The 72089-nt window shown below is 44.2% G+C and overlaps 2 protein-coding genes and 2 pseudogenes across 3 annotated transcripts; all 4 read left to right on the top strand.

Annotated features, from left to right (window-relative positions):
• Positions 1–16360: 16360 nt before the first annotated feature.
• On the top strand, positions 16361–26009 carry LOC123412429 (putative disease resistance RPP13-like protein 3). 2 transcript variants are annotated; one of them, XM_045105376.1, is made up of 5 exons: positions 16361–16604; positions 22137–25046; positions 25169–25294; positions 25627–25819; positions 25914–26009. In XM_045105376.1, the coding sequence occupies exons 1-3, from the start codon at positions 16489–16491 to the stop codon at positions 25185–25187; spliced, it is 3045 nt and encodes a 1014-aa protein (XP_044961311.1). In that variant the 5' UTR covers positions 16361–16488; the 3' UTR covers positions 25188–25294; positions 25627–25819; positions 25914–26009. The 2 variants fall into 2 exon arrangements, with proteins under 2 accessions (XP_044961311.1, XP_044961310.1); XM_045105375.1 differs by having other exon boundaries at positions 25627–26009.
• Positions 26010–39483: 13474 nt separating this feature from the next.
• Positions 39484–44644, top strand: LOC123412428 (disease resistance protein RPM1-like). Its single transcript, XM_045105374.1, has 5 exons — positions 39484–39758; positions 40039–42828; positions 42921–43054; positions 43527–43710; positions 43867–44644. Exons 1-3 carry the CDS (start codon positions 39643–39645, stop codon positions 43006–43008), a joined length of 2994 nt encoding a protein of 997 aa, XP_044961309.1. The 5' UTR covers positions 39484–39642; the 3' UTR covers positions 43009–43054; positions 43527–43710; positions 43867–44644.
• A 432-nt stretch (positions 44645–45076) lies between these two features.
• Positions 45077–46058, top strand: LOC123407996 (annotated as a pseudogene).
• A 6742-nt stretch (positions 46059–52800) lies between these two features.
• On the top strand, positions 52801–66680 carry LOC123407995 (annotated as a pseudogene).
• The last annotated feature ends 5409 nt before the right edge of the window (positions 66681–72089 follow it).

Genomic DNA, 72089 nt, shown 5'->3' with positions numbered 1-72089 from the left:
GTACAAAACGGACAATCTCTCTCGAAGTAGCACGGTTTCGAACGAGAACTCATCTATTACATAGGGATTTCATTTTTTTGAACTTATTTGAACTCCATACTTTTTGTGTGTTCAAAATGCACCATTCTAAGGCACATCACAAAATTTCAACAATTTTTGACTTCATTTGGTATTCTTTGTGCATTTACTTATTTGTTTTTGAGCTAGTTGACCCTGAAATTGAAAAGCACTACAAATGAACTCTGAAAATGTTGAAAGTTGGCATGCTATCATCATTTCACCCACATAGCATGTGTTAAAGAGTTGAGAGGGCTACGACAAAAACTGGATGCACTTCCTGTACAAAACGGACAATCTCTCTCGAAGTAGCAGGGTTTCGAACGAGAACTCCTCTCTTACAAAGGGATTTCATTTTTTTGAACTTATTTGAACTCCATACTTTTTGTGTGTTCAAAATGCACCATTCTAAGGCACATCACAAAATTTCAACAATTTCTGACTTCATTTGGTATTCTTCGTGCATTTACTTATTTGTTTTTGAGCTAGTTGACCCTGAAATTGAAAAGCACTACAAATGAACTCTGAAAATGTTGAAAGTTGGCATGCTATCATCGTTTCACCCACCTAGCATGTGTTAAAAAGTTGAGAGGGCTACGACAAAAACTGGATGCACTTTGTGTACAAAATGGACAATCTCTCTCGAAGTAGTAGGGTTTCGAACGAGAACTCATCTCTTACAATGGGATTTCATTTTTTTTAACTTATTTGAACTCCATAATTTTGGTGTGTTCAAAATGCACCATTCTAAGGCACATCACAAAATTCCAACAATTTTTGACTTCATCTGTTATTCTTCGTGCATTTACTTATTTGTTTTTGAGCTAGTTGACCCTGAAATTGAAAAGCACTACAAATGAACTCTGAAAATGTTGAAAGTTGGCATGCTATCATCATTTCACCCACATAGCATGTGTTAAAAAGTTGAGAGGGATACGACAAGAACTGGATGCATTTCGTGTACAAAACGGACAATCTCTCTCGAAGTAGCAGGGTTTCGAACGAGAGCTCATCTCTTACAAAGGGATTTCAATTTTTTTGAACTTATTTGAACTCCATACTTTTTGTGTGTTCAAAATGCACCATTCTAAGGACATCATAAAATTTCAACAATTTCTGACTTAATTTGGTATTCTTCGGGCATTTACTTTTTTTTTTGAGCTAGTTGACCCTGAAATTCAAAAGCACTACAAATGAACTCTGAAAATGTTGAAAGTTGGCATGCTATCATCATTTCACCCACATAGAATGTGTTAAAAAGTTGAGAGGGCTACAACAAAAACTGGATGCAGTTCGTGTACAAAACGGACAATCTCTCTCGAAGTAGCAGGGTTTCGAACGAGAACTCATCTCTTACAAAGGGATTTCATCTTTTTGAACTTATTTGAACTCCATACTTTTTGTGTGTTCAAAATGCACCATTCTAAGGCACATCACAAAATTCCAACAATTTTTGACTTCATTTGTTATTCTTCGTGCATTTACTTATTTGTTTTTGAGCTAGTTGACCCTGAAATTGAAAAGCACTACAAATGAACTATGAAAATGTTGAAAGTTGGCATGCTATCATCATTTCACCCACATAGCATGTGTTAAAAAGTTGAGAGGGCTACGACAAAAACTGGATGCAGTTCGTGTACAAAACGGACAATCTCTCTCGAAGTAGCAGGGTTTCGAACGAGAACTCATCTCTTACAAAGGGATTTCATTTTTTTGAACTTATTTGAACTCCATACTTTTTGTGTGTTCAAAATGCACCATTCTAAGGCACATCACAAAATTTCAACAATTTCTGACTTCATTTGGTATTCTTCGTGCATTTACCTGATTTTTAAACCGTCGATGATGGTCGCTACTCCTACTTCCCCTAGTGCATAAGCAATATCTAGCACAAGGAGAAGAAGGAGAAGCGACCCCCACAACAAAAGTGGTTCCGCGGCACGCCACGTGGTTCCGCTGCACACCACGTGGGAGTAATGGTCTTTCATTTTTAAATGACTGTTTTAATCAAAAACAGATTTGTTACAAAAGGGATTTTATTTTTTGAACTTATTTGAACTGAAGACTTTTTGTATATATATGTGGTCGAAATGCATGATACCATGAAGTTAGAAAGGGCTAAACCATTCAAAAGTAGCAAATGAAGTTAGAAAGAGCTAAACCATTCAAATTTGGAAACTATAATGGCACAAACAGAAACTAGACATATATAAATTGGTCCAAGAAGTACATGATACTAGTCCAAACAGTACATAATAATAGCTACCATATATATATATACAAGTGTTCGACGTTCAAAACACTACTCGTCTGAATCATCTAAATCAGAATGTCCACCTTCCTCGAGGTGACGCTGGCCATAGTGGACGACTCGAATCTTGCGGTACAACTCGTATGAAACGTATGCATCTTTTGCTGCATACTCAATGTTGATATCATCAAGTGGGCCCTTCTCCCAAAGTTTGTGCTGAGACTTTGGGAAACTGGTCTTCATATCACCATATGAATCGTCGATCAAGGCAACTGCCATATGAGCCATCGAAGTCCTGTCATGTCGAAGCCTGAATATCGTTTGGAGATCAACGAGGCAACCAGCTGGTATCTCGTTACCGAAGCTGTGCCTCATCTTAAGCTTGTCGTTCCTTATGTCAACGGAAGCAAAAGTGATGCCGCTGCGAAGGAAGTCCATGAGTTCTGGACAATGCTTGTCACTCCTGCAACAGAAACAAATTAAAATGGAACAAATGTTACATACTGCTGCAATAAGGAAACATGTTTCACTACAACTAAAGAGAAAATTATCTTTAGGATTCAAATAGAACATATGCAATGGAACCTAGAGAGATCACTATAGCTATCCAATGGAACCTAGAGAGATCACTAGCTATATGCAATTTTCATGACTATGACATATCATATTGCTATCCAATGGAACCTAGAGAGATCACTAGCTATATTCAATTTTCATAACCTTGGATCAAAGAACACCGCATAAAATTGTATCACTACAACTATGATTTCAATGGAACATATTGAACCAATCAGATTTTTCAGATTGTGGAACACTATTCCAATGAGATTGTGTTCCCTTCAACTAATCAAAATTGTTTCACTACAACTATTTGAAGCGGACCAACTATGATTCCAATGGAACATATTAAACACTAGTTGATTCTAATACGATTTTTCAGATTATGAAACACTATTCCAATCAGATTGTGTTCCCCTTCAACTAATCAAAATTGATTCACTACAACTATTTGAAGGGAACCAACTATGATTCCAATGGAACATATTAAACACTAGTTGATTCTAATACGATTTTTCAGATTATGGAACACTATTCCAATTAGATTGTGCTCCCCTTAAACTAATAAAAATTGTTTCACTACAACTATTTGAAGGGAACCAACTATGATTGAAACAAATAAACTTACAATGTCATTATCTTGGATCAAAGAAAGCCTCAAAACTTACCTCGCCCATTGGAAGATCAAGACATGGCGTGCGAAGCATAGTTGGATGACGGCAACACCGCGTTGATTGGTCGTGTACTCCAGATCAAGCCCCAAGAACTTCTCATGATCCACTGCGTTGTCAAACCATCGTTCCTTCAACTGTTGAAGAAAAAACGGCACCTCCCTGCTCAGGTTCGTGTACACGACATGGAGCTTGGTCGTGCCATGTGCGATCACCTCATGAAAGCTAGTTGGCATGGTGGAAGAAGAGAAGGGAAGAAGAGAGGAGAAGAACAGAGAGGGAGAGCGAGAGAGAAGAAGAAACAGAGAAATGGCGACTGTACGCTTCGGTTCGTGCTTCTCATCGCCCGAAACGACGTGGGATGCAAACCGTTTGGGTCTTTAGTCCTGGGTTGAGCCACCAACCGGGACTAAAGAGGTATACCAACGGTTGCCACCACTACGGCAGGCCACGTGTTAGTCCTTTAGTCCCGGGTTGAGCCACCAACAAAGACTAAAGGGGGATACGAACGGTTGCCACCACCACTGCCCGCCGCGTAGCCCTTTAGTCCCGGTTTGAGACACGAGCCGGGACTAAAGGCTCCTTACGTGCCGGGACTAGAGCTTCGAGGGAGGCATTGAGAATTGGGGCGACGTGGCCGGGCCTTTAGTCCCGGCCCAGATGCAGGCCGGGGCTAAATGGTCCCGTCCAAAGACCCGTTTTCCACTAATGAGAAAACTCTACCTTATAAAACAACACCATGTACGTAATAAAGTATTAAACCCACACGTGCAAGAAGGGGACACACTGCCTATTATTATGAAAATACATACATCACGTAAAGGAAGAGTCCCGATGCTATAAAAAACCAGCCGCCGTGATTCATTTAAAAAAGAAAAACATCAAACACCACGTCCAAGTCCAAAAAAGCATATACGTACACATAATATGTATTCTCCTCACGTTAAAAAGCCTGAGAGCACATCCCAATTCCTCCAAAGCCCAAATCACGTACTACATGTTCGCTTCAAGAAGCGAACAAGTCAAGTCACCATGTCCGGGAGCCTCATGTTAGGAAGATAGCCTATGCGTGACTAGAAAAAAAATGCCCACGTACAAGAAAAAGACTAACTCACAAAAAAAGTTAGAACCAATGATTTCGACGACAATGGTTTCTGCTGCTGCAACACGGGCAATGATGACGGCGATGCTTGATGATCGATCGGTGCTGCTCGCATTTTTCTTCAGCTTCATTGCTGCAGCTCCCAGTGCTGATTTCTCAAGTCTCCCACACAGATCCATGGTTTAGGGCTCCTTTGATTCACAGGGTTGAGGAAGCATAGGTATAGGAAACATTCAGGAATAGGATGCACTGCCCACTGAAATCCTACGTCGGATAAGCAAAAGAAAGGAATTTTTCCATGAAGTCCAACCTCATGCTTGTTTTCTTGTGAAAATGAACTAAGAAGTTCCTATAAGATTGGTTCCTCAGGAATGCAATCCTGCGAATCAAACAACATGTAAAGGAAAATTCCAGAGGGTGCAAATCCTCTAAAATTCCTATGCAAATCATGTGAATCAAAGGAGGCCTTAGAGGGTAAAGACTGGCTATTCCAATTACTCCATTTCAATCTTTGCATACCCCGACAGTCGTCACAATATTCACACTTCCAATATTCATCGTCAGACATTTTCTGTTTTAATGTGGTAAATGTGTAAACAACAACCGTGACACTATATCGAAAGAATTCACACTCCCAAGCACTCCATATGAACTAGTTTCTAGCACTAGTCATGACGAAATTCATGAAAATTTCCGGCATGACCTTTGCTAAGTAGTGGACATATGGTGTGCCTGAAATTTGCCGGAACGGAAATGAATCAACATTCCGGCAAAACATAGTCCACTGGGACATTCCGGCAACACTCGAATAATAATGTGCACTACATTTCAAATACAACATTTGCTAGATGCCAGGTAAGAAAAAACATGAGCTTAATTTTTGGTTTCTCACCAAATTTAACTCTTATTAAGCTTCTAGGGTCTAGAAAAATAAGATTTATGATTTAAACCTAAATTATGCAAGAGGTATTTCTTACTAAGTCTAAGTACTTGAAATCATCAACCTTTAGGTGAACAACACCAAAAAATTTAGATGATCAAGGATCATCTGACAAGGGTTATTTTCCCCAAGTTTAGATGACCAATAATCAACATGAAATAACATGAACTAAATCCATTTATGTGGTCACAAACAACGAAGAAGTTGTCTTATCATTTTCATCCTATATAAACTAATAAACATACTACTCCCTGTGTCCCTTGTGGAATTTTGCAGGGTTGTGATGCCTCCATCTACGTGGGTACGAGGCCGTGAACAAGATCAAGGCCGCTGTGGGGGCTTACCGGAGGAGGCGGGGACGGCGAGGGAGGCGGCAGCGAGGGGGGCGGTGGCGGCGACGAGGGGAGGGGTGGTGGCGATGACGAGGGAGGCGGCGACAACAACGACGGCGACGAAGAGGGAGGCGAGGAGGCGCGACGGCTTGAGATCGAAGAAGGGGGGTGGGGGAGTGGGGGAGTTAGGAAATTTCGAGGCCGCGGTGGGGGTGTTAACTGAACATAGCAGTAGCGGTGGTTCCTAAACCTGCGCTACTGATATTGTACTTAGCAGTAGCGGTGGTACCTAAGCCTACGTTGCTAATACAGCTACTGCGGTTACGTCGTTGGGCCCCTTTTATCAGTAGTGTTGGGTACTAAGCAGTGCTACTGATATTGAACTTAGCAGTAGCGAAGGTTTAGGAACGTCGCTGCTACTATAGCTACTGCGAGGTTCCCTGTTTATCAGTAGCGCATATTTTGAGTCATGCGCTACTGCTAAGAACATTAGCAGTAGCGCTGAGTGATGTCCAACGCTACTGCTTAATAGCAGCAGCGCTTTCTACTCTCCAGCGCTATTAATAGGCTCCTACCTATAAGGTTTTTCCTAGTAGTGCAGTGTTGGTACAGGGTGTCGGTTGGTTTGGTGGCACGCTCCGAAGCTCCCAAGGTGCACGTTGGGATCAGGGGAAACCCTTGTCAGCCCGGCCGACATTGATGCGGTGATGCCCTTGGGTGTCGCCGAACCTTCCTGGAGGGCGTCGGGGCTAGCCTTCCTCGCGCATCGTCGCATACCGGGGGAAACCCTTGGTAGTAGCGTCGTGATCGTCGCATTCCTTCTTGGATGTGCTGATTGGTACCGGCGCTTCGGAGTCCTGGAGCTTGGTGGAAGACTCTTGGTGGGCGCAGCGGTCGCGAGTCTTTTGTGTTTTCTGTCAATCCGCTGGTACTGGCATTTGTTTCCTTTGTATTTTCTTTTCCATTTGTTTTGGTCGTGGCTGTGCTGTTTTCGTCCCAGCACCTATCATCGAATGTTTTGGTTGGTTGCTTTGTAATACTAGTTAACATGTACGTGCAAATGCACGTATTACTGATTGAGAAAAATATCATTTCCTATGAATAAAATATATATGAATAAAATAAATAAAATAAGTTGTAATACAAAAAATTGATACTCGACTAAAACTCCAGTGAACATATATATATCATCAATTACAGTAGGTGATTACCTATTTCGATTCCTCTAACCAAACAACCCATCTCATTGTATGCCTTATAGTCTCCAAATAAACATTACTATTCCAAAATTACATAGCAGGGTGAATGAGAGAGAGAGAGAGAGAGCTGACACACATACAAAGGTTGCAGGCATTGGCAGCCGTTCCAGTAATTGCGTCCTTGACATAAATTATTTTAGAACTGGAGGTAATTGTTGCAATGGGAGCACTTGTACCTTGGCAGTGGTAGCTCTGCTACTTGCGATGCCTCAAGCAATGGCAAATCTTGCGACAACACACTTGCACCCTTGGCAGTGGCCGCTCTGCGACTTACGAAACCTCCAGCAATCGCAAATCGTCATCGCAGCTGCAGCATGTGGTGCTTTCTAGTTTCTACCGATCAGTGTAGGCCAGGGCACAATGGCAACAATGATTGTACTTTCAGTGGAATGGCCTGACCGCATGGAGGAGTTTTGGGCAGCCCAAGTGCGTGGGAGTGTTGTCGCTGTTGCTACACTTTCTGGCTTGCTGGCATGGCGTAGGAGGCCGAGGCGAGGTTTGGCCGCACCGAACCAGGAGGAAGGTTCAATGGCTTGTACTTTTTGTACCAGTTGTTGGATCCATGTGGGGGCCTTGTTGGGGTTTCACACTCTCGATTCTGAGACCAACATCACCTGACATCAGAGAAAATTCAGTTGAGCATTTTTTTTACATTGCTAGTATGATCATAGCTTAGTCATAGTGTTATACAGGACGAAGACTGCCAGATTTTGACAAACTCATCGATTGGCAAAAATATGTTGTGTCTTTAGCACAACAGAAGCTGACCAATTTATTCCAGTTCAAGCATAGGATTTTCTGTTGTGTAAGTTGTGACACACAACTGAATTAGAACTACAAAAATGTCAAGATAAAATGTCAAGCTGAGGTGTGCCAAATTCTTTATTAGAAGTGAGTTGCAAGGAAGCATATGAAATACCAATGAATTGATTATTAAAGGTGCCACATGCATAAAAGGTTTATGTGATATTTCCATTTTCAGCGAACCGAAGAAATAAAGTAGAAAAGAGACTAGTGCCATTTGTGCACAACCAATATATGGAAGGCCAATGTAGTACAGGAGGGCATCATTCAGTTCATGGATAATCAGTGAACAAGACGACATAATTTCAGTTCAAAGCTAGCGTGATATATAAATTCATGCTAAATTAAAAAGGCACAACTCTTAACCCATCTTCATTATTCAACTGCTAGAGCGAATTAGAACATAACTTCTCATTATAAATCCATTTTCTAAGAATACATTTTCATCACCATGACGTGTTTTAGAAAGTACCCCTTCTCAAAGGTTAAAATCTAAGAAAAAATACATTTAAGTTGTCATGCTCTCTCGAAACACTCTTTTGGTACATGTGCAAGGTGGATTGGCAAGTCGCTTTATAGAAATCATAGATGGAATTAATCTATAGATTCATTGTTTAGCATAGTTATACTATGATATGCTTACCTATTTTGACTTATCAATTCATAAACACATAGTATTGGCTATAAATACATGGAAGCTTCTTATATGTTTGTCTGAATGCTTAATCCTAATCTCCCTTCCATCTGTTCATATCTTGTCGAAACACCTTCCTGTTTGTTGTTGCAAGCTTGTAGAGACTGCTTTCCTCACTTGCAAGGATAGTCTGAAAACTTCCAGTGCAATCAAATTTGAATTTCCATAACAGTGTGTTCTAAATTTAAGGCCCGTGGAACGAAGGGCGACCACACAGAAGACAGTTAAATTCTTGAAGTAATAAGGAAAAAAATATAAACAAACACTCGGATGCTATTTTTAGACATATAGAGTCGCCCCTACTTTCCTCTCGTTTTACAAGAACAAAGGGACATAAACCTAGGAGATACATAAATACAGTTACTGTGATGACATACCATCTGCAAGTATATGAGGCCCAAGCTATATATGTCAAATATGTCAGGAAGGTTCAGCTGTCAAGAAGAAATCGTTGCATCAGCTCAAGCAATTATGTTGATTGGAACAATTGTCGTAAACTGAGGGTTTTATGTCCATGTGAACAATCCCCGTCAAATGAAGTCCATCAAGGGCAAACAAGGTCAAAGAGAATTGGTAAATTTCATTCCAATTGTTACCTGGAGACACACCCAAAGTCAAAGATAATAGTTAAAATCCAGGGTATGGTATCTAATGGATATGCGCTATAAATTAGGGAGCTCTGAATCCGTGATACAATTTATTGCAATTATTAATATATCATATTTCAGTGTGCAAACAAGCCACGAAAATTGTAAGTTTCTAACGCACACAAACCAGCGAGTAACCAAAAGCTGCAAATGTTATTTTGCCTCTAATCTCTCACAGGGAGGCATGAACCTAATCACATGGAATGGTATCCTCATCGCACTCTCATGTGAATCCCACTGTAAATAAACAAAATTATATTACCTCCGAACGGAAATACATGATATGGTTTTAGTCCAAATTTAAATTAAAACCATGTCATGTATTTTATTTCCAAAGGAGGGAGTACTTCGCCAAGGATATCAATCAAGGTTCAAGGTTAAAATAAATAAAACATTGAGAACATGTAGGACTTCAAATCCTCTTAGAGAATCAAGCAATACAGAACCAGGATTGCTCCATCTTTTGGAAGTACAGAATGTTGGCTCGATGATAACAAACATCGCCAACATCAATCATGTTGCCGCAAGACCAAAACCAAAAATCAAACATTACACTGACTACCATGAGTGCTTCCATTTCGAATCACCAACTCCACTAATGAAAATCGACTAGTTGGATAAAGAAAAGAAAAACACATTTCAGATTGAAATTAAAGCAGATCAAACACATGTAAAACCTTCTAACCCTACCTCGTCAGGGAGGACGGGCAACACGCAGAGTAAAAACACATACACGCAAGCGCAGAGAGAGAACAAGCGCAGAGAGAGAAAATGTTGAAGAAGATTCACGGCGAGAGACCTGAGGGCTTGGTCGGAGGAGTGTTGATGCATGGTTGCCACAGTAGTCGCGACGCTATCCTACTGCGCCCTTTTCGGCGGTCGTCATGGCTCCGGCCTCGATATGACGGCGTTGAACCTTGACGCAGAGCAGGCGCTTCTGATTTCCCCACTACAACAGCACGTCCTGCTCGGACGCCGTACCACCGCAGCCGACGCATTCAGAGCCTCGCGACTGGTAGGTCTCCATCGGCCTCTGAGAACACATGACGCACGAAGGCATCAAATCCCTCGCGCCTCGCCGCGTCGCGTGTCGAAGAGCTCCCGCGCGCCTCTTGTGTCGCCGGCCAAAGAGCACCCTCGCCTATGGTCAGGCCGATGGTGGAGTGGTCGGTGGCCCCAATGATGAAGTAGTGAATGCGACAGCACGAATCTTGTGGAGGACACGGGGCTGGGGGCTGGGTGCAGGGGAACGGCGGGCGACGGGGAACAGCGGGGCGGCGGGGAACGGTGGAGGGCGGGGCGAGCAGGGGAGAGGCGACGGGCTGGGCGAGTGAATGCGGCGGCGCAGATCTTGTGGAGGACACGGGGCTGGGGGCTGGGTGCAGGGGAACGGCGGGCGGCGGGGAACAGCGGGGAGGCGGGGAACGGTGGAGGGCGGGGCGAGCCGGGGAGAGGAGGCGGCTGGCGGGGCGAGCACGCGACGGGCTGGGAGGGGAGAGGAGTCAGGGTTCGGCTGGGAGGGCAGAGTTTTCGTCCGCCTTGTGAAATTGATAGATGTACTTTTTGTGATTCTTAGTTGCTATTTTAACGGTAGATCAAATTAAGTGGGTCTGATCGTAAGGCTGCAATTGTTCGTGTGGTTCTGTGTACGTTGGCTGGGTGCACTTAGCATTGAATGTGTTGGATTGTTTATTAGTAGTATAGACAAAGGGAAACCCTTTTTTCGTCCAATAATCAAAAAGTTTGAACACGAGAAAGATGGAGCAGCAGCTTAGACTGTGTTTTGAGTTTGAACTTTGAACGCAGCCCAGCTGCTCCGCGGTTCACTGACTGACTATGCTAGGATTGAGCAACATGATTAATTGATGCAGAGGCCGAAGGTTAACCTTTTTTTAAAAAAAAAATTGAGCAACAGAAGAGACAGGGTAAGAGTGGGTGATGGATGAGGTTGCAGACCTCGTGCCCAAACAGGGACGACGAGGGCTCCGCTTTCTCCGGCTATGCATGCACGCCCCATCTACAGGGTATCTGTAGCTGTGGCTCCAACCAAATTATGTTCGTTTATGCATGCGTCTGACCTAGTTTGGAACGCAGCAGCTCCGCGAGTGATTTTTTGTCAAAAACAGTGCGCTTTGTTAATTTATTGCGGGTTTAGATCAGATTTATCCATTTATCCATTTTGTCAAAAACAGTATCTTGCTCGTTGTACCGTGCGACATCAAGGGGATCTGTAGGAGATATCCAGTGCTGCCTTGATCCAGGTATGGCGCGTATGCCAATGACCAGCCTAAAGTTAACATATACTTCCTTCATTTTTAAATATAAATCTTTAAATAGCTTTTATTAATGGACTACGTACGGAAGTACATTGAAGTAATTCAAGGACGGGGCGGTTGACACTTGAGAGGCAGCTGGTCCACTGGCTATAAACTGAGCCCGGCCGCCCTCTTGTCCTCGGCCAGACAAGTCTATAGGCTGTGGCCGCACTGACTCAATTACATATCTCTCATAAATTTGGGTGCAAATAAGACATTCTGTGCGTTATCTTTGTTCTTTTGGGTCCGTACGTAGCATGCGAGGCTTGCCATAGACCAAAAATGGAACCGACTCCCTCCGGCGATCACCGGAGACAAGGATCAAACACGAGGAACGCAGCAGCCGAGCTTTCCTGATGATCGAACACCTTCCTGGTGCCATGGCCGGTCCTGACTTTCTAGAGGCCCGGGGTTAACTTAAAAAGTGGGCCCAGTAGTAAAAAAATTTACATCTATGCAAAGCACAATGTTTCTTTTTCTTTCTTAAAAGCATCTTTTTGTTTCATTATAAAATAAAATATATCAGATCTAAAATATCTACTAGCATTTTCTTTCTTCTTTTCTCAAAAACAGACAAATGTTTTTAGGTCACATTTTAACAAGAAAGAGGTGCAAATACCTGAATTTGTCGAAGGAAAAATAGATTAAATCCAGCTATACAACTCCAAGCACATCGGATCTTGCTAGAAAGATAGGGTCCTTGTATCCTCAAATAAGCAACCTCCACAAAAAATAGGAGATCGGCCACAGAATCACCAGGAAAAAAAAGTACAAAGATCAAGTGGAAAAAGACTCCGAAATTCCAAGAACTTTTTAAGCATTTGAATTAAGAAACTATCATGTTGCAACTTGCAAAGCGGCTGAGCTGGTGAAGCGCTCTGACTACTATCATCCACTAGATTGGAATACTTATATGCATACACAAAGGGGAATAAGATGGAGAAACAGAAAGTTGATGAAAGAAATCAGCTACAACAACAATATCCATTAATTTGCTAGATATGCTTCTTGCTTTAGGAGTAGGAGCGAAACGGGGAACGAGAAGACAAAGGAAGAAGAAACAACGGTGGCTGGTGTTTTATGAGATGGGTCGGTTGAATCAAAACTGGATTAGTGCCTTTCGCAATTCACGTGACCTACTAGTACTACTAGACAAAGCAGTAGCTTTTTTTTCATGAAAACACGTACTATAATGTACTAATAAGCAAGTAGTTAATTGCCCTTTTGGTTCAGCCGTGTAATAGACATGCACAGGTTCAGGGCCCCCCAGCAGGCTGGGCCCTAGGGCGTCGCACTTCTTGCCCCTACCCAGGGCCGGCCCTGCCTGGTGTGCCCGCACCTGCTGTTCTCGACCTCTCCTGGTGTCAGCTCTCTCTCTCTCTCTCAACGATACAGTGGTTCAAACCAACGAAGAAGGAAGGAGGAGGAAGACGATCAGGGTCATGGCGAGGAGTTTTCTTTCCGGCGCTCGAACGCCTGTTTCTTGAGCTCGAACTCAAAACCCACACCGCACTCCGTTACAACGAGCCCACGGTGATCCTTATACCCCGGACAACCCCAGCCCACGACCCGCTCGCAGCTACCCACCACGCCGCCTGGTTCAGCCCGCTCAGCACGCGCGCACGACGCGCTCTGCGCGCTCCCGCCCCGAGCCCTCAACGAACCATTGCGTGGTCGCCGCGTTCCAGCGCTCGCCCCAGCTGGTGTCCCACACAACGCACGCACGCACGCATGCCTACCCCACGGTCCCGACGTGCCATCCATCCCTAGCGCGCGCCCATACACGCACCATGAATGAGCAGCCCGCCGTCGCGGCTTATTTCATCTGACATCTTCCCCCATCACCCAACGGACGACTCCACCCACGCCGAACACGACTCGACCACCGCCGGGAAGCAGCAGCGCTAATACACAACCATGCCAGCCGCCGGCTAGCAGTATCGGAGCATAGACCTACGGCGCACCAACGCAGACGGCCGACCTCACTTCCCCGAGCCCCGCGTTGGAGCCACGTCCCTCGCCCATGGAGTCCCTCTCCTTGCGTTACCGCCCCGCAATGGCGTCGTTCATGGGCTCGCCGGAGCCCGGATGGAGCGCAACCAAGATGTGTTGGAGCACATGCGGGCTCTACCAGGAGGTGCTTCGGCGTCGCGGGCGTGATCCGGAGCAAGGGCGGGTGCTACCAGAAGATTTTGCGGTTGGAGGGTGCGACCTGGAGCAAGGGCGCGTGCTACGCAGGCGCGATATGAAGCAAGGGCGGGTGCTACCAGAAGATTTTGCGGCTGGCGGGCGCGACCTGGAGCATGGGCGGTTGCTACCAGAAGATTCAACGGGTGGTAGGCGCGATATGAAGCAAGGGCGGGTGCTACCAGAAGATTTTGCGGCTGGCGGGCGTGACCTGGAGCACGGGCGGGAGCTACCAGAAGATTATGCGGCTGGCGGGCGCGACCTTGAGCAAGAGCGGGGGGTGGGGGTGGGGGGGGGGGCGGTGCGAGTTAAATCATGGGCGAGGGTAGTGCAGCCCTCACGTCGGCTCCCCTCGGGCGACGCCAGGGGCCCCGAAACCCTAGCCGCCAGAGAGTTCCTCTCCTTCCCCTGCCACCGCTGTCGCCGGCTAGGGCCGCGATGGCGGCGGGCCCTACGCCTTAGTACCAGGGCGGGTGGTAGCCGTGGAGTCCTAGCGAGGCAGAGGGGTCGTCGCGCGCGTGGATGACGGGGGCGGCAGTCAGGGCGGCGTCCCTGCTGCGCGGCGGCGTTCGTGGCCCTCATGGCGGTCGTGGTCGGAGGTTGGATGGTGGTGGTGCAGCACTCCATCCAGCAAGGGCGGCGGCTGCATGCAAGGGCTACATCGAAGGCTGCGGATCTGGCGTGTCCTGTCCAGATCCGTCACGGCTTGAACTTGATCGATCGGTGGCGCGAGGAGGATCGGTGAGGGACGGCTGGAGGCCCCTGCCGGCATGCCGACGGCGGCCTCGTCTACACGACGAGCCTTCCTCGGTTCCATCCAGCCACGAGATCGGGGGGACGCGACTTTCGGTGAAAACCGCGCCGACCTCGATCATGACGGACGATGGCGGCGTCTAGGACGTCGTTACCATCTTGAGGCATCGTTGTTGCAGGTCGTGGAACCACACTCGTGATGCTCCGGAGGAAACTTTAGTTCTGGATCTACCAGTCGGACGATGATGGCATTTACGATGTCATTTCCCTCCCGAGGGCATCGTTTTGGTGTACGTGCTGGGTGGATGGGACAAGAGGAGGAGCGTTGTTTGTTCTACCGCGAGCCTTGCGGTGGATCCCGGCGGCATGGCGCTGTGGTGGTTCGGCGACAGGCACGTGCAGGATGGTGGAGCTGTCTGGCGCCGTGGTGGCGTCGACGGTAGACCTAGCAAGGAAGATGCATCTGTTCTAGCTCTGCAGATGGAATGATGGAAGATGGTGGAGGCAGCCTCTGAGAGTGCGTCGGACCAGTATGGGATTCATTCCCAGTGGTGGCTGGGCTGGGGCATCCGACTATAGATGTTAGGATTTGGTGCGATATTTGTTTGGTATTTGGCCCGGATATCCAGCACACCTTCATCAAGGGATAGGAGTAGCAACAGGTGTTGCCTAGACGGTGGCTTCAGGCTGACTGATGTATTACTTTGTATGGTCTGTATGAATAATTAATAAAATGGTTGTATGCATCATCCAGATGCAGAGGCCGGGGGTATATGCTCCTTTTCTAAAAAAAAAAGATCATGGGCGAGCTTGACCAGGAACATGGTCGGTCGCAATGCACCTCTGCCTCATCCTCAAGCAGGGCAGGGCGCATAAGCTCAGGGCTGGTGTCGTGCTGCACCTCCGCCTTGTCCGTGAGTAGGGTAGAGCGCAGGGTGCGGGGAGCTGAGGCTAGTGTCGCACCTCGGCCTCGGCGAGCATTCCACACACGGGGCTTCCGTGCGCTGTCCTCGTCTGTGGGCACGGCTGTTGCATGGGTGCTTGAAAAAGTTCAAGCAAGGACTCATCCATCAGGTGTTGGACAAAATGTCGGGACGGACAAACGAAACAACGGATATCTGCTTAGCAGACATAAACAGACAAAAAGCAAACAAAATTCGTGTCCATTTGTGCCGGTCCGTTGGAGTTGCCTTAAGATCCTGCTGTGAAAAAAAGGCATATTATTCAGTTTTGGATCTGCACAAATTTATTAAAGTTGATACGAACTAAAGGTTCTCCTCTGCGATACTTTTAGCTTTGGAGACGGTTGTTGGTTGATGCTTTCGTTGGCGATACCCAAAACAGATGCCATTGCCATGTGTGACACTGACGTGCGTGTGTCTTTGTTCTCTCCGAAATGCAAATTGCCCTGATGAGGACTACTTTCCTTCTTTGCATCTTTATGATTGTGTGTAGGTAGAGCAAGCTGTGTCTCCTTTTGCTTTGCATCTTTATAATTGTGTGTAGGTAGAGCAAGCTGTGTCTCCTTTTGCTTTGCATCTTTATAATTGTGTGTAGGTAGAGCAAGCTGTGTCTCCTTTTGCTTTGCATCTTTATAATTGTGTGTAGGTAGAGCAAGCTGTGTCTCCTTTTGCTTTGCATCTTTATAATTGTGTGTAGGTAGAGCAAGCTGTGTCTCCTTTTGCTTTGCATCTTTATAATTGTGTGTAGGTAGAGCAAGCTGTGTCTCCTTTTGCTTTGCATCTTTATTTTATCGTGTCATGTCGGCCACCAACCTAGCAAAGCTATTCTCCAATCTCCAAAGTAAGCAGCCTGAGCGCGCACAGCATCCTACCAAAGCTACGAACACCCACTCAGGCCGGCTTGCAGAACTTGAGAGTCGTGAAAGGAAGGAAGAGACGAACTGAAAGAGGTAGAGATGGCGGAGACGGTGGTGAGCATGGCCAGGTCCATGCTGGGGGGCGCCATCAGTATGGCCGCCTCAGCCGCCGCCACCGAGATGAGCCTCCTCATCGGCGTCCGCAAGGACATCTGGTATGTACTGTAAGAATTAATCTAGTTGTAGTATTAGGTATAGTCACGTATTAGTCTAGTTCTAATAAAAGTATTTTTGTTTTCACGTAAGGTAAACCGAGTTGTAATAGATTCGGGTCACGTCGGGTTGGTTGCCGAATAGGTAACGCGTTGGGCGTGGCAAGTCGGTCATGTATCCTTTATATACCAGAGAAAATCAAGGAAACGTAGCAAGTTAAGCACAGTAGAAAATCAGTTTCTTTGGAGACATACCGAGTCGTTCCGATCTGCCGCAATATTAATCTATAGCTAGCCAACGCACTATACGGCGACGTGCACAAGCTATGAATCCATCGAGCTGCTTCTTAGCTTTGCACGTACGTTGTGTTGTGTAGCTGCTGGGTAGTTTTGATCTACAGTTCAAAAGTCAACAATTGGTATCTAGAGCATCGACGATCTATGATGACGGACATCAACGCTGAATCAGTTAAGTCCGGCAGCGGCGGTGTCAAAGCGAACAAGAACGGCGACAAGGTGAAGAAGGACGGTAAGTCAGCAACCAGTGGTGGAGGGATGGGCGTTGCTAACGTCCAGGCACATCGCAACATCCCCATCCATTACCGGTGCTCACGGACGCCAACTACGGTGTGTGGGCGGTGAGGATGAAGATTATTCTCCGGTCCATTCGAGCGTGGGAGGCCATCACGGAGCGCGGCGAAGGTGTCATGACCGCCATAGCCCAGTTCGTGTCGGATTCTGTGCTAATGACATTGGCGGAGTTCGAGACGGCAAGAGAGGCGTGGAACGCACTCAAGGAGATGAGGATCGGAGAAGATCGCGTCACGAAGGCTTGGGCACAAGTGTTGAAGTGCAAATTTCACAAGTTGCAGATGGAGAAAACTGAATCGGTGAACGACTATGCCATGGTTCTTAGTACTTTGGTGGGAGAGATTCGCGCGCTTGGTGCAAAGCTCGATGAGACCAAGATTGTGGAGATTTTTTTTAGTTCGGTGACTGATAAATTTACGTACATCATCGACACGCACGAGCAGCTTTACGACATCGACGACATGACCATAACGGAGGTGATCAGACGCTTGCGGACATGGGAAGAGAATGCTCGTGGCTGTCGGAAAGGCAAAGGAGGAGGTAGTGACCAACTCATGTACTCGCGCGCAGATTGGGAGGCCCCAAGTAGCAATGGAAGGTGTGATGGTGGCGAAGGCTCAAGCAACATTAAGGCCGACGGACAAACCACAAAGTCGTTGTAAGGCTGACCAATCTAAAGAGCAGAAGTCACGGAACTTGGACTTGTCCGAGGTCAAGTGCTATAACTGCAATAAGATGGGTCACTTTGCGAAGAATTGTCCGAAGCCTAACAAGCGGGAGATCAATGCAAATTTGGCAAAGCAGGAAGGCGAAGGTCCAGGTCTTCTGATGGCCCAAGTTTGTGAGCTCGCTGAAACGGTGGTTGTGAAACCAAGCCGGAAGGTGCTACTTCACGAGAAGAAAGTGACACCGAAGTTATCCGGTGATCAGAACGTGTCGTGGTATCTCGACACGGATGCCAGTAACCACATGCTGGGGTGCAAGGAGAAATTCCTTGAGCTGGAATACGATGTTGAAGGCTCGGTCAAGTTCGGTGATGGTTCAGCTGTGGAGATTTGCGAGCAAGGATCTGTCCTCTTCGAGGGTCTCACAGGCGAACATCGCATACTCACCGGAGTGTACTACATTCCATGGCTTTGCAACAACATCATCTCTATTGGAAACTTGACGAGAATGGATGCAAGGTGGATATTGAGAACGGAGTGATGACGATCTTCGACAACCTCCGAAACGTGCTAGCTCGTGTTAATCACACACGGAACAGGCTCTATATCCTCAACCTCGATCAATCTCAACCGGAGTGTTGGCTCGCCAAGAGTGATGATGATTCGTGGTTATGGCATGCTATATTTGGACACGTTAACTTCTACGCCTTGAAGAAGATGTCAAAGATGGAGATGGTATCCGGGATGTCATTTATCGACCATGTTGATCGAGTTGTGATGGGTGCTTGGATGGAAAACATCACCGCAGGTCGTTCCCTGCTCAGTCTACCTATCGTGCAAGTGATGCACTCGAGCTGCTCCATGGTCATCTATGTGGCCCTATCACCCCGGCAACTCACGCAGGAAAGAAGTACTTCTTCTTTGTGGTAGATGATTACTCGAGATATATGTGGGTCGATCTCCTACGATCTAAAGATGTGGCGATTGAAGCTTTCAAGAAGCTGAAGGCTGCAACGGAGATGGAATACAAGTTGAAGGTTCGCGCTCTACGGACAGATTGCGGCGGAGAGTTTACGTCAAACGAATTCAACGATTACTGCCAGAAGATTGGCATAAAAAGGTTCCTCATGGCACCTTACAGGCCGCAGCAGAACGGGGTCGTTGAAAGGCACAATCGAACCGTCGTTGACATGGCAAGGAGTTTACTCAAGAGCAAGAACCTGCCGGGGACTTTTTGGGGAGAAGCTGTCTCGACCGCGGTCTATCTTCTCAACCAAGCTCCAGCGAAGGCGGTGATCGACAAGACTCCATATGAAGCAATTTACGATGTAAGCCAAATGTGTCTCATCTACGGACGTTCGGGTGCGTGGCACATGTGAAGACGGCGGAGCCGCACCTCTCAAAGCTAGCCGACCGTAGCACCAAGATGGTGTTCGTCGGATACGAGAGGAGTTCCGGCACCAAGGCATGTCGCTTCTACGATCCACAAACCAAGCGTCTACGGATTCCACGCGACCTCGTGTTTGAAGAAAACAAAGCGTGGAATTGGAGCGCAACAGCCAACGATGCTCCAAACGGTAATATATTTATAGTTGAATTTTCAACTCACGATGATGCAGGAGAGGACGTCCGGGTGGTTGGCAAGACGCCCAACCAAGGTGACCACAATGGTAGTGATCATCATGGTGCCCACACGGACGACGAGACACATAGGTCGCAAGGAGATAGCGAGAATGACACACATGGCACGGACGGAGATCTCGATGACAACATCGACAACAACGCGCATAGTGACGACGACAATCAAGATGATGGTCACGGTCATGACGACTATGCCGATGACACGGATGTCGATGAGACGCCCGGGAGTCAGCCGTCTTCCTCAAGTGCATCAACACCGACACAATTTGTGTCGCCTCCTTCGCAAGCCACAACGGACTCCTCAGGGCCTCGTCGCCACAAGACCCTCAAGAAAGTCTACAAGTACACAAAGCCAGTTACGTTTGAGTACTCCGGACTATGTCTGATCGGAGTTGAGGAGCCGGCGAACTTCGTAGAGGCGAGCAAAAGTCCTAGCTGGATGCACGCCATGGATGAGGAGATGAAGGCGATAGAGAGCAATGGCACGTGGACTTTGGTAACCAAACCTCCGAACCAAAAGGCGATTGGTTTGAAGTGGGTTTACAAGTTAAAGAAGGACACGGAGGGTGCCATTGTGAAGTACAAGGCAAGACTCGTTGCAAAGGGCTACGTACAACGTCAAGGAGTTGACTATGATGAGGTGTTTGCACCGGTTGCTCGACTCAAGACGGTGAGAGTGCTCCTAGCTTTGGCAGCACAAGAGGATTGGAAGGTTCATCATATGGATGTTAAATCCGCTTTCCTCAACGGCGATCTCACTGAAGAAGTGTACGTAGAAGAACCCCTCGGCTACGAGAAGAAATGCGAAGAAGGGAAAGTTTACAAGCTCAAGAAGGCACTTTACGGGTTGAAGCAAGCGCTAAGAGCTTGGAACTCAAAGTTAGACCGAAGTTTGGTCTCGCTCGGGTTCAAAAGATGTCCCCTCGAGCACGCAGTCTATACAAAGAACTCCAAAGGCTCAAACCTGCTAGTTGGAGTTTATGTCGACGATCTGATTATCACTGGAGATAGCGTACAAGAAATTGAACGTTTCAAGGCGCAAATGAAGAACAAGTTTAGCATGAGTGATCTGGGATTACTCAACTATTACTTGGCATTGAAGTGAAGCAAAGCTTCGGAGAGATTTCCCTATGTCAATCGGCTTATGCGGTCAAGTTATTGAAAAAGTGTGGCATGTCTGATTGCTACGAGACACAAGTTCCAATGGACCAACGCCACAAGTTGAGCAAGCGTAGCTCAAATCCGTCGGTGGACACCACAATGTATCGAAGCGTTGTGGGCAGCCTAAGATACCTGGTGCATACCCGACCCGACTTGGCTTATTCAGTTGGGATCGTGAGTCGTTTCATGGAGAATCGGACAACCGAGCACATGAGCGCGGTCAATCAAATCCTACGCTATGTGAAAGGCACAATTAATCTTGGTTGCACGTACAAAAAGGAAAAGGAAGGATTGATCCTTCGTGGATATTTAGATAGCGACATGGCAGGTGATGTTGATGACCGGAAGAGCACAACCGGTATGGTTTTCTACCTTGGTCCGAATCCTATTAGCTGGAATTCTCAGAAACAAAAGGTGGTGACACTGTCTTCATGCAAGGCAAAATACATAGCGGCAAGCATGACAGCTTGTCAAGCAGTGTGGCTGAGAAGACTCCTAGCTATTCTTGCAAAGCGGGAGGTGCAGAAGGTGTCATTGAAGATCGACAACCAAGCTGCAATCTCATTGTGCGAAAATTCGGTTCATCACGAAAGGAGCAAGCACATAGATACCCGAATCCACCACATCTGGGAGTGCATTGAAGAAGGGATGATCGAGGTTCAGCACGTGAATATGAAGGACTAGCTTGCCGATATTTTGACCAAGTCCCTCGGTCGACAGAAGTTCATCGAGATGAGGAAGAAAGTCGGCGTGAAGGCAATGGAGACAAAGCAACCAGATTAAGGCGGTGAATATAAGAATTAATCTAGTTGTAGTATTAGGTATAGTCACGTATTAGTCTGGTCCTAGTACAAGTACTTTTGTTTTCATCGTAAGGTAAACCGAGTTGTAATAGGTTTGGGTCACGTCGTGTTGGTTGCCGAGTAGGTAACGCATTAGGCGTGGCAAGTCGGTCATGTATCCTTTATATACTAGAGAAAATCAAGGAAACGTAGCAAGTTAAGCACCGCAGAATATCAGTTTCCTTCGAGACGTACTGAGTCGTTCCTTCCGATCCACCGCAATATTAATCTAGCTAGCCAACGCACTATACGGGGACGTGCACAAGCTAGGAATCCATCCAACTGCTTCTTAGCTTTGCACGTACGTTGTGTTGTTTAGCTGCTGGGTAGTTTTGATCTACGGTTCAAAATCCAACATGTACCTCTCAGTTCCCTGCCAATGATTCCTTTGTTCAGGTTGATTTAGTTTTTATTAGTCAATGAGAGTGCCATGTTTATGGAATCATCCATGTAAGAGCCCATCTAGTGATCATTTTTTTAACAACAATTTCACTAATGCTTGGAGTATATATACATCTCATCTGTAAAAGATGTTGTAGTTTTCCAATTGGAGTAGGAGTTGTTCCATCCTATTCCTATATTTAAGCTGTAAAACGGAAATAAGCTGAGTTGTTCTAAGAAACCTTGTTGACTAGGTTCATAAAAGACGAGCTCAAGACGATGCAAGCATTCCTCGTGGCTGCCGAGAAAACAAAGAACAAAAACATGCTACTGAAGGTGTGGGCAGAGCAAGTAAGAGATCTAGCATATGGTATTGAGGATTGCCTTGATGAATTTATGGTGCATGTGGGAAGCCAGAGCCGGTCTCGGCGGCTGCTTAAGCTGAAAGACCGCTATCGCATTGCCAGTCAAATCCGTGATCTCAAAGCAAGAGTTGAAGAAGTGAGCAACAGGAACGCACGTTATAACTTGATCAACGCTGATGCCTCCAGCAACATTGATGAGGTGAATTCCAACATGGAAGATATTCGTAGCCACTCAGCTGGTAATATTGATGAGGCAGAGCTTGTGGGTTTTGTTAAGCCAAAAGGGGAGTTGATTAACATGGTGGATGTTAACTCGAGAGATGGTCTTTCCAAGGTGATATGTGTCGTTGGCATGGGTGGTTTAGGCAAGACCACTCTAGCAAGGAAGGTATATGAAAGTAAGGAAGATATTGTGAATAAATTTGCATGTTGTGCTTGGATCACCGTCTCACAGTCATTTTCCAAAATAGAGATGCTCAAGGAGATGATAAGACAACTTTTGGGTACCGAGTTGCTGAGGCAATGCTTGAAAGAACTTGAAGAGAAGGCTGTGCACGTAGAGGATCTTGCCAGCTACCTCAGAGAAAAGCTAGAGGACATGAGATACTTTATTGTTCTTGATGACTTGTGGACCATAGATGCTTGGGATTGGATCAAATCTATTGCTTTTCCTATTAGAAACAATAAAGACAGCCGAATATTAATAACAACACGAGATGTGGGCTTGGCTGCGAAGTGCACTTCAGATTCACTCATCTACCACCTCAAGCACCTGCAAATAGAGGATGCCACAAATTTGCTACTAAGAAAGAGTAGGAAAACATGGGAAGACATGAAAAATGATAAGAAAATGATGGCAGTGGTCAACAAAATGGTAAAGAAGTGTGGTGGTCTACCGCTTGCTGTACTCACTATAGGAGGCATGCTTGCCAACAAAAAGGTAACAGAGTGGGAAAGTATCTATAAACAAATCCCCTCAGAGCTTGAGAGCAACCCTAGCCTAGAAGCCATGAGGAGGATAGTTACTCTAAGCTACAATAACTTGCCGTCACATCTCAAGTCATGCTTTTTGTATCTAAGCATCTTTCCTGAGGATTTTGAAATCAAAAGGAGGCGTTTGGTAGATAGATGGATAGCCGAGGGGTTTGTTAGAGCTAGAAGTGGAGTAAACATCGAAGATGTTGGAATAAGTTATTTCACCGAGCTAATCAACCGAAGCATGATTCAGCCTTCAAAAGTGAGCATAGAAGGACATGTTAAGAGTTGTCGAGTCCATGATATCATGCGTGATGTGATGGTCTCAATATCTAGGGAAGAAAATTTTGTGTACTTGGCAGGAGATAATTCAACTAGGGTAGCAGAGGGGAACTTCCGTCATGTAGCATACCATGGTAGTAAGAGCCAAAAAATAGGCGTGGATTATAGCCATGTTCGGTCATTAACCATGTTTGGTGAGAGATCCATGGAGCTATCAACTTCACTTTTTTCATCTAAGTTGAGAATGCTTAGAGCCCTGGACCTAGCAGATGGACATTTTGCAGTTAGTCAGAAAGACATCAACAACATTGGGTCGCTGCGCCACTTGAAATATTTGACTTTAAGGCCCCGTCATTTATTCTTAAATATGCACAAACTGCCAGCATCTATTGGGAAGTTACAAGGCTTGCTGAGTTTGGACTTGGGATACAGTTGCATTACAACACTACCAACTGAGATTAGTAAACTTGAAGGTCTCCGCACGCTCCGGTGTAGGAACCAGAGGTATTCCAATTATTTTGACAATGAAGACAGTTGCGAACGCTGGTTCAATATTGTGTGTATGCCCCTTGTTTTGGCTTCTGAACCTGACCAGCGTGCTAGTTTTTTTGCCGAGCTACCCATGATGTGCTCTACCGGTTTTGGTTTTCCGAAGAGCTACGGTGTAAAGTTGCCTAAGGGAATCAGCAACTTGAAAGAGCTACAGATACTAGAGTACGTGGATATCAAACGAACAAGTAGCAGAGCAATACAAGAGCTTGGGGAGCTTACACAACTGAAGAAATTAAGAGTGACGATAAAAGGGGCCACTGAGAAAAAATGCGAGTTATTCTGGGAGGCAATCCAGAAGCTCTCTTTACTTTATTCTCTCTATGTGGATGGCGAAAATCTCGAGTGGTTGAGTTCTGTTTCATTTGCTCCTCCCCTCATGAGGAGCCTCAAGATGAATGGATCTCTTTTAGAGATACCCAACTGGATTGGAAGTCTGATGCATTTGGTGAAGCTTATGTTGTATTGTGACGGACTAAAGGAAGGAGAAAGAAGCATGGAGATGCTAGGGGCACTGCCCAACCTCATGCTCCTTCGTCTTGGCTTTGACTCAACTATTGGGGAGAAGCTGGTGTTTGTGGCCGAAACATTCCCAAATCTCAGAAACCTTGGTGTGTATGTTATGCATGGGCTGAGGGAGGTGAGATTCGAGGAGGGCGCTTTGCCCCAAATTGCAGAGATACGAATATCACAGGGCCAGCTATCTGTAGGGATTACTGGTATCAAGCACCTTCCAATGCTCAAGGAGATTTCACTAGTAGGCCAGGGCCAAGTGGCGCATCTTGGTGTGCTCCAAGGGGAAGTGAACTCACACCCAAACCATCCTGTGTTGCGACTGTCTAATAAACTGACACCCCAACAACTGGGTGATGTCGTCGTCCAAGGATCAAATGCTATACAAGTGGAAGAAGCAATGGGGGAATCATCAGCCATTCTTTCGGAGCAGGCAGCAGCCGGAGAGAGCTTCTCGCAGGTGCCCATAGGGAGCGACAGGTCAGACACCTAATTTGATCTTTCGTTCTGTAGCATGCAATAGCTATCAACAGATGATGCTAATATAACACTTACAAGTTACAACCCATGTTTATTATCTTTTGTTTTCTTGCCCGTAACAGCGAAGATGATTTGCGCTGACGACGAGTTTCTGGTTGATGATCTCGTTTCTGTTCTGTTCATTTTGCGCCTCCACCGACATGCACATGCTGGCCTCACTCAGGTTGCTGCCTTCTGACGCTACACAGGTACCACTCAAAATCTTGTTTTCTTTAGGGGTGATAGATGCTGATGAGGTATGAAACAAACCTTAGGTTCCAGTTCAGTGTCGTGTTATTAGGTGTATTACTTAGGAGATATGATTTGGTACTTACGAGATATGAAAAGATATGACGATTTTTTGTAGTAGTTTGAAGTAGTCATACTTACCTGGAAGAAATTAGTGTTCATCGTAATCTTAGCAGAGTTGAAGACATGGAACTAGCTATTCAGTAGGGTGGATACGTACGCTGTGGCTAAGCTGCATATACTGTTATGCTGCAATCGGTCATCACGCTGAACTATCTATGTTTTCTGCTAGTTACCTCCTGACGTTTCTACGCGGTGGACGGCAGAGGAGTGCCACATATCTTGTGGGTATTGGTGGAACCGATGCAATGGAGCAAGATCATTTTTTACAGAGAATTCATAAAATGGATGATCAATATGATGATAAGGCCTGCAATTGTGGATGCAGACTACTTTCTCTATTTAATGTTTTCCCCTTTCCTTAGGTGACATAAATCGGTTTCGAGATTTGGCTGACTTGATTCCATCTCATGCTGTGTGCACACTGAAGAACTCACCCTGCACTCCACTGACTTGCAGGAGGCGGACCGCTCCTAGCACCCGCGACCTAGGGTTTCCGCCCTCCCCTCGTCCGCTGCCGCTGGCCGCCGGTCAGGCCCCCCTCACCCTCCCCCTCCCCCGCCCCCGTCCCTTCCCCCTCCTCATAGATCCGCCCTCGCGCCGCCTCCCGGGGAGGTGGCCGGGGCGGCACGAGAGCTCCTCCACCGCGGGCGTTTTCCTCTATCTCTCCTCTCCCGTCGCCCCTGGTGCTGGCCCGGGTGGTGTCGGCGGAGACGTACCCGGTGATGGTGGCTGGCGACGGGTGAGGTGGCGGCGCTGCTCCTTGGCGGCAGGGCGGCGTGGTGGTGCAGGATGGCCGGCGGCGTGCCCCCGGCCGAGACCTGGGCCCTACGGGCCGGCTTTCGGCGTGGCTGCGGTGTCTTCTGCATGGTGGTGAGGCAGAGCAGTTTGGACGGGGGCGGCGTTGCCGACGACATGCCTGTTGCAGCGTGATGGCGAGAGCTTTACGGGGGATCCCAGCCCGGCCTGTGGGCCCACGGGCCTGGTATGCTCCTGCTATTGCGTCTGGTCGGCAACCGTCATTGCCGGTGGAGGTTGAGCCCTCCCGTGTGCCGACGGTGCTGCTGCTCCTTGTCCCGGCTCCTCTTCATCGTTGTGGAGGCTTCTCATTACAGTGTCGCTGTGAGACGGCACAGGGGCCTCAAGACCGTGTTGGTGCAGGGTGTTGGTTGGTTTGGTGGCAGGCTCCGGAGCGCCCGAGGTGCAGGTTGGGATCGGAGGAAACCCCTGTCGGTCTGGAAGACACTGACGCGGTGACGCCCTTGGGTGTCGCCAAACCTTCCTGGAGGGCGCCGATGCCACCGTTCCTTGCGCCTTGTCGCGTACTGGGGAAACCCTTGACAGCAGCGTCGTCATTGTTGCATTCCTTCTTGGAGGTGTTGATGTGTACCGACATTTCGGAGTCCTGGAGCTTGGTGGAAGACTCTTGGTGGGCGCAGTGGTCGCGAGTCTTTTATGTTTTCTGTCAATCCGCTGGTGTCGGCATTCATTTATTTTAATTTTCTTTTCCATTTCTTTTGGGCGTGACTGTACTGTTTTCGTCGCAGCACCTATCATCGGATGTTCTGATTGGTTGCTTTGTAATACAAAACGGGGAAAAACCCTTTATTTGTCAAGGTCAACGCAGTTAACTCTGTAATCTTCATTTGTTTCTCCTTTTTTTTTGCAGGGTGGGTTTCTCTTTGTGAGAACTGCTTGCTTGTACTGCTCTGACGGCGGTGCAAGAAAACGTACATTCAGTTTTGAATTTTCAAAAAATGCAACCCGCGCTGGTGCTGCCGAGTCAAAACCGAATTTGCAAAAAAAAAAAAAACTCAATCTCAGATGACTAGGACCCTGTTTGGAACCATAATAAATTATGATAATCTGGATTATGAAGATAGATTATATAATCTTATTTATAAAATAATCTACGTGTGCATGTTTGAAGGCCAGATTATATAAACTACAATTCAGGTTTTACATTGTATAATGACATGTTTGTCCTCTGTTTTTTTAAAGAAGAGGGTGACGGTGATAGGAATGTGATTATCTCTAACTTTACAAGGGTAATGGATCATTAGCAATTCATAATCTGATTTTAGCTGGTGTAGAATAGATTATGAGTTTTTAATAATCTGTTCATTTAGTTTTATAATCTATATCATAATTTGTCATGTTTGAAGACAGAATAGATTATAAAAACTAAACCATATAATCTGTGTGGTTCCAAACAAGGCGTAGATCCTCCTTTGGACTGACTTGCCGTCACCCGCTGTGTCGCAACACTAGACTCACACTGCACTCCATTGACTTCACTCTTCGAGCTGCTTCACTCTACAAGAGCAGAAACCACTAGTAGACCCACTCAGCTAGGCCGAGCGTTTTGAGAGCTCAACTGCTCCACCCCGAAGATGAGCGAAGGTCCATGCTGGGTGGCGCCATCACCCGGTAGTCGCTGCCGAGATCAGTTCTGTCCTCGGCGTTCGTAAGGATATCTGGTAATGTTCGAAACATTTTTTTGTTCCGGTAGTCGTTTTAACTTAATTAGTACTCCCTCCGTTATTAAATATAAGTTTTTTTAAAGATTTTACTGAAAGACTACATACAGAACAAAATGAGTTAATCTATACTTTAAAGTATGTATATATATATATATATATATATATATATATATATATATATATATATATATATATATTCATATGTAATCTTTTAATGAAACCTCTAAAAATACTTATATCAAAAAAGAAAGTATATGAGATATGGTCGAGCTAGCTAGCATGCATGTGCCTTAGCTCCAGTCCATCTGTGTGATGAGCTCTAATGGAAGGGCTTATACGACTCCAAAAAACAAAATTCACCCAGGTTGAAAACTAGTAGCTTGAAATTAGGAAGTCGATAGACTAAAATATATAACTCACCTAAAAGTAATCTGGCGCTGGACTTTGCAATTCCGACCCCTCCCAGCGCCTGCGGACACATACCGATCAAGTTTTAAATTTGCCTTTTTACAACCGAACACCGTAAGTATCATATCTCAAATCCATACATACTCATGCAACTAGGTCGATGCATTACATATAGTCGGGCAACTCCATCACAACTAACATGCCATCGGACTATTAAAATTTGTCATGTTTGGCCATGGTAGAGATGATCCACGACTGCCCCTTCTCCTTCTCGGCGCCTTTGCCGTAATTACTAGAATTTTCGTTGACGTCGTTGTCCTTGCCATCGCTGGCCTCCTTCTCCACCTCCGGTGGCAGTCCGGCCATTACACGCACCTCCCGATTCTTCCCTCGGGTGAGGGCATGTGTGTTCCTTCGATGTTGTTTCTTCATAATGCGGGCGCGGATGGCTTCTTCCTCTACGGTCGCCTGTGTCGCCGCACCAGTCGCCCCCGGTAACGCCATTTACGTCGTGATATGGGTCTCGACAAGACGTATCTTCTCCTTCCCACCGGGGGGGGGGGGGCATTCCCGGTAGGACTCATATTCTGCCCAACCGGTGATGGGAAGGAGAGATTTTCCGTCTGCCAGGACTGCGATGATGCACTCTAAAGGACCCGAGCGTTCGTTGAGCCGACACTATGGAGTCCCGCCGGACAGATCCTTCCTTCGGCTGGGTGGTGTCCTCCCGGGAGCAGCAGAGTGCAATGCGGATCGCCATTGCCTCCTCCAACGTGCACGGGATGACACCCCAGTCGATGAATCTGGGCTAGTCGGAATTAGATCCGTTGCCTTCCATGCTGGGGACGGGCGGAAATAGCCAGAGGTGAGCTTGGCTAGCAGAAAGAGTGAAGGGGATTGGAGTGTGAAGTGGTTAGGGTTTGGTGCGGCCAATGGACGGGGACGAATATATGTGGGGTCGTTGCGGGATAGTGGGAGCTAGGCCGACGTGGCAGGCATGCAAGGGGTAGCCCGGGCGTTCCCATATCCACCCCATATTTGGGCTAGATATGAGGGGTACCTCTCCGCCCGAGCGTTTAAGCCCCGTTTGTGGCACCCATCTGGGTATGATTTTCATCACTGGTCAGGGACTGAACGGGCCGCCTGAGCGTTTGAGGACGGTTTGGGGCCCCCGATTGTAGATCCTCTAACATCTTAAGCCAGAGTCCTCAACCAAGCCGCATTGACGGGTCTGGGGAAGACCCGTCCGACGCACACTCAAAGGCCACCACCGCCGTCTTCCACCAGTCCATCTTCAGAGTTGGTACTCACGCATCCACCTTGCCAGGCCTATCATGGACTGGATAGCTGGTCTCGAGTATGATGAGCCGATTTCCTATCTCCTCCATGGGCTGGATATGGACTATCATCTGCTCGTCTCCGCCCTCGACACACGGGTGACACCGATCACCCTCGACGAGCTCTACGCCATGCTCAGCAACTTCGATCAACGCGTCTCCCAGTTTCAGACCTCACGCGGCGGCTTCAAGTCCTCCACAAATGCGGCGACTCACGGACGTGGTGGTTTTTCCTCCCGCTCCTGCGGCTCTCCTCGCTCCAAGGGCAAGCCCGGCAACACCAACTCTCGCAACGGCTGCCCCCCTCCACCAACAATAGGGGGCGCCGTGGTGGCTCCAGCAACTCCCGCCCGGATACTGTGTGTTGCCAGATCTATGGCGAACCTGGCCACATCGCCAAGGACTGCTGGTACCACTTTGACGAAGATGAAGCCACCTCTGATGATGATGCGAAGGTTGATGCTGCTGCTGATGGATCTTACGGTGTCGACACAAACTGGTACCTTGATAGTGGTGGCACGAACCATCTCACCGGTGAGCTTGAAAAGGTGACTCTTCGGGAGAAATACCAAGGGAAGGACCAAATTCACACAGCCAGCGGTGCAGGTATGCAGATCCGTCACGTTGGTCATTCAGTTATTCATACCCCTTCCCGTAAAAATCATCTTAAGAAAATTCTGCATGTCCCTAGGGTACACAAAAATCTTCTCTCTGTTCATCGCATCACTATTGACAATCATGTTATCATTGAGTTTCATCCTTTCTTTCTTTTTGATAAAGGTTCAGGCCACGAAGAAAGTTTTGTATTGCGGTAGATGTGTTCGAGGTCTTTACCCGTTGATTCTGAAGCTTAGAAGACACAATAAACAAGCTTGTGGTGCTATCAAGCTTTCGTCCACTCAATGGCATGGTCGTTTAGGGACATGCTTCTTTTTCCTTAGTTGAATGTTTGCTTAGAAAGAATAAGCTCCCGTTTGTTGGTGAGCGCACTGCTGAATCTATTTGTGATTCTGGCCAAAGAGCAAAATGTCATCAATTATGCTATCCTATATCTACAAGTGTGTCTACTCGTCCATTACAATTAATATTTTCTGATGTATTGGGGTCCGGCTCCTAGCTCGGTTGGTAGACACACGTATTATGTTAGTTTCATTATAGCAAATTCTTTTGGATCTATCTTCTCAAGAAGTGATCCGACGTTTTTTAAGTCTTTAAAAATTTCCAAGCACTTGTTGAACATAAGTTTGATTATTGTTCAATCTGATTGGGGAGGGGAATATGAAAAACTCAATTTCTTCTTCCAAACACTTGGCATCTCACATCATGTGTCTTGCCCTCATGCTCACCAACAAAACGGGTCAGCTGAACGCAAAGATCGGCATATAGTCAAGGTTGGATTGGCTCTCTTGGCAGGAGCCTCCATGCCCCTAAAACTTTTGGATGAAGCTTTTCTTGCAGCTGTCCACATCATCAACATGCTTCCTAGTCGTGTCATCAATGGAGAAACTCCTATAGAAAGGCTCTTACATACCAAACCGGACTACACTTCCTTACATGTGTTTTGTTGTGCCAGTGTAGATGCTTGTTGTTGCGTGGCAACACAATTGCCTACAACCGGTCTGGTGGCGGCGTTCTGGCCGCATTCTTGCTCACAGTGGCATCGTCTGATGGCACCACTGGAGTTGGGTACTGGGGCGGCGGCCCTCTTAATCAATGGCGGCGGACTACGGGGTCGTGTGGGCGACCCGCAGTCTGGATCTCGAGGTGGTGACGGTCTTTCTGAGGCTGGTGGTGGTATGGCAGGTGACACTTGTGCCTCTTTAGGAGTTGTCGGGCAGTGCCTCTCATCGGCAGGTGATGCCACCGGTGGATGCGCTACCGACGGATGCTATGCACGGCTTCTTATACGGAGACGTCAAGTCATGCCTGCTACCGGCAGGTGATGCACGATGGCACTGGCAGAGGTGTCATTTTTAGCCTGTTGTTGTTGGATCGGTGGTGGTGCGACAATAGTGGGAGGCAGGCGGTATGGGACGTATTTGTGTTCTCTTGTCTCCTCCAGAGGTATCCGGCTACCGAGGCGTCGGTAGACAGATAAGGGCGGATGGTACAGACGACTTCAACAACGTGTTTATGCACTCTGGTGGAAACACATGATCTTTGATCGGGCTATGTCATTGCGTGTCTCTGTCGTGTCCTTGTTGAAGGTGATGGATTGAAGCTTGGCCTTGGGGATGAGAATCCGGAGTTCAAGCTTATGATGGACTCGTCATCATCAGCGCACGTGCGACGATTCCTTCTTGAAGGCTAGCCTAGGAGTTGTGTATTTTTCGTTCATGTTGTGTCTTGTATCATAGGGTTAGTAGCTTTCTGTGGGAGTTATTATCGCGAGGTATACGGCCTGAGGGTTTGTTTTCCGCTTTATTTTCGGGTCGATGGTGTTCGGTCGTTGAATTTTACACTATTAATAATATATAACTGCATGCATCGTTCTAATACAGAGGCCCGGGGTTATGCTCCTTTTCGAAAAAATATATGCCGGCTATGACTGCTCCATCTGCCACATGTAACGTCCAATGTGGGAATGCACAGATGATTTTAGCTTTGCGATTCCATTTTTTAGTAGAAGGAGTTGACTTTTCTGTAATCTGCACTAGGTTGTATGCCCATGGTCTTATGTCAGTTTATGCCAATTCAGTAGTATTTGGGTTGTCAACCATTTTCTAGGTCTGGCACTCCCATCAAACTATGTAACGGCGCCACCAGAGCCGACCAGGCGACGCCATCCCCCTTGGGTGGTGCGTTCAGTTAGACAAAGAATCGAAGCACCCGAGTAATACTATGCGTTAAATCAACGTTTAATTGGATGAATGCCACTTGAATTCTGGCGATTCTGAGAACCGCCACTGCAATTTCCAAAGTTTACAAATTGCCACTTAAATTTTGCAAACTTTGGAGAATGCAGGCTTTGAAAAATGCCACTGAAAATGGCGCTTTTCAAAGTTTAGCAATCAGAGTGACTTTTCTCGGAATAGCTAGAATTCCAGTGACATTATCAATTAACCCTTGATGTCGACGCCAAACCGAGCTTCTCCGGTCGTGACAGAGCCCACCCCCTGCCGCCTGGCCTGTAGTATCAATGTGATTCTGGAGTTCCGATGGCAGGGGAAGCGGGAATTACCTGATCCTCGGAGTCGGGGACGAACCCGACGGCCCGCGGAATGGGATGCCCGCGAAATTGCCACCGCTGCCGCCTAAGAATTGAGAGTGAATGGGTTTCACTTGGTGGTCCAGACATTTCAAATTGGTCTCTGTTTTGGACTTGCACAGCCAGAGTACTGTAAGAAAACAGAGTAATCAACTTCTGCACTTCTCAAAAACAAAATTTAATCAATTTTCGCTTCAAAAACTCTATAATCACTTTATGGTTAACTGATGAAAGTCAAGTACATACACATTTTTTTTAGAATCTATTACGCACACTTTATGGTACATGAAACTCATCAACATTTTCTTTAAGTGGTATGAAACATTTCTTTGAATTACATGAACACTTTTGTTTGCATTAAAAAAACGTTCTCTAAAAAGGTCAAATACATTGTTTTATATATGTGATCATTTTTGAATGTCTCAAACATTTTCTTAATCCTATAAAAAAATGTAAAAGTTGCATGAAAATTTTATTAACACTGCATGGACATTTGAAAATGCGCAACGAGTGTTTTCCAAATTTTAAATATAATATATTTTCCATTTCAGATTTGTAAATAAAATTAAAAACAAAAAAATAAAATAGTGAGAGAAAAAACTAAAAAGTGAGGGAAAAGTATGCCGTCGCACGCTGGTCGCACTAACGAGCGTCGTACAGGAAGACTCCAAATAGTGGTCTCACCCTACAAGACCCTGGTTAATATACCTCTGTGATGGGTTTGCAAATGGAGGGCTCGTTCTACCCATTTTAAATATCTTCTAGATATTGACTTCAACCCTTTTTTGGTATTTTTCTTCATATTTTTACCGGATTCTATTTGCTTTTTACATTTTTTATTTAACTTTTCATTAACACTGTTTTTTTCCTTTTTGATTTTATCTATTAAAATTTATATTTTTCGAAAATATTTATGAACAGGTTTTTTAAAACAAATTCAAGCACCTTTCAAATTTCTAAACATAGTTATATCCATGATATTTTTTAAACAATGGACATCTTTTTTCACCAACTAGCAAGCCATTTATGTTACATTTATGTTCTAGCAAACACCACGTCTCACGTAATCGTTTTGCAGAAACCACTGATCGACGGATATGGCTCGTTTAAGTGCGTTTATAACAGATGGGATCCGTTTTCTGCTTACGTAGCACAATAATTTAGGTTCAATGCAAAACCGCCCACCAACTTTCCAAGCCCTCCAACCACGACACAAACCCTTTCCTCGCTCCCATATCCTTCGTCCCTCTGCAGTCGGCAAGCATGCACACGAGACACGAGCTCTCCACCACCCCTCCATTTTCCAGTTCGTTGCTGTTGTGCCACCAACCAGATCCGGCCACATCGGCCACCACCCTCCCAGCCCGGCATCGGATCCGGCGGGAATGCCCCTACCAGTTCGACGAGGTGAGCGCATGGATCTATATATAGGAGGTCGACGACGGAAGTAGCAGGGGCGGCCTGCGTTCCTGGATGCTCCGGTAACCGTCGATGCACTGGGACGACCGAAGCAGAGGCCCAGCCGAGCGCCTGCGCGACCTGCATGGCGGCGTTGCATAGGAATTGCCAGCAGTGCCTGAGGACCCGAACCAGCGCCGACGTGACCTGCGCGACGACGGTGCATAGGAATTGCGAGCAATGCCAGATCAGGGCCGCGATGGAGTGCAAACGACCGAGGCGATGGCCAGCATGTAAGGGAGCGCGTGGGAGCATCATCCTTGAGCCGCCGCTAGAACGCCTCCATGGCCGGGACGAGCTCATGAGCCTTCCTTGCGGTCGTGGCCACGAAACACTAGACGAGCGGCCAAAAGTCGTTTAGGTGCTGATGACGGCGTTTGCACCGTCGACAACTGCCTTGTACTCAGCTTCACTACTGTTGCGAGATGTTGTAGCTTGCTTGCGAGCATTCCAGGTGATCAAGTTAGAACCAAGGAATACTGCATAACCCCCCGTGGATCGCCTGTCATCAGGACTACCAGCCCAATCCGCATCTGAAAAAGCTGAGAGTTCACAAGATGGTGCAGGCTGAAGAAGCAATCCATAGGAGGCAGTGAGACAGATATATCGCAGAATACGCTTCACAACTGACCAATGAGATGTCCTGGGTGCATGAAGATACTGACACACACGGTTGACTGCATAAGAGATATCTGGTCTGGTGATAGTGAGATATTGCAGCCCACCAATGAGACTGTTGTACTCAGTAGCATCATCAGGTGAAAGAGGGTCTCCATCAAGAGCAGACAGCTGATCAGTGGCAGACATCAGAGTGATAGCATGTTTGCATTTCAGCATTCCAACACGACGCAATAAATCCAAAGAATACTTCTTCTGAGTAAGAGTCAACCCAGCAGAAGACCAGACCTCCAGACCAAGGAAGAAGTGCAGAGCACCTAAATCCTTGACAACAAAATCACCACTCAAAGCAGACACAAGACGATCAGCATCAGCATCTGAGGAACTGATAAGGATGATATCGTCAACATAAACCAGGAGATACATCGTAACCTCAGGACACTGAAGAAAGAACAATGACGTGTGAGCAGTGGAGGGAATAAACCCAAGAGCCCGGAGAATAGAGCCGAGGCGTGCATGCCACGCACGAGGAGCCTGTTTAAGTCCATACAACGACTTAACAAGACAACAAAGATGACGAGGACGTGCAAGATCAACAAAACCCGATGGTTGACGCATATAAACCTCCTCCTCCAAGATTCCATGTAGGAAAGCGTTCTGCACATCGAGCTGACGAAGAAACCAACCTCGAGTAACAGCAAGAGACAACAGCAATCGAATGGTAGTAGGCTTGATGACTGGACTGAATGTGTATTCATAATCAAGACCATACCTCTGTTTGAAGCCTTTTGCAACTAGCCTTGCCTTGTAGCATTTAATAGAACCGTCGGCATGTCTCTTGACTTTAAAAACCCAATTGGAATCAATGACGTTGACGCCAGATGCTGGAGGAACAAGTTGCCAAGCATCATTCTTCAGTAGAGCCTGAAACTCCTGTTCCATTGCAGCACGCCAGTGAGGAATGCTCAGTGCAGCCTGAAAATGACGAGGCTCGACAGTGGAATCGGCAGCAGTATGAGCCTCCAATGAAACGAAGATGAACTCCAATGAAACTTGCATCCAAATTTGTAATTGTCAGTTGATTCTTTTTGCGGCTTGTCTGCATATATAGTATGGAAACTATATAGTCTGGATACGATATTTTCATGGTCCGATAGATGTACGATCAGAAACCCAATGCTTTGCTGCACCTCAGCTGCATGCATAAACGGTTTGATCTGGTGTGCGGTAATCAAAAATGTCATATTTGTGGCACCCTACTCTATATATATGCAATAACGCTCCAATAATCAACGGTCAGCTTTGAAGCTAAAAATACCAATAATAACCTCACTTGAAGAAATTGGAATGACTATAGAAAATATTGATTTTCTCTGAGTGAAGAGAGGATGGGTCCCCATGCATTTGCATCTAATTTCGCTCACTTGCTTCGAGGATCGGGAATATGTATTATGTAAGCACGTCCTTTTAATTAGCACCGTCACTATACAGAGCATCGGTGTTGATCGATACATGGTCGTTACTCATTCATACGCCAACCAGGGAGTCTTTGGTTACTGGATGTGTTTGATAGAACATGATAGCTCGGGATATCTACGACCGGTTTAGATGACGGTTCAGTAATAAGATAGATGGATATGCATCTACATCTATTTTGACCGGTTGTGGCATCTTATGTTTGTCTTTGCTTTTTTCACTCAACCTACAGAGATTGTTTGGAAAATTATTTGATTGCTTTATTCAATACAGTGACTGCATGCATTAATACTTATTAATGCACGGGTCAGGGGAAATCTTCCTTTTCTAAAAAAATTTAGCACCGTCACTCGCAAATATTGCCGTTACTTTGACCGCTAGTAGGTTGCACTTGACCTCGTCGGGGTCGGAAACCACATTTCATATGTAGAGGGTGATTGGATCCAAGAGACTAAAACTAGTTTGACTAAAACTAGTCTCTTTAAGAGGCAAAAGTTCCAAACACCCCTGACTAAAGAGAGGGTAAAACTAGTTTTGAGGCTAAAATCTTTTAGTCAGGGGTACCCCTACTAAAATGTGCATTATCCTCTCTCTCCTTATTTAACTCCTCATGCAAGTTCTGGATTGGAGGGTTTGGAGGATAATAAATGCTCATTAACTTGATTTTAGTTTCTTTAATACTTGGATTCAAGCATGAGTGAGGCTAGCAAATTTTAGAGGGTGCTTGGATCCAAGAGACTAAAACTAGTCTTTTTAAGAGGCTAAAGTTCCAATCACCCCTGACTAAAGAGAGACTAAAACTAGTCTTGGGGCTAAAATCTTTTAGTCAGGGGTACCCCTACTAAAATATGCATTAGTCTTCTCTCTCCTCATTTAACTCCTCATGCAAGTTCTGGATTGGAGGGTTTGGAGGATAATAAATGCTCATTAACTTGATTTTAGTCTCTTTAGTACTTGGATCCAAGCATGGGTGAGGCTAGCAAGTTTTAGTCTCATTACTTTTAGTCATGAGACTAAAACGTATCCAAACATCCTCTTAGTCTCATTACTTTTAGTCATGAGACTAAAACGTATCCAAGCACCTCGTAATCTTCTCACAACACTTCTACGCGCAGCGAGGTAATTTGCGACCAGATTATGGAGAACCACGAGAGGTGCTATTTAACTAGGGGAATGCGGCCAAATTTAAATACATATAGCATTGGTATGTTGTTTAGTTATTAATCAACCGTGGCAGGCGAATGCGGCCAAACTTTCGTCCATCTCTATGTTGTTTACACAATTCTTATGCGTTTGGGGCCGGGCCATCAAGACCAGATCCGCTATTGCCGCCGAGGCATTTTATTTCTCTTGTGTGGGGGCATAAATAAAACTAGCAAAGCATGCATGGTGTCTCTTCCCGCCATAGCATCTGCTCACGCCCGGACCTTCCTTCTGTGTTCTTGAGGACACTCCACTAAAATCCTCTTAGGGGTAAGGGGTCATTTAGGAGAGAACACGTAAGTGTGTAGGATTGTTTCCGTACGATATGCCGGTAAGGGCATTATTTCCTATACATACTATTCCCTCTATCTGAAAATACTTGTCTTAGAAATAGATGTATCTAGACTTATTTTAGTTATAAATACATTTATTTTATATATTTTTAGGACAAATATTTTCGGACGAAGGAAGTACAAGGAACCAATGCAACTATGCCATATAGTAATTGCGTGTGAGAACGTGATTAATATATAGTAGTATATTCAGCTGATTACTATATGAATCTGTCACGTCATCTATAGCCATTATCTATCATCATTTGTATAAAAAATGTAGGCTACGAGGTTGGCTATTTTATTGGTATTATTTTCTATCTTCTCACTTTCTCTTTCATCAAATTTACTGTATTTGCCTAGAAATATATACATAGTTAGGCTCTTCCATGAAAGCTTATTCCTTATACCTTTCAATATCTCTACCCTCCAAATAGGCAAAAATGTAGGCTCTGTGTGTGAACATGCATTAATTACTGGTTGGAAGTAGTCCTGGTCTTGGACATTCTTTAGTACATCTTCCCACTGCTTTCTCACACAAAGACCGCGCTACTTCAGTCACGCATGGATTAGTTGAGGGCAAGTACAATAAGATACAGTCAGCAGGCTGTAAGAATTAAAATACTATATTTTTGCTGAATTGGATGAGAGAGAAGAGGAGAGAGAAGGGAAGCGGGCTCTTCGTGAAGAGCCAGTTGTAGCACGTGCTCCTAGGTGCTTTGTGAGAATGAAAGATGGGTCATATATGATAAAAGTAGTACTTGTTATAGCTAACTATTGTACAAACTAGCTATAAGATGGGCTATAAAAATGCTTATAGCCAGCAGTTGGCTATACTATTAACCATGCTCTAACACTGATGCGTCAGTTTGATTCCTGCCTGCCTGCATACATCTCAATGTCACAAGTGGAGTAAGCTTTTGCAGATTGCGAGGAGAAGTCAAATAAATCCATTGGCACGCAAAGCTAGTGGCAAGTGGATCCAATAATTAACAAAGCTAGTGGCAAGTGCAGTAAGAGCAAGTACAATAGTAGAGCCGGTTGCCGGCTGTAAGCTTATGCCATGTCACCTATAGCCCATCTTATAGCTAACATGTACAATAGTTGGTTAGAAGAGTGTACTACTTATTTATTATATGACCCACCTTTCATTCTCACAAAGTGTCTAGGAGCATGTGCTAGAGCTGGCTCTTAGCTAAGAGCCCGCTTACCTTCTCTCTCATCTTCTCTCTCCTCCAACTAAGCAAAAATATACTATTTTATTCCTTATAGCCAGCTGACTCAGCTCTATTGTACTTGCTCTAATCAACAAAGCTAGTGGCAAGTGGATCCAATAATTAAGCTCCAAATTAATCCATTGGCACGCAAGTCAATGAAGTTCACGTGCCGTCACCAATAATTAAGCAGTTTCTCGTCTGCGTACACTGCTCCCACTGTTTAGTTGCCGTTGTAGGACATAATCAATAATCTTTCACTATAATGTTTGTTAGAGGACCATATCCTTGCCGGGCGCTATAAACAGAGCACTGCAGCTTTTGCTTTGCTACACCAAGTTCACTTCTTACTCCCAGGCTAGCGCCTTCACTCCTAGTCCTCAAGAGCCCACTCAACCAAACTACGGTTCGTGAGAGGACCACATCGGAAGTTCAGAACCCGTCGGAGATAATGGCAGGAACGGTGCTGAGCATGGCGAGGTCCATCATGGCGGGCGCCATTAGCAAGGCCGCCTCCGCTGCCGCCGACGAGATGAGCCTCCTTATGGGTGTGCGCAAGGATATCTGGTAAGTTGGTTTTCTTCTATTCAGAGTTTCAGACCATGCACTCCCTGCAGCCTCTTGTTGGATAAGCACTTACTGCTTGGATATATTAATTCTCGAACCAGCTAAAATTATTTTACCCAACTATTATATAAATAGAACGGCACCAGGGTATTCATTTTAGGCTTGAAAACTCTTAATGGAGCTGCAGAGTATTTTCTTCACGTATTATTGCATGTGACAGGTTGCCAAAATGACATAAAGTGTGTTGTAATAAAGTTACTTTCGAACCTTTGTTTGCTAGGTTCATCAAAGACGAGCTAGCAACGATGCAGGCTTTTCTGGGTGCTGCTGAAGCAATGAAGGAGAAAGACATGCTACTGAAGGTGTGGGCAGAGCAAGTAAGGGATGTTTCCTACAACATTGAAGACTGCCTTGGTGAATTCATGGTGCATGTGGCAAGTCAAACCTTGTCGCGGAAGCTGATGAAGCTCAAAGACCGCCATCGAATCACCATCCAAATCCGTGATCTCAAATCAAGAGTTGAAGAAGTGAGCAGCAGGAACACACGGTACAACCTGATTCAGAAGAACCAAATTACCACAACCATTGATGAGAGGGATTCTTGCATGGAAGATATCCGCAACCAGTCGGCTAACAACATTGATGAAGCGGAACTTGTGGGGTTCTCCAAGCCCAAACAAGAGTTGATAAATCTCATAGATATCCATGCCATAAATAGCCCTGCTCAGGTAGTGTGCGTCGTCGGCATGGGTGGTTTGGGTAAGACTACTCTTACAAGGAAGGTTTATGAAAGTATGGAGAACTTTTCTTATTGTGCTTGGATCACTGTCTCGCAATCATTTGTCAGGATGGAGCTTCTCAAGGTTATGATCAAAGATTTTTTTGGCGATGAAGCATTGAAGAAGCAGCTTGAAGGTAATGCAGTGCGAGAAGAGGACCTCGCCAACTATCTGAGGAAAGAGCTGCTTGAAAAGAGGTACTTTGTTGTACTTGATGATTTGTGGAACATAGATGATTGGAACTGGATAAAAAATATTGCTTTTCCGAGTAGGAACCATAAAGGTAGTCGGATAATGGTAACAACGCGAGATGTCGGTTTAGCTGAGAAGTGCTCATTGGAATCTTCCGTACCACTTATCTACCACCATCAACCCCTAGAAACAAATGATGCCATACACTTGCTACTAAGGAAGTCTAGGAGAAGTGAGGAGGACATGAAAACTGATGTGAAAATGAGGGAAATAGTTACGAAGATAGTCAAAAAGTCAGGTCTGTTACCACTAGCTATTCTCACAATAGGAGGCATGCTAGCCACTAGAGAGGTTAGTGAATGGCAAAGTATTTACAACCAGATCCCCATAGAACTAGAGAGCAACCGAAGTCTTGAAGCAATGAGGAGGATAGTTACTCTGAGTTACATCCACTTGCCTTCTCACCTTAAGTCGTGTTTTCTATATTTAAGCATATTTCCTGAGGATTTTGATATCCAAAGGAGGCGTCTGGTAGAAAGATGGATAGCCGAGGGATTTGTTATAGCCAGGGATGGGCTAAGCACTGAGGAGGTTGGAAATAGTTACTTTTATGATCTAATCAACCGAAGCATGATTCAGCCATCAAGAGTGAACATAGAAGGGATTGTGAAGAGCTGTCGAGTCCATGATATCGTTCGCGATGTCATGATAGCAATTTCTAGAGATGAGAATTTCGTGTGCGTGGCAGGGAATAATTTGACTAGTGTTGTAGATAAGACCTTCCGCCATGTAGCATACCATGGTATCATGCGCCAAAATATTGGCATAGATTGGGGCCACGTCCGGTCACTAACTGTGTTTGGTGAGAGATCATTGGGGCCATCACCTTCAGTTTGTTCACCTGACATGAGAATGCTCCGGGCCTTGGATCTAGAGAATGCAAAGTTTCAAGTCACACAAAAGGATATCAGCAAGATAGGACTGTTTCGCCACTTGAAGTATCTGAATTTTTCTACGCTTCGAGGATATTCAAATATTTATAAACTTCCTAGATCCATAGGAAAATTACAAGGCTTGCGTACTTTGAACATAAGCGGCAGTTATATTACAGAACTGCCAACTGAGATTAGTAAACTCAAGAGTCTACACAGTCTCCGTTGTACCAGGAAATGGTCCTACCGCTGGTTTGACCTGGATGACCGAAAGGAATGCTTGGTGAACACACTTTGTATGCCCGTGCTATTCCAGTTCACACCTTTGGTTGATCCTAGTGAGCGTGATGAGGTAGTTGCTGAGCGACACATGGCATGGTCTAGCCTTTGGTCAAAGTCATATGGTGTGAGGGTGCCAAAAGGAATCGGCAAACTAACAGAGCTGCAAATACTAGAGCTTGTGGACATCAGCCGAACCAGTGGCAAAGCAATTAAAGAGCTAGGTGAGCTTGTGCAGCTGAGAAAACTGAGAGTGGAAACAGAAGGGGCCACCAAACAAAAATGCAAGCTACTCTGTGATGCCATTCAGAAGCTCACTTGCCTCCGCTCTCTTAAAGTGGATGGTTCACTCGAGTGGCTGCATGTTGTTTCCTCTCCTCCTCCCCTGTTGAGGAGTCTGAAGTTGGATGGATGCCTTGGAGAGATTCCTGGCTGGGTTGGCAGTCTGATGCATCTGGTGAAGCTTCAATTATGGCGCAGCGTAATAAAGGAAGAAGGTCATATTATGGAAATAATAGGGCCACTTCCCAACCTCATAGAGCTTTGTCTTGGATACACCTCTTATATTGGGGAGAAGTTAGCGTTCAAAACGGGAGTATTCCCAAATCTCAAAAAACTTGATATTTGGAATCTGCGGCAACTGAGAAAGGTGGAATTTGAGGAAGGCACCGCTCCCCACCTCGAAATTATCGATATCACTTTATGTGAGTTGAGATCTGGAACTATTGGTCTCAAATACCTCCCAAGTCTCAAGGAGTTTTCACTTGGTTACAATGGTACAGTGGCGAGGCTTGGTATGCTGCAATGTGAGATGGACGCACACCCTAACCATCCCATTCTGCGACTGACAATGGACCGGAACAAACACGACCTGGGGGACAGGTCAAGGTCAGTACCCATTTTCTCTTTTATTCACTCGTAGTAGAAGATGAGTATCAATTGAACTGATGATGTCCCTTAATCTTTTGTTGGTATATCAGCCAAAACCCTGAAATAACGGAGGTCCAAGGCTCTGCTTTGATGGAAGATGATTTCTGGTCCTGCAACTCCGACGACGATGATGCTTGATAATTTGGAGAACTTCTTTCAGAATCTCCGCATAGGTTTCATACAGGTAGAATTACATCTGTTTATTTCCTTGGTTCTGATCCACTGCTAGTTCTATTTTGGTTTCTGACGGTGTTTAACTATTTCTCTGTAACAATGAGGTGTTGCTCGTTTCACCTTTATATGGGCCCTCGTTTCCTTTCCCGTTGCTCCTTCTGATTTCTGCTGCCGTCTTTCTACACCATGTTGGTACAATTCAAACCGCCTTCAATTTTTTTATTCCATCTGATTTCTCCCGACGTTTGCTCTTTCATGCACACAAACTGGTTGTCTCAACCTCTCTAAGAGGTTATGTTTGTGCTACTTAATTTAAAACCGAACACAATTATCTTGTAGATGCACATTTCGTGACCTGAATTTGGTTATCTTGGTTGTTAAAGATAAATAAACCCTTCTTTTGTTATGTTTTGTTGTTGTTGTTGAACAAATCTTTCAGTGTTCTGAATAAGAATAACAAAAGGCTTGATATCTATATCTAGGAAGAAACGGAACAACTGTTCTAGATGAGAAGTGAGAAGGAAGCTTCTCAACCATCTTGTGCTGCCAAGGGGCACTGAATAATATCATGTCAAGCGAAGTTGGAAGCCACTGGATTTCTTTCTGACCCAGGAGTGAGCTCACATGTTTCACACTCAACAGTCCACCTCCAAAGGGCGATGGCTGGTCAGTTAACCAAGCAACAACTCTTTTTCTTTCATTGTACTGTACTTAGTACCATGTTACTGTGTTCAGCGTGATTTCTCAAGTCGTTTTAGGCTTGAACACATAATATATTTGCTGATAAAATGACGTTATGCATGTTCTGTATATGTATTTCAGTCGGGGAGGCAATGGACTATAATGGACTATACAACACAAGATACCAGTATCAATTAAGCTGCTTTGTTACTATGCAATTGGTCATCGTATTCAACTTCCAAGTTCTCTGCTGGTGGACTCTAAGCAACAAAGTGAAGCTAAGATACAACATTTATTTTTGAAAAGGAGGAAGACCTCCGGCCTTTGTATCTAGGCGATGCCTGATGAGATGTATCTTAGCTCTGATGAGATGTAGTAATTAATAATGCTCTGTATTTGATCTCAGCTTGGGAGAAGACGTGGAAGATGCAATGCACTACACACACTAGATGCTGCTAGTAATGAAACTGCATAGATATAAGTTCAGCCCTCCAAGTTCCCTGCTGGCTGGTGGCCTCTGATATGGTGCAAGGTGAAGCTGACCACTGTGAATGGAGCTTCAATGTTACGGAGGGGAGTAGCAAGCCGCACTGCCATTTTGATAACTCAAAAGGAGTCTACAAGAAGAAATTGCTGGCCCAGATGATAATTGCTTCTGGAGGAACACCATGGAATGGAATGGCCGCCAACCTGATGAGAACACAGGGTTACTTTATCTTCGAGTACTCTATTTTTTCACAGATGTTTAGTTCATCTAAGCATGTTGCTGCCCCTATGCTTGTGCTTGTTTGTAATCAAAGAATGACGGTAGCATATCTTTCTTTTTTTTTGAATTGTTTGAATTGCATACACATGTCATGTGGTAGCATATCTTGTTACCCAAGCTCTGCAAATTTAAGAACATGTTTGAATTCTCGGACTCCGTGGAGTTGGCAGCGTTGACTGGAGCAGTCCCATGGAACAAAATCAAATCTTATTAGAATACATGCTTGCTCTGTTTGTAGCACTCTGTGTTTCTTGATGATTGCATCTGCTGTCATCCCATTTTCTGCAAAATTTGAGTTGGTGAAATAATGTGCCTGCCATATACTACAATAAATTTGTGATCCTCATCGGTTTGGATCTGCCAATTACAGTTTTGTCAGAAAAAGGCCACGCAGCGGCACATGAAACCCGTAGAGTTATTTAAACAGCAGTATTTTTCATCTGTAATTTGTGAAGATATTTTTCCCATTTGAAGTGTCGATAGTTTGACAAACCTGCACGCTAAATTGAACAATCAACATACTGACTAAGACTAAGACCAGGAGACTGACCGCCGCTCGCCTTCCAAACCTCATCACCGGACGCCATGCGCGACGTCGCCAGCAGCCATGGTCAATGGAGGAGGGCATATGAATTGGTCGGTCTCACGCTTCTTCGCCGAACGCAGCCACCGCCTCTCTCGTCGGGAACAGATAGGTCGGTGGCCGGTGGGAGAGGCGAAGGTTTTGGGGAACATTCACTTGAGTATGGTTCACTCGAGTGGCTGCATGTTGTTTCCTCTCCTCCTCCCCTGTTGAGGAGTATGAAGTTGCATGGATGCCTTGGAGAGATTCCTGACTGGGTTGGCAGTCTGATGCATTTGGTCAAGCTTGACTTATTGAGCAGCAAACTAAAGGAAGAAGGTAAAATCATGGAAATACTAGGGCCACTTCCCAACCTCATGCACCTTCATCTTGGATATAACTCTTATATATGTTGGGGAGAAGCTGGCGTTCAAAACAGGAGCATTCCCAAATCTCAAGAAACTTGATATTTCGATTCTCGTCCGAGCGAGAGACTTGATATTTGAGGAGGGCACCTCGCCCAAGCTTGGAAAAATAGAAATCAGCTCCTGCAGGTTGAAATCAGCTCCTGCAAGTCTCAAGGAGATTTGGCTTAATAGATATGGTAAAGTTGCCAGGCTTGGTATGTTGCAACGTGAAGTCGACGCACACCCCAATCATCCGGTGCTACGACTGCAAAAATGAACGGAGCCACCACGACCTGGGTGACATTGTCCAAGGATCCAATATTGTTGTACATGTGGAAGAAGCAATGGAGGGGGAGGAATCATCATCTCTTCATCCCGAGCATGTAGCAGCAGGGGAGACCTCGTCCTCGCAGGTGCTGACCGTGACAACCGGGAGCGACAGGTCAGTAGCTATTTTCTCTTTGGTTCACTAGTAGAAGCAGATAAGTATCCACTGAACTGATGATGTCCCTTAATCTTTTGTTGGTATAGCAGCCAAGCCTCTGCTTTGGTGGAAGACGATTTCTGGTCCTGCAGTTCCGACGACGACGACCCTTGATGATTTCTGCTCTTCTTTTGTTGCGACAGACAAGAAGTCAAAGATGATTTCTGCTCCTGCAATTCTGACGACGAGGACAGCGATGCTTGATCACTGGTCGATGCCCTGATGCTGCTTGTTTCTTTCTTCAGCTCCAGTTTGTCTCTCTATACACGAGGTGTTGCTCGTTTGCACTTGTTGCCGGTGATGATACGGCCATCCATTTCCACTTATCTGCTGGACACGTAAGGACTAACTTATACTGTAAAATTTGTCGTGGTGTTCTGCTTTGATTTTCCGTTAAATCGTTTATTTTATATAATCCACTTGGTTGCAGGGAGCTCCTCAACCTGGAGCGAACGAACATCCTTACATCTTTTCTGCCCGCAAGGAAAGATCTCGGCTGAATCTGAAGCCTGGTATTCCATTTCCGAGCCAGGCAAGAGCTCTAGTTCACGGTGTCTCGACAGTCAAAGTGCCTCTGAAACGTGAACCGTGGAGTGATCTTGCAGATAACCGGTGAGTTATTTATTCGTAGTTATCACAACGTGTTCGTCATATACTTGCAATTTTTCATGTTCTTTTCAAGTTGTGAACACATAATACATTTGCCAAGGAAATAACACTAATGCATGCTCTGCAAATGCATTTCAGCTGGGTAGAAGACGTTGAAAGTGCAATGGACTACACCCCAGAAGATAATGCTACCAATAAACCTGCATATCAGTACTGTTAAGATGCCATTGGCCATCATGTTCAGCTATCTATGTTCTCTCTGTTGGCTGGCGGCCTCTAATATCGTGCAAGGTGCAGCTGAGAGGGATCCTGTCATTTTGCAGCTGGGATGGAAGATGAGTGCACTGATCTTGGGGCTTCAATGTAATGAAGTGGAGAAGCAAGCTGCGGGGCCATTCTGATATCTCAGCAGGTTTACAAGTTGCAACTGTTAGACCAAATGGAAAATTGGGTTCTTGGGGAACACCATGGAATGGAATAGATGATCAACCGGGTGAAGAGGCCTTCAATTTCGAAAACAGAGTTGCTCTGTTTTCTAGTAGTCTGTTTTTTCTAGAGATGGTTCATTACTCTCCACTTGTTGCTGCAACTATGTATGTGCTTGTTTGTAAACAGAGAATGATGAGCGCACTCGTTTTGTTTTTCGAAAAGGTGGACTACACTTGGCCTCTCCATCAAGCGATAACACAGACATAAATGATTGCATCTGTTGTTATCCATTATCTGCCAAATTTGAGTTGATGAAACAATATGCCTAGCTATATATACACTGTTAACTCTGATATTCATTTTGTATATACTCATGCATTCCCGCAAAAAGAAAAACTGTGATTTTCGTTGTATTAGCTTTACAAATTACAACTCCTGTAGGTATCTTCGTTTGAATACCCTCAGCTTGCTTTTATTTCCAATTCCTATAATCCATTTCGTAGCAGAGAAAAGAACATATTGTTTGTTTGTTAAAGAAAACCTCCTTCAGTGCTCAGTGTCCACGTGGTATCATTTTAAAATTTTGATACTTAGGAGGCACTCGATCGATGGTTTCGCTGGGGCCCTAGCCTGATGTCAGTCTGCCACCATCCCTTTAGTCCCAGTTTGTAATACAAACTCGGACTAAAGTTCACCAATGAACCGGGGCTAATGTTGGCTGTGCCCCCATCCGCTCCTAGTTGTTGGGATCGGGATTAATGGTGGCCGTGCCCCCGTCCGTTCCTAGCCGTTGGGATCGGGACTAATGGTGGTTGTGTCCCCGTCCGCTCCTAGCCATTGGGACCGAGACTAATGATCGCATTAGTCCCGTGCCGGAAGCCAACCGAGACTAAAGTTGCGGACAAAATGTCTTTTTCTACTAGTGAGAAACTAGCTATGAAAAACAACAAGATGTTTGTCTGCACATTGAAGAAGACATGAGTGAACTATAGAATGGTACTATCTCTTTTACCTTGTGTTTTTCCCTTTGCGACATTTCAAATTTTCAAAACAAAATTTATGCATATCTTTGTTTCCAGTCCTTTCTAGAGCAGTTCATCGATGAATATGTACCAAACCACATGTATGGTCAAGAGGCGAGTAAGGTATTCATACAATACCCATGGTATAATCTTTAAGTTTTCCTCAATCGGACGAAGGATGGTTGGGCAACCATCCACATGCACAGGCCTAAAGTCGCAAGGACCTTCAACATCAGTAAAGGCTCAATATTGGACTTCCGCTTCAACATCTTTCTAGACGAGATTCATTTGTCGATTTATTGTCTATATGATGCTACTTTCTGAAGGTTTTAGATGTTGCATGTGCAACTTGGTCATGTCGTGCAATTGGGTAGCTAGGTAGTTATGCCTATATGATATTATAGTCTGACCTATTTCAATTATGAAACCCTCGTTGCCCTAATACGAATATGAAAATTATTGTGTGGTTGATATGAATTATCAATTTGATTACTAACAGGATTATAAATAATAGACCAACTAGGTTGATTATTGAGGTTTCTTATTGCTGACGGTTTCTTGGAGAACACCGTGAGCGATAACCTCAACAAACCCAAGTTGTTTCTGGAATGTTGACGTGTTGGATCAATGAGCTATGACACACGACTTCCGCACGACTACTGTGAGTGTTAGGCTACCCTTTCACAAACATTTCAACATAAAAAGTCTGTGTGATGGACAGCTCTATGCCACACAGTTCCTTCTAGCCATCGTGTGTGATAGCCACCCCTATCACAAATGACTTATGCACAAAATTGTTTGTGATGTACGATACGAACGAAAACATATTGTTGGGACTCCCTATGTCGGATGTTAAGCACATGACACACGACTTTTGCAATATGTTTGTTTATGATGGTGCTCCCAATCGCACATGCTCTACTTTTGTGTGGCATTTGTGATCGAACGAAGGCATTATCGATGATTTATGTGTGGTGTGGGATAGGCCGCCCTATCGCCCACATATGCAAGGTGATAGTTTAAAACTATATATGTCATCAAAAGTGAATAAAAATCGTTTATATAGGAGCCGCCTGCAATAGTGTATATATATAATTTTATTGTCTATATACATATACAATAATTAATTAATACCTTATTTAAATATGCATCTATCTATGTATCTTCTATCTTCTATCTTCTATCTTCTTCTATCTATCTATTATATACTAAAAGAAAAATACAGATTGATGGGACATGGCCTTTTTTTCCTTTGTTTTATGGAAAACTCTATTGTTCAGCCAGCTGATGCAGGCGAACTATCCGCCGCTTGCTTAGCCGTCGGATTGATCTTATTTCAGTACTCGTCGCTAAAAAGTCTCGTGCAATCAGTTTTTCTTTTATGCAATATAAGAGTATTATTGCAGAAGTTTTCTGCAACACAGGTATTGTTTCAGAAAAAAGTTTGATTGTGAAGTTTTCTTCAGCAATAGGCTAGTTTCAAAAGATTTCCACAACACAGTTTTTTTTCCAAAAAGAAGAAAAATGGTTCAACAATGAATATATTTTTCTTCCGCAACAAGGGTCTTGTTTCAAAAACATAACTCAGGTTGAAGAAAGTGTCGATGAGTGCTGGGTGTGAGAACGTGCAAGGTAAAGTTTTCAGAAACATGACCTTTGTTGTAAAAAATTCTTCCGCAACAGTACATATGTCGAAAATAACGAACAAATTTTTTCCTGCAACCTCACGTATGTTGCAAAGTTTTTTTGCAACATAACATTTGTTGCAAAGATTTTTACAGCACGACCTCTGATGCAAAGATTTTTGCGGGACAACGAGCTTGTTTCTGCAACTGGACCGTTGCTTCAGGAATTAATTGGTCGGAGGAGGCGACTAAACCGCGTGCCAGCAAATAAATCAAATGGCTACGAGCGTGTACATCAAACGGCTATTCCAGTGGTGGATATTTAGTACGGATCCATCAGTAGACGCGTAGCACCCTTTGTTCTATATAGAAGAATAAAAAGACAGTGCCTTTGTCGTTGCAGGAAAAAAGGCAATGTGTATGCGTCCAGGATAGAACCTAGGTAAAAAAAAACTTATCTATGCATCTGCCTGTCAAATTAAAAAACAAAACCTCCAAATGTTTTTTTTCAAACAGAAAAAAATATACACCTGCATGTGAAAGTTAAAAAAATATACACCTGCATGCCCCACGAAAGTAGGGAAAAGCAAGCGTTTATCTAAAAGAAAAAGGATTTTCCTAAATAAAGAAAGGTTCTTTGAGATTACGTATTAACTGTATACGAGGAGTATAATATAGGTAAAAAAAAGAAATAGGCTAGAAATTACCAAGTTTATCAGAGAATAATAGGCCTGAAATATGTGGGTGTTATAAACTAATAAATTTATGATTGCTCAGTGTGTGAAACATAACATGGTAGGCCTCAGACGAGCTCACATCACATATAGAGTATAACAAACTCAATCTCCACTTGAGTTCAAAAAAAAAAAACTTAAACTCCAGATGAATGCACACATCACCTAACCAACTCAAACAGTTTTTCTCCATAAAAAAAAGTCGAACATCTATCATGTTCCATCCTTCACGTATAGAGACACCAGTAAATGTAAAATTTCTCCTTCTATCTAGGTAAGATCAAAATCAGTTGTTGTTAAAAATCCGAGTAAGAAAATAGGCATGTCTATCTACCACATTCTAAGTGCCACCAAGCATACAAACAGTTAAGACGCATATAGGCCCAATAAAAGTAACAAAGCGTTGATTTTATATTCCTGAGAATATTGGTGGGATTAAAAGTGTGATTGAAATCTTTGATTTAGAAAAATGTATGCTTGTTATTCCTAGACCGTCTCCTATCATTGTTATAGGAAAACAAACAAATATTTTCCATGCAGAAGTATAGTTGAATCTACATATAAATATGATACTCTAGATAAATGATTGGTCTCCATGCAACATAAAATTCTCCAATTTAATATCAGCAAAAAATAGTAACACTAGGCGATCAGATATTTAATCCTCACAATGAAAAATTAAACAGATAAAAAAATAAGTCTTGCATAATGGTGCAATATCTCATAGACATCCGTCAGAGTGATCGAACTTGGTATAATGATGTTACAACACAACACATACGTATGAATTTAGGAATGATAAGAGATAGTAGCAGGACGAGAGTAAAATAATATCAAAATACCATTACCTACTTCAAATATATGATATTCTAGGATATACTGGTAGGGTATTTAAATAAATCATAATAAAGACTCATCCACAAAGCACAATGATTTAAAATACTTTATGCATAAGTCATATTTACAAAACATAATGTTTGTGGTGCCCATAAAAGCATATTGTTTAGAAGAAATCATACATTTTATGTCTCGGACATTTAAGTTAAAGATGTTGCCCTCGCATTGCGAGGGCCACCTTGCTAGTTATCTACTAAAAGCAAAATGAAGAAGAAATTAGAGATATATTGGTTAAAAAATCCCATGTTAATCAAAAAATATTTGCCCGCCATCCATCAGATCATAATAAATAAAAATATTGCAGCCTTTTGATCTGCGTAACTTATATAACATGGTGGGCCAGTGATGATTTACGTGACATATATATGTACAAACTTACGTTCAAGGAAAATAATATTGGCCAAAGAAAACTAACGAACAGCCACGTCCGCCTCTCACGCCTGCCATAGCGGCAAGCGCTGCCGCCGTTTCGTCTCGCATAAAGCATCCATATCTTTTCTGGAGGCTAGCATTGCATAGGAGCATGCTCGATTAGCTTTGGTTGACGACATGCTCAAGGTTCCCATATCGATCTGTAGCCACGTAGCTATTTGTACTCTTCTTGCTTTCCGGCAGCCCACGGATGGTTTGCTAGTTCTAATAGAAATTCAAAACTTAAATATTAAACATTTTCCAAAAAAGGTTTCAATTATTTCCCTATTTTGAAAATAATTATTATAGTTATTTTCTTATATAGTAAACTGTTTTAAAGTAGTTTCGGTTATTTTTGAAGAAACTTATTAAAGAAATGTCAACCGTTTTATAAAAAGATTTTAATTCTTCCATTTTTTTCAATTATTTCAAGAAACTAAATTCATTTTCGAAACTTACTTAATGATTTCAAAAATAGGTTGCATTTCTTTATAAAACCATTTCAAAAATTGATTTGACACAATAAACTTCATTTCATATATTAATGATTATTTGTTGGAGGTCGGAGACGATGGTTCCAAAGGAACTATTGTTAAAAAAATATATTTTCACGGGAATGTTTCCCTAAAGCAAAGCTGAACTCTTAATATACATTGTGTTTTTTGGCAAAAAAAAAAGAAAAAGAAACATGTTTACTTTTTCAAATGGTTCTCTGAGGTAGCGGACATCTCAATGTGGTATCGCGCCTGTATTTAGGATACTACATACATCTCAATGTCACACGAATGGTTCTCTGAGGTAATTTCCAAATGGTTGCAGCCTTGCAGAGGGACCCTGCGGATATCTCAATGTGGTATCGCACCTGAATCTTGTGAATATATACATACATCTCAATGTTACACGAATGGTGCTCTGAGATAACGAGGCCCGTTTTAGCTTCGGTTTGGGCGTGGCTGTTGTTTTGCACTTCCTTAGAAAATACCGAAGATTTCGCAAGCAGCAAGCTCGTGTGTAGTCTAGCTATAAGACGAGAGAAACTTTGTTGCCTGCTGCACCGAGTCCTTCCCCGACACTCGATCAGCTCGTCTATCGTGAGCTGTTTGAAGAGATCCACACCAGGCGGCCGGAGATGGCAGAGACAGTGCTGAGCATGGCGAGATCCATGCTGGGGGGTGCAGTCAACCTGGCCGCTTCAGCTGCAACGGCCGAGATGAGCTTGGTCATGGGCGTGCGTAAGGATATCTGGTATGCTTGTTTGCAGTCTTTTTTTTTTGTTTCGTTTTTCCTTCCTTTAATAGTATGTTCCAACTTTCTTTCTTTTATTTCATGGGAAAACTTCCGGCCTATTTATTAATGGGAAAATCTAACTAGTAGGGTGCGCATTCTTGTCATCCTGTGCGGCGGCTCATGTGCGCGTTCAATCAGTTTTTGGATGGACTCAATGCATGAGAGCAATATATTCGCTGCCTGCTGCTGTGTAATCATCCTCCTAATGCAAAAACAGCGTTGCCCTACTAATTAGATTACTTCAAGAAGCATTGCCATGGTGCGGTCAAATCCCTCTCTCGTTGTCATGTATGCATCCAATAATGTCATCAGATTTGCTCCAAATGACTGAAATTTAAAAAGATTTATCTCTAAAATCATTAATTCGATCAATGATCTATTTTTCCTAATGACTTAGTTTCGATAAAATCTTTAAAACTAGATCCCATGTTGATATATTTTGACAACTTTCTTTATCGTACATACCACACTTGCTGCACTTGTCATATTAATAAGTACTTGTCTGGTAATAAATAACTTAATCACCATATTTTGGAAAATTGCATATAACTTTTGACAACTAGGTACCTATTAATGGTTGTCCTAGCCGTTTAGCTTGTTTTTGCGGGGATCGGTAATTAAGCATGGTAAAATCTGACAACTAAGAGTAGTAATCAGTCAACTATTTTTTAATAATATGACAACTAATCAATTTTAAACTTGATATATCATGAGTGTAAATCTTGACACCATACTTTTTTGAGCAAAAAGGTCAACAGCATAGGCCATATTATGAATAGTGGCTGCCTACCCCTTACTTATAGCTGATTTTTTTTCTGAGTAAGAATGCATGCACTGCCCTTCCCTTTTGGGCTTTTGGACCATGCGTTGCATGCATGCTGCGCTACCGCCGGTCCGTATGTTTCTTTTTTCCAGGATTTTTTTTTTAGAAAAAGAGACATGATCCTGGCCTCTCCATCGAGTGATGCATGAAGCTTTTTCAGAAAATTTGGATGCACGAATCTTTGCATGTGAAAGAAGCTGGTTTGATGAGCCGCCGCACGGCAAGACCAGCATGTGGCGTTGCTATATAGTCGGTCCCTTTATTCATTTGCTCCTACTGCTCGGTGTACGATCTCGGCTGTTCGGACGGTGTACCATTTACGTAGACGGCTTCCGGGTGTACCTGTTGGGATGTTGGGTGTACGCCTCCATGCGACGTGGGATGTATCCGGTGCACCAACGCAATTGGTGTTACCGGTGCACCAGTCCCCTTACAAATTTAAAAATATTTTAAAAAAAATCTCAAAAATATTTATTGTATTGACACGGTTTCAACGTTTGTTGTCACAAAAATGAAAATTAGAATTTGAAATATTGCTCAAGATATAAAAATGACAAATTTGATACTGGATAGTACATAACATAATTAATTAGGCTTCCGCGGTTGGTGGAACTAGAGAAGGACTTCGGTACAAAACTCCCTCCCCCGTCCCCCGCGTCGCCCCCGTTTGGTGGACTCGGGCGGGGATGAAACCCTAGTCATCGGGGACTCTCCTTCCTTCCCTCCCTCCCTCTGCCTCCTCCCAAGGACGTGGCCGGCTTATACCACCGGGGCTGACGGTGGTTGCGGGGGCCTCCCTCTCTCCTGCATCATGGGGATGGTGCAAAACCCCGTGGCGAGAGTGGGCACGGACGGTCTTGCCTTGGGGGCGCGGCAGGTGTACCTTCCTTGACCGGCGGCGGCACGTCGGTCGGCTCTGCCTTAGGAGGCAATGGCTTCGGGCACGGTGGCTGACCTTGCGACGTTGGCTGCGTTCGGTGGCGGCGACCATATCTTCGTCAACGGGCCATTTGACCTCGGGTCAGCGACGACGAGATGAAAGGCCTGGTGTACAAGTCGGCGCCCTGAGTGGTCTGGCCTCCAAACAAATCTGATCTGGCCGCTGCGGCTTACTCGTTGCGCGGTGACTCGGATCGGTGGCGACTCGTGCACACGATGCTTGGTGGAGGTTCGTGAAGTGCATCCGGGTGAAAACCTCATTCTCGGCTTGATGCCAAGACCGGTGATGGCGGCACTATTTTGTATCATTACCTTCTTGAAGGCATCACCGTGGAGAAGCTCGAGATCTCTATCCACTACCTCCAGGGGAAACCCTAGATCAATAGATCGGATGAAGAAGGAGCTCTCATGTCATATACCCCTTGGGAACGTCATTCTTGGAGCTGTACACGGACCCGGGGGGCTAGTGGACGGCTTCTTTGGTGGAGCACTGGAGCGGTGCTTCATCTTACACATTGATGGTGGCGGATCTTGGTGATGTGGCACAGTGGAGATTCGGCGTCCGATGCACGGAGATGGACTCGCGCAGGAGGTGGACGATGTATGGCGTCATGATGGCGTCGATGGCACAGAGGCCTAGCAAGCTCGATGTGTTAGTTTTTGCTCGGAAGATGGATTGATGGAAGACGACGACGACAACACATGAGAGTGCGTCGGACCGATTTGTAATCCCAAATCGAGTATGTGGAATGGTTGGGACCTCCGGCTTTAGATATAAAGTTTTGGTGCCATGTCTATTTGGTATTAGGCTCGTACTATCGGCACCTGTAATCAAGTGAATAAGACTAGTGATAATTGTTGCTAAGATGGCAGATTCTGACTACCTAATGTGCTACATTGTAAAATCTTTCCAAATAATTAATAAAATGGCTACATGCATCGCCGAGATGCAGAGGCCGAGGGTAATCCTCATTTTCAAAAAAACTTGGGTTTTAGTTTTGGCCTTTAACACATTAATGTCAAATTTATCATTTTTCTATCTCGAGCCATATTTTGAATTTGATTTAATTTTTGTGAAAAAATACATTGATATTGTGTCAATGCACTAATTTGTTTTGGATTTATTTAATATTTTTGAATGTGCAACGGGGAATGGTGCACCGGTAGCGCCAATTGCCCTGATGCACAAGATAAGTTTCCACGAGTCATCCACCTGTCCTTCCTTGAAGAATGCACATCTGGCTTCGCCATGGATCATCTCCATCAACTCCATGATCATGTCAATCTTTGTCCTCTCGCTTAGTTTGGACATAAAAAAAATTGGGAGCGAGCACCCCGATCGATCCACATCCGGTGTTCACGACCAAACAAGCTGCAGCGAACCCGGGCATGCCAAATGGAGCGAGACTTAAATACCCATGATGAGAGTAACATAAGTAGTATAGTAACATAGATGTCACCTAAGAAGAAAATATGATGTGTCATCTAATTAATGAGAAAAGAGAGAAATTGAATAACTTACATAGTTACTTAGGCTGGTTGTAATGGGGAGTATCATATACTAGTATCATACATATGGTACTAGTGTATGATACTTCACCCGTAATGCATACTATCATATGTTAGTATCATAGGCTAGGTCATTTATTGTCGTGCAAGACACATAGTAGCATAACATTTAATATGGTACGGTATCATGGTATGATACTCAACCCTCTCTTTCTTCATTTAATTCTAAGCCACCTCATCAAAATTGTCTAGTTGGCATGCATGATACTACCTATGGTACTACCATTACGACTAGCCTTATACTAGTAGTAACATAACGCATACCAATGCATGATGTGTCTACAAGCTAATAAATGCAAGGCTCAATGTTATCACCTCTATGTTACTATCCACTATGAAGGTAGTAACTTAGACTAATAACATATGCATGTTACTATACTCTATGTCACGCCCCATTGTGAGTTTAGGGTGATGGGCGGGGGAAATCATAGCTGAGTGGGTGGGGAAAGCGGAGGTTTTGGCAAGAAAACAGAGCGGACCGCTTCAAATGAGTGGGCTCCACCTCGTTCTTGAATGGATATGGGATGTTGGAGTTCAGGGTGTGATGACCCACAAGTATAGGGGATCAACCGTAGTCCTTTCGATAAGTAAGAGTGTCGAACCCAACGAGGAGTAGAAGGCTCTGATAAACGGATTTCAGCAAGGTAATAACTGCAAGCACTGAAAGTAGCGGTAACAAGTGATTGTGTAGCGAGGTGAAACGTAGCAAGCAAAGAGTAAAAAGTAACAAGTAGTAGCAACGGTGCAGCAAGTGGCCCAATCCCTTTTGTAGCAAGGGACAAGCCTGAACAAAGTCTTATAGGAGGAAAAATGCTCCCGAGGACACACGGTAATTCCTGTCATGCTAGTTTCATCATGTTCATATGATTCGCGTTCGTTACTTTGATAGATTGATATGTGGGTGGACCGGCGCTTGGGTACTACCCTTACTTGGACAAGCATCCCACTTATGATTAACCTCTCTCGCAAGCATCCGCAACTACAAAAGAAGAAATAAGACAAAGTCTAACCATAACATTAAACTAGTGAATCCAAATCAGCCCTCACGAAGCAACACATAGACTGGGGTTTAAGCTTCTGTCACTCCAGCAACCCATCATCTACTTACTACTTCCCAATGCCTTCCTCTAGGCCCAAATATGGTGAAGTGTTATGTAGTCGACGTTCACATAACACCAATAGAGGAAAAACAACATATAGCATATCAAAATACCGAACGAATATCAAATTCACATGACTATTATCAGCATGACTTATCCCATGTCCTCAGAAACAAAAGTAACTACTCACAAGACATAATCATAATCATGACCAGAGGTGTAATGAATAGCATCAAGGATCTGAACATAAACTCTTCCACCAAGTAATCCAACTAGCATCAACTACAAAGAGTAATCAATACTACTAGCAACCTTACAAGTACCAATCGGAGTCGTGAGACGGAGATTGATTACAAGAGATGAACTAGGGATTGGAGAGGAGATAGTGCTGATGAAGATGCCTCCCCTCCGACGAGAGGAGTGTTGGTGATGACGATGGCGACGATTTCCTCCTCCGGGAGGGAAATTTTCCCGGCAGGATCGTCCTGCCGGAGCTCTAGATTGGATCTGCTCAAGTTCCGCCTCGTGGCGGCGGCGAAACCACGAAAAAGCTCCCTAATGATTTTTTTTCCAGACCAAAACCCTTCATATAGCAAAAGGGGGGAGCTAGTGGGCCACTAGGCAGCCCACAAGCTTGCCCTGCACCACCAAGGGGTGGTGGCAGAGTGGGGGCTTGTGGAGCCCTGGTGGCCCCCCTCCGGTAGTTCTTTCGCCCAGTATTTTTAATATATTCCCAAAAAATTGGACGTAAATTTTCAGGGCATTTGAAGATGTGCAGAATAGTGGACTAGGATTTGCTCCTTTTCCAGTCAAGAATTTCAGCTGCCTGAATTCTCCCTCTTCAAATAATCCTTGCAAAATAAGAGAGAAAAGACATAAATATGGTACCACAAATAATATAACAGCCTAAAAATCAATAAAATATCAACATGAAAGCATGATGTAAAATGGACGTATCAGGGTGCACACGGTCCTAGCCGGTGTGGTCCCGGTTCGAGCTGTCGTTTGGACCGGCCGTCGACGGTCCGGACCAGACTGGACCGAGCAGCGTCGCGGTCCTGTTTTTTGGGAGCGGACCACAGCGACGAAGCCCGAGCCGAACCGACGGACCGACCGATGGCCACCGCAGAGCATGCCGCCGGAGCATGGCGAAGCAGAGAGGGACTTGGATGAAGTGTGGCTCGCCGCAGAGGTGTCTGGCGGCTTCGGTAGCACTAGAGGGAGCTTAGGAATCGAGGAGGGAGGCTAGGTCATGGCGGCGACGAAGAATTTGGCACAACAGCCGTTGTACAGAGACGAAGGGAACGATGACGGATGCGGCGGTGTAGGGCGTCCCGCTTCGATTCCAACCCGCCAGATGATAGATCCAGGCACGGAGCATTGATTATACATGTTTGCCGGCGTTACGGAGGACGGTGGCCGTTTTTGCTGTGCAGTGGTGGTTGTAGGTGCGTGCGCTGGTGTTGGGTACTATTTCTACGTGTGCTGGTGTTGGGTACTACTCCCTCCATTTTTAAATATAAGTTTTTGTAAAGATTTCACTAATGGACTACATACGGATGTATATAGACATACTTTAGAGTGTACATTCAATCATTTTGCTTCGTATGTAGACACCTATTGAAATCGCTTAAAAGACTTATATTTAAGAACGAAGGGAGTATATCTGCATGTGCTGATGCATGCGTGAATCAACCCAGCTTGAGAGGAGTGGCCCATGAAGGAGCAGGCGGCGCGAGGGCCTTGGAGACGGCAACGGCACAAGAAGAGAAGACGGCGGCGAAACTAGCAAAGGCAACGATGCGGCCTCTTCTCGGTCTTGCGAGCGGTCCCGGTTAAAGACCGGACCGGAACGATGAAGTTTCGGGCTGAAGTCTCCAGCCCAGACCGGTTGGATACTATTACAGCCCAGAACTTTAGCACCTCATTAAGGCTAGTTATACAGAGGAATAACTTAGACTAATATCAATGCATATGTTATTAGTCTAATAATTACTACTACGAGGGATAGTGCCCCCCTAATTGTCTTCCCTCCACGTGTTCCGGAGAGTAGCACCATGTCAACCGGGTAGAGGCCGTGCGCGGGGAGAAACCTGGTAACCCACTTCACGTTGTGACAGGGTAATTACCAAGTGGAGGCCCTAATTTTTTAGTAATTAAAGGTACGTGCAGTTAAGAAGATAATGCGAGTGTTTGTTCAACTGTTTTCTGGATTCTAGGCGAGCTATGCCCATGCACTGATTCATTAAATGGATAATTATGCATGTCTTTCCTTTTCTTTCTTTTTGCATCGTGATAAGTATGCATGTCTAGCTAGACATCTACTCCCTCCGTTCCTAAATATAAGTCTTTTAAGAGATTTCACTAGGAATCTACATACGGAGCAAAATGAATGAATCTACATTCTAAAATATGTCTATATACATCCGTATGTAGTCTACTAGTGAAATGTCTAAAAAGACTTATATTTAGGAACGGAGGGAGTAGGTGGTTTCCATGGAACGGGAGTGTACACACTTTTTCAACAGAGACATATAGTACTAGTTTCTTTTTTGCTTGAAAACACATGCTATTTTTACAGTATTACAGTACAATACAATGAAGTATATATACTCCAAATAAAATAGAATATATACACAACTCAGTATATGTAGTATCCTTTCAACGGAGTATGTAGTATCTTCACCCTTTGAAAAAATAGAGTATCAATTATCCCCAAATAAAAGAGAGTATATACACGACAAAGTATGGAGTATCTCCACCCTTAAAAAATTGAGTATGGAGTATCTTCAACTAAAATGCAATATATACACAACTGAGTATGGTCTATATTTTCAACGGAGTTTGCAGTATCTCCAAAAAAGCGAGTATACACATTTGAAAAGAGGAGTATCACCAAGAACGAGAGTATGTATACTTGAAAAGATTATCACTAAATAAAAGAGGAGTACATTCAAATAAGATAAGGTCACGGATACATATTAGCAGTACCTAGTGCCTACGTGCTCCCTGCTCCTTGCGTCATACTTCATCTTACGTTGATGCTGCCGATATATAGCCAGCACTATACGTGAGAAGCAGTACCTTTAAAAATGTAAGGGCATTTCATTATCTTTAAAAATGTAATTTTTAATTCAATTAACGTTTGACGTGGGTTAGCCAATCTCTAACAATTTAACAAGGCTGGATTGGTGCAACAGTGGTGGACACGTGGAGGGCAAATGGCTAGGGGGTAACTACACCCGATAGTAGTAGTAGGATGCATTTTCTTTAATATATATATTCAATTATTACTTTATAGACCCATTTAGCATAGAAAAGCGCTATGTGATGATAACATATTATGTTATTTTATTTGTCTCTATCCTGCTTAATTACTTTTCACATTTTTTTTTGCTTATGTGATATGTATTTTAATTACTACTTATGTTACTCCTACTATGACCAGCCTAAGCAGTGGTTTAGAGGTGGCTATTATATATAAGTACAAATATGTTGCCACAACCACATCGGATATGTGATAAGTTATCATGAAAAGGATCCAAGATAATTCTTGTTGTCACAGATATTCAAAAATGATTAGGAAGAGAAAACTTGTATCGATATTGAAGCTCGAGATACTAACAGACATATATCACTCACTTAAAAATAAATGAGCTGTAAGTTCCTCTTTCCATGTTGAGTGGCATTAGTTGGCATGCAACAAGATCATTTTATTTTTATAAACTCTAAATCCTCCTTGGTATAGCGACAATATTGCTTGCATCTATGAATACTTCAAACAAAAAAAATGTTTAAATTACTCCACAATACATGTCAATTATGATTTGGCATGGTAAACATGCACAACTTCGACTGCTTTTGTCAGATGGATGTATTTCTTAGCAGAAATATTCTACCAATTTTGGTATTAGTGGAAAATGATCATGATAAATGGCATCATAGTACTATCTTTTACTCTCAATACAAAATAGTTCTTAATATCATTGCTCAAGAATCCATTTGATTAATTTATTAATTGGCCAATAAATCACTACTTGTCGGGTGCCGACTCGAGTAACACATATTCGCTGAATTAACTTGGTATTAAATGGTTTGTGAGACTGATTAATTGGCTGTTGGGCGATTAATCATTGCTGCCCGATTAACTGGTCAATCAAAATCTGATTATTTGGCCCATAACCACTGTCAGACCCTCCCTACTCCTAAATATATAGTTAGGGTTCGGCCCTTCTCCCACCCCCCTAAAGATCTTGTCATCCCCTCCTGACCTAGACGACGGCTTCCTCCCCTTCCATGTGTGACGCGGCTTCCTCTCCTTACTTTGTGTAATTCTACTTCCTCTCCTCCTTTGCGACCTACCACCTCCAGCAACCGACGTTGTTCAGATGTCTAATGTGACTGACGTCACCTTCCCTCGACGTGTTATCGTTCTGTGGCCGCCTTTTCTTGGAGTTGTGTCCCAAGCGGAAGTCCACAAAAAAGGGTTGTTGTATACATGCTTGTTCGTGTTTTTTTACGCCCACATGGACTATTGTTGATGATTGTTGTTGTACACATTTTTGTGATCTATTGAGAACATATAGTTGCAATGTATATTTTTCATGATACAAAAATTGCTCCTAGTGAGTTTAAAATTGCACCGATTAATGGTCAACCGATTGATCCAGTTAATAGGCCGATTCAGTGATTTATCACTACTCCCAAGACGAGAGCGATCAACCACCAGTTAGAGATTTCCTCAGCATTGCTTAATAGTTTTCTTTTAGAAAAGGAGGCGACGCCCCGGCCTCTGCATCAAGCGATGCATGCAGCCCTAGCATTGCTTAGTGGTTAAAAATGGGTGTTTATATTTGGACGCATCATCTATTTTTAAATGGAGGTAGTACCTAACTGATAGCAATATGATATTATATACCATATATATAATGGCATCAAGTGTTCACGGCTGACTTAATATATACTCTTGGAGGTGTAGATTTTGAATACATTGTTGTGTGCGTCAAGTTGTAGAACGGCATTAAGCTAATGTGTTTTATTTCTCTTACTGTTTGCAAGGTTTATAAAAGATGAACTAGAGACGATGCAAGTATTTCTAGTGGCCGCTGAGAGGATAAAAAATAAAGACATGCTTCTCAAGGTGTGGGCAAAGCAAATAAGAGACTTGTCTTACAGCATTGAAGATTGCCTGGGCGAGTTCATGTTGCATGTGGGAAGCCAAAGCTTGTCATGGCGGTTGATAAAACTAAAAGATCGTCGTCGGATTGCCATGCAGATCTGTGAACTCAAATCAAGAGTTGAAGAAGTGAGCAATAGGAACATAAGATACAACTTAATCAAGACAGAATCGCCCAACATCCTAGAGGTTGATTCCTACACGGATGATGTTCGCACTCACTTAGCTAACAACATTGATGAAGCGGAACTTGTGGGCTTTACCAAACCAAAGGAGCAGTTGATTCAACTAATGGATGTCGACACTAAGGATGGTCTTGCCAAGGTGATCTGTGTGGTTGGCATGGGTGGTCTAGGTAAGACTACTCTTGCAAGGAAGACCTATGAAAGTAAGGAAGGTATTGTGAAGAACTTTTCTTGTTGTGCTTGGATCACAGTTTCGCAATCATTTTTAAGAATAGAAATGCTCAAAGATATGATCAGGCAGCTTTTGGGTTGTGAGTCACTAAAGAAATGTTTGAAAGAAATTGAAGGTAAGGTACGCCAAGTAGAGGACCTCGCTAAGTATCTCAAAGAAGAGCTAAAGGATAAGAGATACCTTATTATTCTTGATGACTTGTGGACTGTAGAAGCATGGCAGTGGATCAAAGATATAGCTATTCCCAGTAGAAACAACAAAGGTAGTCGGATAATAGTAACAACACGAGATGTCGGCTTAGCTAAGCACTGTACTTCTATGTCCCTTATCTATCATCTTGAACCCCTCCAAATAGATGATGCCACAAATTTGCTACTAAAAAAGACAGGCAGAACACATGATGACATGGAGAAAGATGACAACTTGCATAGCACAGTTGAACAACTAGTTAAAAAGTGTGGTTGTTTACCATTAGCTATACTCACAGTAGGGGGCATCCTTGCTACAAAAAAGGTCACTGAGTGGGGACTCTTTTATAGCCAGCTCCCCACAGAGCTTGAGACTAACCCAAGCCTTGAAGCAATGAGGAGGATTGTTACCATGAGTTACAACCACTTGCCATCTCATCTTAAGTCATGTTTTTTGTACCTGAGCATATTTCCCGAGGATATTGAAATCCAAATGAGACATCTGGTAGGCAGATGGATTGCGGAGGGGTTTGTTAGAGTCAGGATTGGGGTGACAATTGAAGAGGTTGCAAAAAGTTATTTCGATGAGCTAATCAACCGAAACATGATCCAGCCATCAAAAGTGAACATAGAAGGATGTGTGAAGAGCTGCCGAGTTCATGATATCATGCACGATGTCATGGTCTCGATTTCTAGAGAAGAAAATTTTGTGTGCTTGGCAGAAGATAATCTAGCTAGTGTAGTAGGGGAGAACTTCCGCCATGTAGGGTACCATGGCAGCAAGTGTCAAAAGATAGGTATGGATTGTAGCCATGTTTGGTCAATTACAGTATTTGGGGAGAGAACCATGGCACCGACAACTTCACTTTGTTCACCTGACTTGAGAATGCTTAGAGTGCTAGATCTACATGGTTCACAATTTGACATCACACAAAAAGATATCAACAACATAGGGTTGTTTCGCCACCTAACTTATGTTAATGCTGGTTATTTAGAGAGGTCTGTACTTCCAAGATCCATAAGGAAACTGCGAGCCTTGCAAAGTCTAGAGACAAGGAACAGAGATATTGTATGCCTACCAACTGGGATCACTAAACTCCAGGGTTTGCGTAGCATCCGTTGTACACGTGGTACTAGTGATGGTGTGATTGTGCCAAAAGGAATCTGCAACCTACAGGAGTTGTAGACACTAATGATTGTGCAAGTCGAACCTACTGCTACCCAAGCAATTAAAGAACTGGGGGAGCTCACACAGTTGAGAAAATTAGGTGTAACGACACATACAGCCAGCCTTCAAAAATGCAATATACTTGGTGCATCCATTGAGAAGCTGCCTTCCCTCTCTTCGCTTAGAGTGGATGGTCGAGGAAATAGTTCTACAACGAGTTCACTTGAGTGGCTGCATTCTATTTCCCCTTCCACCCCTATCCTGAAAAGCCTCAAGTTAGTTGGATCTCTTGGGAAAGAGATGCCCAGCTGGGTTGGAAGGCTGATGCATCTGGTGAAGATTCACTTAAGGGAGAGCGAGATGACGGAAGAGGGGAGAAGCATGAAGATACTCGGGGCACTTCCCAACCTCATGCTCCTTCGCCTTGATTGGTGGTCTTATGGTGGAGAGAAACTCGTTTTAAGTGCGGGATCCTTTCCAAATCTCAGAAAACTGGATATTATTGGTCTTGTTCCACTAAGGGAGGTGAGGTTTGTGGAGGGTGCATCGCCCCACATGGAAAGGATAGAAATCAGCTGGTGCAAGCTGGAATCAGGGATTATTGGTATCAACCACCTTCCAAAGCTCAACGAGATTTTACTCAGTTATGGTGCTAAAGTTGCGAGGTTTGAGACGCTGCCATGTGAAGTGAATGCACACCCCAATCATCCTGTGCTGCGACTACGGGAGGACCGGTCCGAGCACGCCCTGCGAGCAGTGGTGGGAATGGACATACATTTACATCCAAGGTCGATGTTTTTTTAGGGGAATCCAAGGTCAATGTTGTGCAAGTGGAAGTAGCAGCGGCGGAATCATCTCTTCTTCCTAAGCCTGGAGGTGCACTGATCGTGCCAACGGCCAGAGTCAGGTCAGTTAATTTATCCTTCATTTTGTATCCTGCAGATGCTCAACTTTAAGCCAATAAAATACATCCTTTTTTTGGAAAAAGCGAATGTACCCCCGGCCTCTGCAATACATCCTTTAAGTAACAACCCATCTTTCTTCTTCTTCGTTTTCTTCTTTCTAACAGCGAAGATAATCGGTATGTGATGACGACTAGTTTCTAGTTGATGGTCTCTTTCTCCCTCCATTTGCTCCTACTCTCGCTTAGGTCATCGCCGTCTTGGAATACCATGCTTACATGCCTGGTGCTCCTTTCGTACTTGTTCCACTCCACCTTCTGACACCAGGTGTCGGGTACGGCCCAAACCCCCTTCTATCGATTTATTTGATTTCTTGCAGTTTTTGTCAGGCTATTTTGTGCACCAACTGTTTGTCTCATCACCTGTAAGAGGTTATGTTTGTGCTACTGAATTTGTAGGAACTATCTTTTAGATGCATATTCGATGACCTACCATCCATGTGTTACTTGATTGTCCCAAATACTGGTTAATTGTAATTAAGTACCTGCCATTAGTACCATTGCTATTTGCCTGCTAGACATGTAAGCACTATCTTAAAATGTCAGGTGGTTGTTTATTTTATACCAGGGTCTTCTGCTTTAATTTTCCTTTCAGCTTGCTCTTATTTCCTATAATCCATTTCCTAGCAGAAAAAAACATAATGTTTCTTTGTTAAATAGAAACCTCCTTCAGTGATCATTGTCAGCATGTGATAGCATTTAAAATGTCATAAATATTGATACTTAGGAGGCACTGGAGAAACTCTGCAAGATGAGATTTGAGCGGGGAGCATGCGCACCTGAAATACATCCTGTGCCGCAAAGGAGAATAATAATGGAGTTAAGTTTGAAGTCATTAGATCTTCTTCTGATATAGGAGATAGCTAGTTCGTGGTAGCTCGACAATCCAATCGCCTCTGAAGCGGATGTAATCGTCCTGATAACTGGTGAGCCAACCATGTTCTGTGTGTACTTAAAACCTGTGATGTTGTTTTCTGTTTGCAAACCAATAAATTTGCTGCTGAATTAAACTCATGCATGTTTTCTATATATGTATCCAGCTGGGGCGAAGACATGCCAAACTCATGCTTGTTTCTAATTAAACATGTGATGTTGTTTTTAGGGGTTTCGTCACAATGAAACTAATCCACGCGACCTAACCCTCCCGCGCCTACCCCTCCCTCTCCGCCGCCTAAAGGCGCGGCGGTGGCTCACCGGTGTGGGGTTGCCTGATTGGGTGATGCGGCGGTGTGGAGGACATCGTGGTGGTGGCGACCCGGGGTGGCACTACTGGAAGGTGGTGGCAGGTGAAGCACAGCCCTCTCGCGGCGGCATGGCGTGGCGATGTCCCCGTCCAAGGCGGATCTGCACCGGCGATCTGGTGATTTTGGCTTCGGATTAGATCGGATCAGCGATAGTGACGATCGCGTGGGATTCCTCTCCACGACTCTAACGGATTGGCGAGGCGGTACGGTGGCCCTCCTCCCTGGCTCGAATGGTGGAACAGGCAGGCAGTGGCCGCTGTGCCTGGGCTCCCATGATGGTAGTGCAGTTGTGTATGGTCGTTGAATCTGTGTGGCCAGATTTGTGGCTTAGAAGGCGGTATGGACGATGCAAATGCTATCGGTTGGACTCTCATGAGACAGATTCAGGTGAAAACCTTGTCCCCGACAGGTGGCCGGAGCCGGGGATGGTGATTCCCTTGGCGTTGTTTCCTTTGTTGAAGGCATCATGCAGGTGAAGCTTCCAACTCCTTCCTCTACCTCTGGGGAAACCCAAGGTCAGTCGATTGGATGTATCACTTCCTACTCTGAAGATGGATCAGTGGAAGATGGTAACAACGACCTATGAGTGCGTCATAATAATTTGACTCCAATTCACTTACAGTGTAAATTAACAACCAAAACATATCATCTTTCATAAGGCATTCCCAATTTTCATTTGATAACAAGGCATCTCCAATGTTTACGAACTTGGTTTTCTCGGGGGATGGCATGATTGATTCCCTGACTAGAATATCTCTAGGGGTATAAACATAATCCGTCGGTATGATACATAAACAAGCCAGATCAACATAAAATATGAGCCATATTACTCCCTCCATCCATATATATAGGGCCTAATGCAATTTTTGAGGTTGCCTTTGACTATTGATAAGATTAATAGTATATAAAATGTATAATGTAAAAATTATATCATTGAAAGCTTCTTTCGTGTACAAATTTAAAGATATGCTTTGTGTAACTTGCATGTCATATATTATTGCTCTAACATATGATCAAACTTAGCCTCGAAAAACGCATTAGGCCCTATATATATGGATAGAGGGAGTAATTGAATACAAATGGCAATATGACAAGGAAAGACCGGTAATAACTCTGAAAAAACATATTGTGCGGTAACATTTAAATTGGCATCCGTGTTGGTTTTTCATGAGATATCAGCGCTTACACATCGTTATGTTATTAAAAAACTAGCAAAAGGGCCCATGCGTTGCAACGGAAGAAAGAAATACCACACAGCACACACTCTTAATTTATAAAAAATGTCTATAATTTGAGAATTTATAGTTACGATACAAATAAAGATGGTCTTATCCTACAAAAATGCAGTTCAAAATTTCACAGGTCTTCTATTTTAACACGGCTTGCATGTAGATTTAATACGTACAAAGAATCAGTCAAGTGACCTTCAGTTTCATCTCTAATCCTGATTTTGTTGACGTGTTCATTTCCAACCCGGATAAGTACCGGTATGAAAGAAAGACGAATAATGACTTATTTATTAAGATTGCACCCTAGATAGTATTTTTATTAAACGTTTAACAGATAAAATAATATCATATTTAAATTCTACATATTTTTCTAATCAAATTCCATGTATAATATGTTAAATTTGGAGTTACGGTTTAAAAGATATGAGTATTTAAAAATATATTTAATATATACTACGAGTTTAATGTCATAAACAGTAAGGACTTTTTTGTAAAATCACCTCGGTGAGTTTTCCGACGGAAGCGATAGCCTCTTTATTATTAGGTAAAGATTGAGTGAACTTTCGGCCCCTTCTAGCGAGTCGCTTTGGAACCCTTGTTGATGGACTCTCTTTGAACCTCTCTAAAATCCATATCTATTTCTCGTATATTCTGAAAAACAATAATACAAAAATATGCCTTTTGTATTATCATGTATAATATACAAACAAAGAGGATTATCTACATGCACCTCTTTGCATGGTGTTTCAGCCCGGTACGTCGTAGTTACATGAATGCATATGTGAGTTGATATTTTTGGAGCGCCATCCAAATCCATCACTTGTTATCTCTAATGAACAAAGTGGAACATATAAAATATAAAAGATATTTTACACTGTATTATACAAACATGTATGATATATAGTAAAAACAAAAGTGAGAAAAACACATATTTTTAATTTACAAAAAAATATAATTTTCTTTTTCACCCACCTAATCTTATCCCCACCAACTTTCTCTCCTCAGATACGCTCACTCTCTCCCCACCGCATCGTTGCCTTCCTCTTCTCCGATGTGACGGCAGTGCCCGCATCTCCGTCGCTAGGTCTGGCCGTTGGGAAGACCTCCAAACACTACTAGGAGAAAGCCTAGTAATAGCGTTCTTTTTTCCCTTACCAGTAGCGCTGGGGCAGCGTTATTGCTAGCACGCTAAAGCTAATCTGTTAGCAGTAGCGCTGGATTTAAAGCGCTACTGGTATTTACATTAGCAGTAGCGCTGGAATAAATAAAGCAATACTGCTAAGTCAGCAGTACTGCTAATATTCCAGTGCTACTGCTAATATTCCTGCTTTCAATATTTAATTCATGTCGTATATATGCCCCTTCTACGTATTTGTGCATGCTCTAAACAGTAGTTTCATCATATCATAATAAACATGGATTATTATCGTCATATCATACACATAAAGTAGTCTCGTCATTTATACCATCATCATCATTATCCAACACGAATATCATTATCCAACACAAATATCATCAAATCTCAAAAACAGCGATACACACAAGTCATGGCACACCCATAAGTTTCATCATCCCTATCTAGGGCACCGACTGTGGCGGCGGAAGTGACGGTGGAGCCATCCAATGGCCGGCTGGATGGATCGGGGCACCCGTCTGCGAGGAAGACAGAGCCTGAGCCGGCTGTTGCGGGCGATCTGAGGAGAAACCGATCACAGACGGCTGGTTGGTATAGACCGATATGAGAGGCCGGCTGGAGACGAACGGCGAGGCAGGGGTCGATGCCGCCGGGGCCGGCGAGCCGGTTGTGTTGGGGTCGATCGGCGCAGCGACGGCAGCTGCGATCGGGCTAGGTAGGGCAGCGAAAGTCATTGGAACCGATCAGGGTTGATACCATGTAAGAGTTAGGGTTTGGGAAACTGCACCCTATATATATATATATATATATATATATATATATATATATATATATATATATAAACTCTATTGATCACCTAAGATGTAGATTAAATTATTCCTCACCCGAGGTAATTTTATGATCATTTCATAAATAAATTAAATTTAAAATACAAATAGATACGTTTATATTGATTCACTACGAAAAATTTGACATAAGAAAACAAAAATATAGGTCATAAGACCAGAAAAATCATATTTTATGTATAGTTTATAGTACATTTTTATGTTTGTAATTTTATGTGACATAAAATATTTTTTACGATGACTATGTTTTTTTTACGGTCTCTTTTTACGTATGAGATAAGATTAAAATTTCAGAAACATAAAATTACGATGTATTGATGTGAAAATAGAGGGGGGGGGGGCGAATAACTATTCCTCACCTAAGGTGACGAATAGCGCGACCCTAAGGGGTACACAATATGTGTACAATAAAATATATAAGACTATACAAAAGCTAGTATAATACAATCTAACAGTATAGATGCACGATTCATTTCAGACTCTTGAGCCCACACCATTTATGGACGAATAGTTTTTTTTCTTTTTTGAAAAGGAGGTTGAGACCCCGGCCTCTGCGTCAATGTAAACCATGATCAAACTGTTAATTATCATGCAGAGTACAAAGTAAAGTGAACCATGATCAAACTGTTGCAAGATATGAAAGAAACACCTAAGACCAAGTCAACTTCTTTTGGCAACAACACCTTCAAGAAGGGATAACCATCCTCACGCCATTTGTTGCCACATCCGGCCGAAGACAGTCTGGACAAGGATTTGTATCCTGATTGTTGACCAGCCAATGAAGACCAGCATCACAACAAGTAAAAAATGCCTTTAACAAGATAATGACGCAAGATCTTCCTAGCCGAGCCCGGCCAATAAAGGCTAATACAAGAGTTTTCACCCAGGATGAAGTGGTGTTTCAGTCGGCATCTTGATCACCGATTGATTGATAGTCACATCTGACAATACTCCGTGCCAGGCCAAGAAGGCACAAGCAAATTGGTGGGACGGCTTCCACCTAGACACCACCATGGTCGTCAGGTGGTTGTCCATGTGTCGGTGCAGAACTAGCCGGCGCCACTCCACACCGGTGCAAGTTATACTGCAACATCCATCAAACCTTTGGAGCCGCTACCCCAATGCTATATGTCGGCATTGAACCACCAACACGCCATTCGCTCATGTGTGTCCGAAACTGATGTGGGCGCCATGAATCTCCTCGTGTGCTAGCCGCTGCTCTCATGCCAGAAGAAAATTCTCTTAACACTATCAGCAATCGTCTATTGCATTGCAGCCGTCGACCCTTCATTTGCATCGCTGCGCCCTTTGATCTCTTTGAGGGGGTTGTCGAGGACCGGCGTGATTACCAACGGAGACCGCTGCCTCCACTACCACCATGTCTAGCCCTCACAGGGTACGACCATCATTGTCCGTGGCACTGCGACGCGCGGAGGCCACCATCGCACTCATCCACTAGCTTGTAGCTGCAACAAGGGAAGCCACCGTGGTCGCTGCCTGCAGAGTCTGACTCCTCCCCGCTTGTCTCTATCATTCAAAGCACCACCTCCTAGGGATCGGTAGCTCTCAAGTGACTGCCATATGCGGTCGTGCCATAGTCATGCTCTAGAGCCATAGTCATGCTCTAGAACCATCACGAGTGTGGCCAACACGGCAACCACCGCAACATCTATTTGCGTTCGTCGTGAAGTGGTGTCGATCAGGTGCTTCCCGCCACCACCCTCCTGTCCAGGACCGCCGCCCCGACGTCCTCAGTGCATTGGAGGAAAGGGCGTTTAGATTTATTTAGCGAGACAATCTCTACACGCTATAGTGTGTTATTAGCGACATGCTATTTTTTTCAGCGGGTTTCATCAAGAGGTACGAGGTGGCTGTATGTTAAGCAAATGCAGACTTATGGATCATGCATGCATCCGTTTCCTGCAACTAACAGCAAAGGAAAGGAGATCCAGATAAAAAGGAATGATATGTTTTCATGTAATTTAATTTTTGGCCCAGTTGAGGCCACCAAAGTCTGCTGGTCTTCATGTAAATTAATTTTGACAGCCAACATCTGTCTGTATAAAATTAAGAAACAAGACAGACCCAGCAACCACCCAGATGGTGGCTTCATTATTGGTACAGAGATACTCTCTTAAGAAATGCAAGTCAACTGTCACAAAGAATCGCTGGCTATCCCTAGCTTAATGCCGTAGATGGCGATAGTTGGGCTGACAATGTGTATACAACAGATATATTTGTCAAATCAAGATGCTTAATGAGATTCCAAATAGATACGTATAAAACTTGCCATGTTGAGATCGGATTACACCCAGCTACCCAACTGGTGATTTTTGT

The sequence above is a fragment of the Hordeum vulgare genome, chromosome 7H (genome assembly GCF_904849725.1).
Source record: "Hordeum vulgare subsp. vulgare chromosome 7H, MorexV3_pseudomolecules_assembly, whole genome shotgun sequence".
Taxonomy (NCBI): domain Eukaryota; kingdom Viridiplantae; phylum Streptophyta; class Magnoliopsida; order Poales; family Poaceae; genus Hordeum; species Hordeum vulgare.
This window is presented reverse-complemented; position numbering and strand designations above follow the sequence as displayed.

What these genes read in the sequence shown, in the direction of transcription:
- LOC123412429 (XM_045105376.1), top strand. Translation starts at nt 16,489, where the DNA reads ATGGCGGAGACGGTGGTGAGCATGGCCAGGTCCATGCTGGGGGGCGCC. An exon ending in GGCGTCCGCAAGGACATCTG is followed by an intron (nt 16,605 to 22,136) that starts GTATGTACTGTA and finishes CTTGTTGACTAG; the next exon opens with GTTCATAAAAGACGAGCTCA.
- LOC123412428 (XM_045105374.1), top strand. Translation starts at nt 39,643, where the DNA reads ATGGCAGGAACGGTGCTGAGCATGGCGAGGTCCATCATGGCGGGCGCC. An exon ending in GGTGTGCGCAAGGATATCTG is followed by an intron (nt 39,759 to 40,038) that starts GTAAGTTGGTTT and finishes TTTGTTTGCTAG; the next exon opens with GTTCATCAAAGACGAGCTAG. An exon ending in GACCTGGGGGACAGGTCAAG is followed by an intron (nt 42,829 to 42,920) that starts GTCAGTACCCAT and finishes TTGGTATATCAG; the next exon opens with CCAAAACCCTGAAATAACGG.